This window comes from Nicotiana tomentosiformis, chromosome 9, assembly GCF_000390325.3.
Source record: "Nicotiana tomentosiformis chromosome 9, ASM39032v3, whole genome shotgun sequence".
Classification (NCBI taxonomy): Eukaryota; Viridiplantae; Streptophyta; class Magnoliopsida; order Solanales; family Solanaceae; genus Nicotiana; species Nicotiana tomentosiformis.
Window position 1 is genome coordinate 89481758 of NC_090820.1, and position 72089 is coordinate 89553846.

Below are 72089 nucleotides of genomic sequence, written 5' to 3' on the forward strand. Positions count from 1 at the left end.
CGGAAGATAATCATAACTCCAATTAAGACTAAACAATTATAGGATGAGAAAAATAATGATTTCAGTTTAAGATAAACAGTTATGAAAAATATAGCACGACGATAGAAGAGGTAAAGTCTTTGGTTAAGTCGAATAAGGGTCAAATAGACAGTAAGAGTGAATCCTAAAGCAATTATCTCTAATCAAAGCATGTAGAGGTGAAACTAGCAAATAGGAATTCAAACGTATCAAAAACAACATCATACCCGGTGAATATATGGACATAAGAACCCTAAAAGTCCAACTTTCCACAAATAAGTCCGAGCACGCACTCGTCAGCTCGCGTACACAGACTACAATCAACATAGATGACTCAAATCCTAAGGGGTAGTTCCCCCACATAAGGTTAGGCAAGATATTTACCTCAAACTGCGCTCAATCAGTCAAGTAGTATGCCCTTTCCTCGATTTTTCGACTCCGATCGGCTCAAATCTAGTCATAATTAATTATATTCAATCAATACAATTGTAGGAATAAATTCCATTTGAAAATATGAATTTTCTACAAAAATCCGAAATTTAACCCAAACATCGCCCATGGGGCCCACGTCTCGTAACCCGACAAAAGTTACAAAATATGAACGCCCATTCCGATACGAGTTCAAACATACCAATTTTATTCAATTCCGATAACAACTCGACCTCCAAATCTTAAATTGAATCAAGAGGGTTTTCACAAATTTTCCAACTTAATTCACCGATTAAATGTTAAACATAACCATGGATTCGGGTAATTTAACCAATATTGAGTCAAGAATACTTACCCCGTTGTTTTCTCTGAAAATCTCCCAAAAATCGCCTCATCCCGAGCTCCAATCCCATTTTCTGAACTTAAACTCACTACACAAGTTTTTCTTCTTCACGTTCGCGTGACCAGTGTCGCGTTCGCGAAGGCCTGACCATGCACAGCATCGCGTTCGCGGTAGCCAACTGCCCTCCTTCTTCGCGTTCCCAGTCCATGCTTCGCGTTCGCGAAGGGTTAATGGCTCAAGGTCCCGACTCCCCTTCCTTCTTCGCGTTCACGACCACTGTGTCGCGTTCGCGTAAGCTTGACCAGACCTTGCCTCGCGTTCGCATCCACTCCTTCGCGTTCGCGAAGGTCAAATCCAGCACCCCCAAAATTTCTTCTTCGCTAACGCGGGACTTTCTTCGCGTTCGCGAAGAAGGAAACCAGACACCAGAATCAACAATTCCAAAACAACTCCAAATGATCCGAAACCACCCTGAAACACACCCGAGGCCCCCGGGACCTCAACCAATCATACCAACCAATCCCATAACACATTACGAACTTGCTCGAGGTCTCAAATTACATTGAACAACACTGGAATTACGAATCGCGCATCGAATCGAATTATAAATTTTCAAATCTTTCAACTTCTATATTTTGCGCCGAAACGTATCAAATCAATCAGTAATGACTTCAAATTTTGCACACAAGTCATAATTGACGTAAGGGAGGTATTCCAATTTTCTGAATCGAAATCCGACCTCATTATCAAAAATTCACCCTTCGGTCGGACTTTTTTCCAAAATCTTATAATTTTCAACTTTCGCCAAAATGTGTCGAATTGTCCTACGGACTTCCAAATCCGAACATACGCCTAAGTCCGAAATCATCATACGAAACTATTGCCATCATCCAAATTACATTCTAGGGTCGTTTGTTTAAAAGTCAACTCTCCGGTCGACTCTTTCCATTTAAGCTTCTAAATAAAAAAAAAATCTTTAAATTAAATTCAGAATCTTCCGAAAACCAAACTCGACCACACACGCGGGTCATAATACATATTGTGAAACTTCTCGAGACCTTAGGTCACTGGACAGGGCATAATTTCTTAAAACGACAAGTCGGTCGTTACATGCACCATGGCGGCGTAGTAAGCTAATTGAGCCAACTAAAGAATGACAAGATGAAATTCCAAACTTTGCAGGCCAACTTAATTGTTCCAAATGAAATTGGAAATTGTTGCTTACAACTTCCATCAATTCTTTGATCTTAGCAAGGAAATTCGTTCAAGCAATTTTTTATTTATTATATCAACCACCTCTTCAAAAAATTACAGATGTGCACAAGGTAAATAAAAGCAGGTTTTATACAATGTGGCACCATGTGCGGTTTTAAATTTTCATCATTCTATATATTCCTATGGGTTCAACAATGTACAGTGCAATTTTGAAGAAATATCAATATATTTATGTGGCAGAATGAATTATATAACAACAGACTATACCCACAGTTACAAAATTTCTCACAATCTACAATGTTGTATTGGAAATTAGCCGTACTTCATATAGTGCATCTTTCTCTCCCTTTGCTGCAGGAACAAAGTTATGAAAGTTAGTGCAAACAAGTCCAATTTGGAAGTCTTACAAGTTCAACAAAAAAGTAAAACTTCAGAACTAACCAATTTCAGCTGATATTCCTGGTCCAAAGAAGGACGCAAATTTTGCCTACCAAGATTTAAGCAGATTAGAATGTAAGTTTTAGAACCATATGGATGAGATGGAGGTAATTACAGTATTATTATGTCACCTGTCTTTTTTCAAGATCTGACAACTGCAGAGCTTTTGCCTCAAAGACCAGCACTAGACAGTATTTACCATCCTCAGTCACCTGAATTAGAATAAAATTAGTTGCTGAAATTAAAATTCAAAGGAAAACGAGCTTGACAATACTCAATAAGCAAAAGGCCGTTTGCAAGCGACATGATTTACTTAAGTTTGTTTATGTGATGGCTTCTAAGGACAGTGACCAAAATCCACAAACATTTTTAGCGAACGCCAAATAGCAACTGAGCCCTCGGGGATTTGGTCTAGTAGTAAGAACAAAATGAGTGATGTGTGGGTTAGGCGCGTGTCGCGAGTCCAAACTCTATCACGGACAAAAGCATGGTATTTAAGTGGAGTAGGGTAGAGATGCAGACTCATTACCCACTAGAAAAAAAGAAAAGAATCTGCCAAGGTCCAAACAGAGTGGAATTGTAGGATCCACTGAGATTTCATATTTTTGGGAGGGAGGATAATTCATAAAATCTAGAAAATATAGATAGTCTAATAGGTGACAAAAGCAATGTTAAAAAGAAAAACAGAAAGTAAGCAACATAGATAAAGGAACTACTCGGCATATCATTTCATAAGAGGAAGCAAATTATTAATTAGAAACATAATCAAGTTCACGAGCATACTTCTTCTCGAATCATTTGTAAGATGGGAGCACTTCTACGTGGTATTCCACCACCCTGCAATGAAAAGAGAAAAGGGAAGAGTAGTCAGAAAATTTTATCAAGAGAAACATTTGGATGTCTAAGACCTAAGGTCAATAGATTGAATCTATTAAAGACGTTCATTCTAGTTCCCAAAGATTTTGTGTCTATTACACTTAAAAAGTGCATCACTGTCAGAATTGGGGAATAAATCGTTGATATGTCACGGTGATATGAAGCTGCTAGAAGGTAAGAGCAGATGGAAGACAAGCTCATGCATAAACCAAAAGAAAGAAGGAAAAAGTTCACGGAGTGAAGTTTGAGGATGCACTTGATGATTTTCAAACTTCAGTAACCAGATACATAATTTATTCTTTTACAGGCTTTGAGTCGATGGTTAAACCCTCATAATAATATTCCTGAAAAATGATTACGATAGGAAGATGACATCATTGCAACTGGTATTGAGATAACATCTTTTCTCTAAATTCCATCAATTGATGAACTTGCAAGGGTGTATTTGCCTGCTAACTATTTAAGCATAAAATTTCTAGAAGGCTTCTTGGAGACCCAAATCAATCACCTTCACAGTGCGGTAAAAAGTTTCTAAAGAATCTTTCAAAAGGAGAAAGAACGTTGTCTGCATACAGAGTTTCTGGATTTGGCAGATTCTTAGAGATTAAAACTCATACATAAAGAACTGGGTATCTATTCTTGCTAATTATAAAATAGCCATGAGAAAGTTCACTGCTCAAGCTGCATGGCATGATGAAAATAATTTAGTTATGTAAATAGCTATTAGAATGCAAACACAAATATTTATATCTTTAACATTTCCTTGGTGGGGGCATAATTTTCCCATATAGATGAAGCACGTGTGAGATCGACAAGTTCTGAGGTGGAGATGAAACATCAACGTAAGACTCCCTTTTGCTAGGAGTATTATTTTCCATTGAGTTATAACGCTCACATCATTCAAAGATCAAAGTAATTAGAAAGGGACCTATCATATATTTTTGTTTATACTTTCACCAGAAAATCCAAGGTGTTCGCTTCTCATTTAATCTCCCATCCTTTCATGCTCTTTTTTAAATTTCTCTTTTTCTTTTTTTTAAGGTACTTCATTTTTTGATGAGATCCACAGCTATGAAATTGACAGCCTTTCTGGAAAATTTCTCATACTGCTCAAGTTAAATCTCCATTCCAAGAAAATCCGCCAAAATTTAATCTGAATATTTAAAAAATCAGTTTGTAAAACACAAAATTAAGGGAACTTACCAGTCCAAATTGGAAAATACGCTTCAATGCCTCATCCAAATGCTGCTCATCCCCATAACGGTATCTTATCACATCGCTCCTGACCTTACAGAAAGAAAATCCTATAACTAGTTAGTCAGTAATCTGAGAATGTAACCATACTGAATATGAAATAACTGAAACGAAATCGGGGAGTACAGTCAAAAGAAGTATTAGTAGCAAATCACCAATAGCAAACATTGGCATTTTGCCTCATTTTTATCGCAGTAGAAAAATCCTATAAGGAATTGCAAAAGCATGACTTGACCCAGTGAAATGCGACAAGTTACTAAGTGTATCTCAATATGAATCTCCAAGTTTGTGGTTCATGCTTATTATGATAAGAATAGCACATATATATCATTCAGTGTTATTTCGGGGAACATTAAGGACCACAGTTACATTGGTCTTCTGGGAATAGAAGAGAGAAATTTTTTTTATTAAGAGGAGCAAAGATGGACTCCCTGTAATAATTGTGTAGCCCAAGGTTCGATAAACTGTGTATTTTTCACAATACTAAACACTATTGTAGGGCTGTTGGAAAAGAAAAGGAGGATGCTTAACTTGAAAAGAGACTATTATCTTTGACTTCTGAGTATCACAAACTTTTGGCAGATTAACGATACTAAAATTACACGACTTCGCAAAAAAGATTGGAGCTTCTTGGTATGGATTAACATGCTAAGAAAACCATCGAGTAACAAAAGGGCTTTCCGGTAGTCGACAAGAACATTACCTGCTTAAGGATTGGAGTAGCACATTTTTCCCTGAGTAGTTGAGCATCTGAGTACGTTATGCATGGCACAGGCTTGAGCTCTGCATACTAAAAAGTAAAAGAGAGTCAGTTTTCCAGACGAAATAGATTTCTATGCCAGAATCACCAATGTTACGGACTAAAGGTGTGTCCCCACATTCATGTATTGATAACAGAAAGATATTCATCAATGAATTAAACAACCGTTGATAGAACATAGACTCCCAGAAACACGGTTGTTCAATACTAAGAGCCTAGGCCTTATAACTCCAAAGAAGCAGGTCAACAAAAGGAGAAGTAAATCACCTTAAGAGCCATGCCAATTATAGTAAGTGGGAAACCATAAGTCAACATCAATGCAGACCACTCGGAACCAGGAAGGATGTTAAAATATGCCCCAAATCCGTACCTGTAGAGTGTAATGAACAATAGAACAGTCAAAGTAGCCTTAATGCCAAATTTATTGTGTCCAAAATGAGAAAGCAAGAAAGGGAAAGTGCCTTCAATAATCTCTTTTCTTTGCTATGAAACTATAAGGGGAGAGAAAAAACAAAACAAAACAAAAAAAACTAAAGAGCGTGGGCATTTATTAAAAAAAAAACAGGACAAATATAAAAGCCTATACATACATGTAGAGTTCTTGATCAGAGGAAATTACGGAAAGAGTATAGAACAACAACAACAGCAGCAACAACAACTACACCCAGTCCCATACAAGAGTACACTAGAATAAATTGCTCTATTTTTAATCTAATCCTAAACAACTTAACAGTTATCCTTCAAAAGGATTTTGAGACATTACCATAGATTTTAGTTATAGATATCAAAAGATAGTGATGAAGAAAGCAACTCAATAACATGTAACCAAGAAAGAATAATACATAGTTATTATATGTGTTTGTTATTTTAAAATCATTGTTAACCAAACTTTCGACATTCATTAAACATTTATGATTTAAAAAAAAAAATCTGACTCTCCTTCGTCATTATTACGGTGTGATATGAACACATATGCAAACTAATATCTGTTAAAAGATTTGTCGGTGAAGTCAAATATTTGGGAGGCAAGAACTACGGATTGTGGAGATTGACTTGCATCCCCCTCCTTTCCATAGAAGTATTACTTTGTAAATTTGGACAACCAGGAAGTAAATAGTATAAAGCTTGATCAATTAATTATACTCACGAGAGAAGTGAAACACCAAGACCAAGCCCAATGACACCAAAAGAAACCTGCATATTACAGCAATTACAGAGAAAATTATTGACAAATCCTTCAGGACCAGTAGATTTAAAGGAAGTAAGAGATATTGATATCCTATAAAACATATTTAGGGGTACGTTCATTTTAGTCAAAATCAAATGTTTCACTAGCTCAAGTGATAATCCAGTATTACAGGACCCAGCAATTTGAGTGTACGAGGATTAGTAATGCAATCTTTCTTAATGACATCAAAGGCGAAAAACGAAGAAAAGTCCAAGTTCATATGGGCTTTAACATAAAAAAAGGCACAACAAAATCGTGAATTTTATTAAAGAAAAACACATAATAAAACAAAATAATAATAATTTATATAGAGTAAGAAAAACAACTTAAACACAACAACAGTGATATAGATAAAGGTATTGAAAAAGCTACAACTCAAATAAATACTCCCTCCACTTCATCTTATATTAACGGTGTTTGATTGGGCACAGAGATTAACGAAGAAAGAACTTTCGGCTGTTCGGCACATAAAAAACTATCCTTGTGGTTTTAAACATGCCACGACATTTCCATATGGCTATAAGTGCAAGTCAATAAGAGTAAAATGAGAAGTTTCGCGTGAAAGAGTTTCTAAATATAGAAATTTGTCTTTCTTTTTGGACAAATTAAAAAGGAAAGAGTGTCATATAAAAATGAATTAGAGAGAATATATAGATACAAGTCAAGCTAAAAATCGTCTTAAATTTCTAATGGAAAGAAAAGTATAAAATTTCTAACTCAAAATCTAGTTACTAGTTGTTTTGCACTAAATTCAAATTTACTAGTCCTACTCCTTGACCTCTTCTTCATATGTTTTCTTAACACCTGATGTACTCCCTCCATTGCATTTCATATAGCATGTATGACTAGACAAAATTTCAGATGTTAATTAACCGACTTACAGATTATCTTAGTGGAAGTTAAAGAAAATATTTATTAAACAGTTGTTAGTTTCATAGATGAAACATCAGAACAAAATTTAGAATTTGAATAGTGAATCACTGAAAGCTGTGAGGAAGTTGTATAAAACAATATCATTAGCGGAATAGTACTAAAAAGGGCAGCCCGTGCATAAAGTATCCTGCGTACCCTAACGCAAGGGTCAGTGCCGATTCCACAGCTCGAACCCGTGACCTACAGGTCACACGGAGATAATCCTACCATTGCTCCAAGGCACCTATCTATTAGTGAAATAGACACTATCAAAACATTTTAGAACCTCCCATAATAGAAAAGGGTGTTAAACAAATTAAAACGGGGGAGTATCATTGTGCCAACTATATTTATCATTCACGCGACACTTTTCAAGACAGATCCAAAGAGCCTCTATAAATCAAAAGTCCCTTTGGTGGGGAAAAAAAGGGAATAGTGAAAGCACAGTTGGGAGTTCCTATCGATGAAAAAGACTACAATAACAACAACTATGTTTTGATCCCTAACTAGCTAAGCATAGGTGGGAGTTGGTATCGATGAAAAAAACTACAATAAACAATAACTATGTTTTAATCCTAAATAAACTAGCTAAGCATAGGTGGGAGTTGGTATCGATGAAAAAAGTACAATAAAAAATAACTATGTTTTAATCCTAAACTAGCTAAGCATAGGTGGGAGTTCCTATCGATGAAAAAAACTACAATAAACAATAACTATGTTTTAATCCCAAACTAGCTAAGCATAGGTGGGAGTTCCTATCAATGAAAAAAATTACAATAACAACATCTATGTTTTGATCCCAAACTAGCTTGAGCCTGGCGGCTATACGAATCCTCAATAATCATTCCGCTCCATTTTGGCCTTTTTCCTCCCAATTTTCTTCCATGAAAGAAATTAATCAAAAAGAATTTAACTTCTATTACCTAACTAACATCTTGTTTGGATGGTTGTTACATGTTGTATTGTATTGTATCGTATTGTTACTTTAAATACAATACTATATGATACATTATGAAACGATATATAACAACCATCCAAACAAGCTCTTAACGATAATTATAAGTAAACATCAAGGATTAGTAAACTACAAAAAATAAGACTGGATTAACTGCTACACATGTTAAAATACTTTGATAGTGTAAATTATTTTACAGTGTCAGTATACAAAAGTTAAATTCAATAGAAAAACTATAAAAAAGAAAAGAAAAGGAAAGCACCTTGGCAAGTGAAAACTCTTCATCGGGGACAATAGATTTGTCGGAGGAAGTAATAGCAGAGGAAGATGGCTGAGAGGAATCAGCAGCTCTAGTAAGAACCTTAAGTCGAAGAATAGGAAGATTCTGGTGTTTTGTCAAAATTGAATCTTGATTAGTAAAAGTGGTCAATTTGTGTACAAGTACTGATTTCAATGCCAAAGCTCGATTATTTTGGGCATGATTTTTTTGAGTGTAATTACAAACTACAAAACTAAAACTCTGAGAACAGAAGAGGGTTCCTCCAGCTCCCATGGCTGCTACAATTTTGGGTAGAGGATATTATGAGTTGGAGGACAAGAAGAGGCTGTAGTGCAAATAGAAAAGCTAGCGCCAAATGTTTGGATGATGATGATGTGGCAATTTTTCTACTTCTAGTTCTAGTTTATACGAAGTACTATTTCTTTTATAACCACACTTAAACTTTTTGTACTAGTTGTAGTAGTATTATAACCACAAAATCTATTTAAACATTAGGGGGTTGGCTGACGTGAGCCAAGATTAAAGAAATTCTTTAATAATAGTCCCAAGATTAAGTTCTTTAATGAATACTTTTGCCAAGAAATGGCCGTGTTTGACTAATCAATTTCCAAAATATTTTTGTTAATATTGGGGTATTTTTATTTGGCCAAGGTTCCAAAAGTGTTTTTGAAAAAAAAACTACTCTACCTTTTTAGCTTTTGAAAAATAACTTTTGCTACTATACAAAATCACTTTTTTTTTAATTTTATTAAAAACTTAGTCAAACAACTCAATTCTCTAAAATAAATACTACTTTTTTTGAAAGAAAACAGGCTATAAATTTGGTTTTGTTTAATCGTCATTTGAAAAATTGATCCGAAGGAGAAAGCTATTGAGGAAAAGCCTCGTTTAATGCGTTTCAAGTGAGAATCTATTCCATTAATGGGATCAATTATTTGTTGTGGTAATGTGAAATTTTGACTCACGAGTCTAGTCATTTCAACCAAGTACAGATAAGGAAAGACAGTTAATTCGTGCACGAAAACATGACAATAGTATGACACACATGTACTTACTTATTTTTGTTGTATTTGTTGATTTGCATCCTATATGAGACATTACATTGAGGGAACAACACCTCAAAAAAGTGTGAATATTACGTCAGTTGTGAAATGGTGACTTTAAAGAACTGCCACAATAAGCAAGAAATTGCAGTGGTTCTAAAACATCCATATTTAACATTCTTATAATTTGGAGGTTTTGTGAATATTGCATCTGGTTTAAACTGCCAGTGTTCTTATTTAAACTAATATTCGTACCCGCGCGTTGCACGAAAAATATAAAATATAACATTTGAAAAGAAAATATTATTTGGAATTTTGTTACTATTGAGCCTATACATTGACAATTGGAAGGAAGTATGAGATCACCGAGAACAAAGGTAGAGCTTTCATTTTATAATTTCTATTCTCGGCATCGACAGTAGTAGCAGATGTCGTAATTATAAATAGTACTTTCTCCGTTTCAATTTAGATGAGATAGTTTGATTCGGCACGAAATTTAAAGAAAAAAAGAAGACTTTTGAAACTTGTGGTGTTAAAAGTTTATGGGGTAAAAGTTTTGTGGGCCATAACATTGATGTGGTTATAAAAACTTCTCATTAAAGGTAAAATTGGTAAAATTAAGAGTTTAAAGTTGAATTATTTTCAAATTTAGAAATATGTCATTTGTTTTGGAACAGACTAAAAAGAAAAGTACCTCGTATAATTTGAAACGGAGGGAGTAGTATATAATAATCGGAAAAGGACCAAAAATGCCCTTGAACCATCTGAAATAGCTCAAAAATGCCCTCCGTTTGTTTTTGGTAACAAAAATATCCTTGTCGTCTATTTTTTGGACCACAAATGCCCTTAAACTGTTAGTCTTGTCATTAAAGGTGACATGTCAGTCCAACTGGGTTAGATTTGCTTACATGACCATCCACCTAAGCAATCCAACATAGCAAAATTATTTTTCCGATTTTGTTTTTAAAAATACAAAATCAACACTTAATCCAAAAAAAGTAAAAACAATTCTGGAAATATTATTTTCCGAAAAAATAATTTTGATTTTAAAAAAAAAAAATACAAAATCAACACTTATTCCGAAAAAAGTAAAAAATATTCTGGAAAAATTATTTTCCGAAAAACTAATTTTGAATTTTAAAAAAATTACAAAATCAACACTTATTCCGAAAAAAGTAAAAAAAAATCCGGAAAAATAATTTTCCGAAAACATATTTTTTCCGAAAATATTTTACTTTTTTTCGTAATAAGTGTTGATTTTGTATTTTAATAAAAATTTTCGAAATAAATAATTTTTCGGAAAGTGTTGATTTTGTGGTCCAAATGCCATTAAACCATTATTTTTTCGAAAATAATTTTTTCGAAAATAATTTTTCCGGAATTATTTTTACTTTTTTCGGAATAAGTGTTATTTTTGTATTTTTTTAAAAAATTCGGAAAAATATTTTTTCCGGAAATTATTTTTTCAGAAAATAATTTTTCAAGATTTTTTTTTACTTTTTTCGGAATAAGTGTTGATTTTGTATTTTAAAAAAAATTTCGGAAAAATAATTTTGCCATGTTGGATTGCTTAGGTGGATGGCCATGTAAGCAAATCTAACCCAGTTGGACTGCCATGTCACCTTTAATGACAAGACTAACAGTTTAAGGGTATTTGTAGTCCAAAAAATAGACGGCAAGGATATTTTTGGTACCAAAAACAAATGGAGGGTATTTTTGAGCTATTTCAGATTAGTTCAAGGGCATTTTTGGCAATTTTCCTATGTGCCATTAAAGGGAACGACGAGATCGAATCTGTATTATCAAAAACATTTGGTGAAACCCTGTCAAAGGGAGCAATGATATGGTATCATAATTTACTGTCTAACTCTATCGATTCTTTTGCTATGCTTGCAGATTCTTTCGTAAAAGCACATGCTGGAGCCATAAAGGTCGAGACCAGGAAGCCGAACCTTTTCAAGGTAAGATAAAAGATAACGAGATGCTAAGAGAATTCGTATCTCGTTTCCAAATGGAACATTAAGGCATCTACACACTCCCTTATTGAAAAGATTGTTAATATTCATATATAGATACAGGAGAAATTATCCTTTTGTGAGCCTTGTACATTGATTCATTTTGCTTATCCGTAAATTATTTTCTACTTAGTTTGGTTTGTATTTCATTCCTTTTTTTACAGTCAATATTCGATATTTTTCTACATACTTTTCTGATTTGTACCAAGCTATACCACGTATCCTTAGAACTACGTATAAATTCAACTCTATCCGTTTTTCGGGTAAGCAGTTTGACAGATTTACCGCCAGTCATAGACGATTGGGCTGTTCAAGCTTTCACTCAAGGTCTAAACTAACGAAGCTCGGTGGCTTCAAGGCAGTTGAAGCAGAACCTGATCGAGTACCCAGCTATCACCTGGGTCGATGTAAACAATCGGTATCAATCGAAGATCAGAGTTGAAGACGACCAGTTGGGTTCTGGGTCCGTTATTAAAAGGGGCATCAACCGAAAATCAAGGCCGATCAGGGACCGATACCACATGTATAATGAAGATCATAGGGGTAACGAACCAAGACGTAACCCCGTACAAAGCGATAAAAGAGGTGATCGAGGCCAAGGGTCTCGGGGGTTAATGAATAGGAACAGGTTCGACAGGCATACCGGACCTAAGGAAGCACCACGGTTATCGGAATATAACTTCAACATTGATGCATCCGCCATCGTATCGACTATCGGACGCATCATAGATACTAAATGACCTCGACCTCTGCAGACCTATCCTGCCCAGAGGAATCCCAATCAAATGTGCGAATACCATGGCACTCATGGCTAGAGAATGGAAGATTGCAGGCAACTGGGAGAGGAGGTAGCCCGGTTATTCAATAAAGGGCACCTTCGAGAATTTTTAAGTGACCGGGCCAAAAACCATTTCAAAAACCATTTTAAAAATAGGGATTTCAGTAGACAAAACGAACAAGAAGAACCACAACATATCATCCATATGATCATTGGTGGGGTCGATACCCCTAGGGGTCGGTGCTTAAATGCACTAAGATGTCGATTGTAAGAGAGAAGCGATCCCAGACTCAAGATTATGCACCCATAGGAACCTTGTCCTTTAATGATGAAGATGCAGAAGGAGTCATGCGACCCCACAACGATGCACTGGTAATATCTGTACTTATGAATAAAACTCAAGTTAAGCGTGTGTTAATTGACCCAGGTAGTTCGGCCAACATTATTAGATCGAAGGTCGTAGAGCAGCTCGGTCTGCAGGATCAAGTCATGCCCGCAACCCTGGTTCTAAATGGATTCAATATGTCATGTGAAACTACTAAGGGCGAGATAATTCTGCCAATAAACGTGGCCGGAACCATCCAAGAAATGAAGTTTCACGTAATCGAAGGCGACATGAGCAATAACGCCCTTTTTGGAAGACCGTGGATCCACAATATGAGAGTTGTACCCTCGACCCTCCACCAGGTTCTGAAATTCCCAACATCAGAGGGAGTCAAAATGGTCTATAGAGAGCAACCGGCCGCGAAAGAGATGTTTGTCGTCGATGAAGTAATTCTGATATCTTCACTATCATCGACAAAAGGATCAGATTCAAAGGGGAAACGGAATACCAAATAGCAATCACAAACGTCAGCTTCGACCCAACTAGAGAATCAGAAGACCGACGAAGATGATGAACATGGGATCCCTCGATCCTTCGTGGTCCCCTATGATTCCGATGCTACCCATTCAATGGTTGAAGAACTGGAGAAAATCATGTTAATCAAACATCTGCCCAAACGAAAGGTATACCTGGGCACGGGGTTAAATCCCGAGTCATGAAAAAGCTTATTTAATTTTTTATATCTAACATGAACTATTTTGCTTGGTCCCAACTCGACATAACAAGGATCCCACCGGAGATAGCCACTTATAGACTAAGCTTGGATCCAAAATTTCATCCGATAAAACAAAAAAGAAGGCCTTAGTCCGAGGTCAAACATGCCTTCATCAAAGACGAGGTAACCAAACTTCTTAAAATAGGATCCATTCGGGAAGTAAAATACCCCGAATGGCTAGCAAATATGGTGGTAGTCCCTAAAAGGGGGAACAAACTTAGAATGTGCATAGATTATAAAGACCTGAATAAAGCATGCCCTAAGGATTCTTTTCCTTTGCCTAAATAAGAAACGCTTTGCAAAGTCAACAAAGACGTGGGAAAGAAGCTTACCATGTGTTTTGGCCTCCCATGGACCTTTGATAAATCGCGCCACGAGCACTCGGCATATGTAGAGGTCGAGGCTAGGTCCCGTACCCAACTCTTAAGGTTAGGAATTGCACCGGGCATCCAAGCAACCGCTACATCACGGAAAAGGATATCAGTGACAAAGAAACGAAGAAGCAAAATAATAGGAGCTAACAATAGAATTGTACTTACGCCTCATATTTCATTTATCGGGAAATGGCATCTTCTCGGCCGTGATAAGGTCGGAAGTCTTCACTCGAACGAACCGGCTCATCCAACCTCAATCCTTATCCTCGTCTATGCTCGAGAATAGTACTTTGGTAGCTCAGCATTGAAGTTTTATTAACCCATCTTGATAGAGACGGGGGCTGTATAACCTGATAAGGTGGTCGAGTGTAAAAGGCACCCCCTCGACTTTGCTCACGAAAAATCAGAGCAGGATAACGATTTGCCAAAAAGAAGGGTGAATTTGTCCTAGGGTTATTTGATACTGGCGGCAGAAGTCAACAACAACGGGATCGAGGGGGCTCAACGTGAAAGTGTAAGTGTACACACTTAAAAACCCTTCTGCATAGGTGGTGATATCTTCTTCGGGAGCCGGGATCACCACTTCTTTATTTTCCTAGTTGCAATCTTTCCTTACCTGCTTGAGGTATATCTCAGTTATCGAGTATATATACCTCGACACTGGCTCATATCGACCGGGTACCGACGAGGCTTTATCAGTCTTAAAATCAGAAGTGAGAACACACTCCTCAGGTTGTGGCTCCACCGGTGTTTTGTCACCGGCAGGCCGCGATGAAGAGACGTTCTCTTTCTGAGGAACAGTTTTTAACGTTTTGGCCATCTAAATTTCTGTGAACAAAGATTAGAAGTATTTTGGTGTTTTGAGAAGAAATTTCAGTGAAAATCACATAATTGCAGATGAACTCAGAAGATACGAAAAAGAACTTAGGAGATTTGGAGATCTAAAAGTAAAAAATGGTAAAGAGAGGAGCTATTTATATAGTTGGAAATGGCGGTTCAATATCAGCAGTGGCCGACTATTGTCTGACACACATTTAATGCCTTGGTAACTGAACCGACGGGACAGTTATCACATACGTCATGGTCGAACTCGATGCAAACGTCAGTGTATATTTAGTCGTATCATTGGAAAATCATGTCGTTTCGTGCCACATTCTTCCCGAGAAACTAGGGGACTATCTGTATACGGTCAAAATCGGTTTTGCCCTTCATGTAATTAGTCAAGATTGGAATACGATCGACCGAGGGTCATTTTCGTAATCCCGAGATAAGATCAGAGGTCGAGTTACCAAGTTCAAGATTCAGGGACCGATCAATACTGAGCTCGAGTCCAAATCGAACTATGATGTGGAGTGATGTTATCGAACTCAAGATCCGAGCCCGAGTCAATACCAAGCTCGAGTCAGTATCGAGCTCGAAATCTGGAAATCTACCAATATCAAGTCCGACCAAGATCGAGATTAGAGACAAGAGTCGTTGTAGCCACACTTGGGGAGAGAATCTCGGCGGAAATTAAGGAAAAGCTAAATTAATTAATCTATCATTAGATCCCCACTATGTATTTTTTATTATATCCAAAGTAGGATCCCTCCACTATAAAAGAGTGGCTATCATTTATGTAAAAGGATGGAACATTAAGGCATCTACATGCTCCCTTATTGAAAAGATTGTTGATATTCATATATAGATATAGGAGAAATTATCTTTTTGTGAGCCTTGTATATTGATTCATCTTGCTTATCCGTAAATTATTTTCTACTTAGTTTGGTTTGTATTTCATTCCTTTTTTACAGTCAATATTCGATATTTTTCTACATACTTTTTCGATTTGTACCAAGTTATACCACGTATCCTTATAACTACGTATAAATTCAACTCTATCCGTTTTCGGGTAAACATAGTTATCCCTACAGTTAGTACATTTTTCCAACAACACATAATTAAGAAAAATCAATCTTATTCTTGTATCACTTGAATGCATATTCAGATTCAAAATGGTTGGATAATTTGAGCAATAACAACTATTATATTAGTCGAACTATTATGGTTTCATATCAAAAGACTTTTCATAAAAGACCAATTGGTACCACGGTATAAAAACAATGGGGCAACCCACCCCAATTGGTTATTATAGGGAGAAACCAGCGATAAAATTGCAGAGCTAAAGGCGGTTAGATATATGATCATCAACACTACTCTACAAATAAGTTGACTTACGCCACACTATTCTAACATTGCCCCAGAGAGAGAGAAAATTTTATTAGTCAGAGCAAAATGACATAAATTCGAAACTAAGTTAAATAGAATATCGGTATAAATGTACAAAAAATCTGCACCTGATATTTGCTTATATTGAAGTTGCAGAAGTCTTCTTTCCAGCGACATAAATTACTAAAGAAAATCATTGATAATTAGACCTCCCTGTAAATGACAAATGAAAAGAATAATATAAACAAATAACTTTTAGAAACTTTTTGTACCTTGCCAATCAAAACAGGAAGTATGGTTGAATTTGTTACATAACCCATGCCTGTAACGATAATAGCTAGCTTGCCAAGTTTCTTTAATTTCATATATAAGCCAAATTTCTGTATATTACAGCACATGGCATGAAAATGAAAATAAACATAAAATGTGTTCTTATGATTATTTTGCTTTGTAAACATGTGTTCCTTTGATACAACCTATAACATCATGGGTTGTAGTAACACAATACAAATTGTGACAGACACTTCTTGCTTGACTTAGGGTGTGTTTGGTATAACGGAAAATATTTTTCGTGAAAAATATTTTTTAAGAAAATATTTTCTTGAAAAACAAGTAGTAATTTTATTCATTTTACGGTGTTTGGTACGCGTAAACTTCCAAATACATAAACCTTCGAACTCATAACTTTGGAACTTGTAAAATTTCGAACATATAAACCGAAAGATGAAAAAACTAAAACTGAAAATATATAAAATAAAATTTTTTTTCGGGGGGAGAGGGGGGCGGGGGAGTGCAGAAAAAAGAAAAAACAGAAATTTAAAATTACAAAACAAAAAGTAAAAAAAAAATGTGCGGGGGTAAGGGGTGGGGCAGCGGGAGTATGAGGGGGCAGGGGCGGCGGGGGTGCAGAAAAACGAAAAAACAGAAATTTAAAATTATAAAAAAAAAGTAAAAAAAAAAATGTTTTTGGGTGGGTGGTGACGAAAAAAAAACTAAAATTTGAAAAAACAAAAGCCTTTTCTGAGAGAGGGGGTGGGGTAGGGTTAGGTAGGGTGGGGTTAGGTGGGTGGGTGTGGGGTGTGGGGTGGGTTGGTGAGGATGGGGAATAGGGTGAGGAAGGTTGAGAAAGAGTTTTGAAAAATATTTTCCTTCTCTTGATAAGGAAAATATTTTCCTACAATTGGAGGAAAATATTTTCCTACAATTGAAGAAAAATATTTTTCAAAATATTTAAATCAATAAAACATGAAAAAATTAAAAAATATTTTCCAAAAAATATTTTCTTTCGTACCAAACACACCCTCAGTCCTTCAATGATCACATAAGTATCCTTTCTAGTATCTGGTTTGATAAAAAATCATGAGATTGTTTCCTGCAAATATACTGTGCAAATAAAATTTTCAATTGTTTATACAAATATTTAGTTGCTACAGTTCGTTCCAAATCACTTAAAGAACTGTTTATAAAGAATTGGAATAACTGGAGCAACTTCTTACACAGTGGGTGCTACGGAGATCAAAGAAATTTCATATAAGTCCTAGCAAGTACTTAGGAATACGGGAAAAAGATGTTGACTTTTCTATAATTTATACAGAATTGTCAATCCTACTTTTAGAAACAGAAACAGAAATACTACAGAAAAGTAGAACTTTAAACTATGTGAAAGTTGAATATGTTACTTTTGAATTCTGTTGTAACGATCCGACTTGTCATTTTGAGAATTGATATCCGTTCAATGGCTTAAGGTCTCGAGCAGAATCGTATTGTGAATTATAACTTGCGTGTGTGGTCGAATTTGATTTTCGGATGATACATGATTAAATTGAAAGAACAATTCTCATTTTTTGAAACTTAAGTGAAAAGAATTGACCGGAGTTTGACTTTTGAGTAAACGACTCTAGAATAGAATTTCGATAATTTCAATAGTTTCGTATGGTGATTTCGCACTTAGGCGTATATCCGGATTTGGATTTGGAAGTCCGTAGGATAATTCGGCGCATTTTGACGAAAATAGAAAAATTAGAGTTTTGAAATATATACTCCCTCCGTTTCAATTTATGTGAACATATTTCCTTTTTAGTCCGTGCCAAAAAGAATGACCTCTTTCCTTATTTGGCAACAATTTACCTTTATGCAATGATTTATAGCCACACAAAATATATGTGCCTCATTTTACACCACAAATTCAAAAGTCTTCTCTCTTTTCTTAAACTCCATGCCCAATCAAATGAGTTCACATAAATTGAAACGGGGGGAGTATAAGTTTGAACGAGGGTTGACCTTGTTGATAACGGGCTCGGATTTCGATTTCGGAAATTTGAATAGCTTCATTATGATCAAATTACTAACGTTAGACCACCCAGTTATTTTGGTGGACAATGAAGCGAAGCTCGCTTCGCCAGACCAGACGCGGATCCTGTCTTCCCTTGCATGCAATGGACAACGAAGTGAGGCACACTTCGCTAGAGTAGACGCGCCCCAGCTCCAGCTCTTTTAAAGCCAATTCGGAGTTCATTTTCCCTAACTTGGACGGATTTTGGAGCTCTTCTCCACTCTCTCAAGACCACCAACTCCCCTCTTCTTCAAGGTAAGCAATCCCCATTATCTTGGTGTGAAATTACATTATTTCTACACTAGTATTGATGAAATCTACACATAAAATAGTTAGATCTTCAAGAAATTTCTTCAAGAACTCGAATAAGGTTTTGCAAGATTTCTTCCAAAAAGGTAATCCTAAACCCTTAGACTTACGTGTACGGATTTATAATGGGAATATGAGTATGAATTAAGTATTGAAACTCATGGTATGGTGATTGAAAGCCATAAATCCCCAATTTAAATACATAACCATTGTAGAGATTGAAAGGTGATTAATTGATGTAAATTTTGTTAGTTGGGTGTGGATGAATGGTCGCGTGTGTGATGATTAGAAGTTATAAATTTGTTTAAGAATGATGGTGGGATAAATCGTTGGTAAATGGTGGCAGTTAGATGAACTAATTCTATGGTTAAGAGATGTAGAGATTTATGCACTCTAGGTGTTTGACAAAATACCTAAATTGCCTAAAAATATAAAAAAATTTACTAATATTGGTCCAATTGAATTATGTTGATATAGTTTGAAGTTGTAAGAGTAGTTGGAGGTTTTAATATCACTAAAGAGCTGAATCAAGAAAGCTCGGTTTGTGGCGATTTTGCCGAGGGATTTTTCAGAAAAAATTCATTGGATTCGAGCAATTCGGAGTTGGATAATCGCGAAAAAGGCTTACCAATGGATTAAGTTAACATGTTTTGAGGTAAGTGTCTTGTCTAACTTTGTGGGGGGGGGAGGGGGAATCACCCCTTATGATTTGAGATGAATATGTCATTCGTGTTATGTGAAGGTCGTGTACGCGATGTGACGAGTAGGTACACGACCTATATGTGGTATTTGACCGGTTTGGACCGTTAGGTTCCTTCTATGCAATTGATTGTAATTATCGTTTCATGATTTTATCTCTTATTGTTAGAATTGTTTGTACGTGCTTTACTTGAAATTGTTAGCACATGTTCCATCTTTGTTGTCAAGATCACCTTATATGCCAATTATTGATCGTAATCACTCAGAATTCTTGATTTACCTGCTACATGCCTTAATTGTTAATTAATGCTCATAAATTGTGCCTTGGCTTATGGATTGTCATTTTCTTGTTATTTGATTTCGTGAGCTATCGTGTAGCTTTTTTCATTAGTTGTGACTTCTTTGTGTAGCCTCGTTATTTCTTTTGATTTTGTGGTATATCATAGTTGGTTGTAAATTGGTCGACTAATATTGTGAGGGATCGGGTTGCACACCGCAACATATATGATTTAATATTGAGAGGGATCGGGTTCTACGCCGTAATGGATATGATTTATTATTGAGAGGGATCGGGTTACACGCCGCAACCGATATAATTTATTATTGTGATGGATCAGGTTGTACGCCGTAACAGATATGATTTAATATTGAGAGGGATCGGATTGCACGCCGCAACATATATGATTTATTATTGTGAGGGATCGGGTTGTACGCCGTAACAAATATGATTATTATTGTGTGGGATCGGGTTGCACGCCGCAACATATATGATTTATTATTGCAAGGGATCGGGCTGCATGCCGCAACAAATGTACAAATATGAAATTATTGTGACATTAAGATTAATTCCGATTGTGATTTTCACGATGCATTTCATGTTAGGACGGTTACTGTGATTTCTTAAATCACCTCATTGTATTTTGATTATAATTAATTAACCATCAATATATTAAAAATAAAACAATATGGACTTCTTGTGTGATTCATGCATCTTATGTGATATATTAAGTTGTTGAGAATTTAGCAGAGGTAAATGAATGAATTTTCAAGTTGTTCCACTTGTGTGTCTTCCAAAAATAAACCTCATATCTTATTCGGAGATTTACTAAATTAAATGGTGATTTTATTTTTACTCTAGTTGATATCTCAATCTTCTCATCATCTTATTGTCGTGTAAATTGCATGAAAAATTGTTATTTCGTTTTACTTTAATAAATCCCATATTTATCTGGTTAAAACTTGCTTGAATGTCTTATTTTGTATAAATACAATATTTTATCGGATCTCATATACTTCTAAACTAAACTCAACTGATATTCTATTTGTTCATCCTCTCTACTATTTTACCTTATCTAAATCCTAAATTGGCTTAATGATTCATTTTATGCTTTACTGTATTTAATTTGAAAATTATATTTAATTGTGTTTAAATTATCCATTGGTTGATATTGATACAGAAATTATACACATGGTAGCACGAGGATTTTTTCGTGCAAAAGTAATTCGGAAGATGTGGGCACAAGATGCCACATGTATAAGAATTGGGAGTTGTGAATCATGAATTGAAATTTCGAGGAGTGATACCTCGGGAAATTTATGTTGAAATACATGCATCATAAATAATTTAATCGATTGATTTGTCATATGATTCCTTACTTGAACCTATCTATATGTCATTTGTACTCTGACTATGTTGTTGCTTAATTACTTGATTGTTTTCTCATTGCTATCTGTATTCTCATTGTTCTCATTGTTGATTTGAATTGAAAATTCTTCTGTTATTGGCCTTACATTGATATTCTTTTCTTGTTAGCTTTATGTAGCATTTTATACAGGTTTATATATTCGGTAGGTGTCTTGACCTGGCCTCGTCACTACTTTACCGAGGTTAGGCTTGATACTTACTGGGTACCGCTGTGGTGTACTCATGCTACTCTTCTGCATATTTTTGTGCAGATCCAGGTACCTCAGACTTGTTAATATTCCTGTTATCTGATCGTGCATATCTGTGGAGACTCAAGGTACACCTGTTGTCGCATTCGCAAGCCTCAAAGTCACCTTCTGATATTTGTTTTGTGCTATTTGATACTATTCTGGAATAGTTGTACTTAGAGATTTTTTAGTAAACTCTGTAGAGCTTGTGACTTGTACTACCAGTTTTGGAAATTGTAGAAAATTTTCTATTTCATATTCAATTAAATATTTGATTGATTTATTATTATTTCAACTGAACTGTTAAAAATGACTGAAATTATTCTAACGTTGGTATTGCCTAGCAAGTAAAATGTTAGGCACCATCACGGTCCCGAAAGTGGGAATTTAGTATCAGAGCTCTAGGTTCATTGGTGTTAGGAGTCATAAGCAGACTTAGTAGAGTCTTGCGGATCGATACGGAGACGTTTGTACTTATCTTCGAGAGGCTACGGAAACTATTAGGAAATTCCACTTCTTTCATTCCTTATCGTGCGACATTGATTCAGCTTGAAACATATATCTCATATTCCTTTTTATTCACTCGTGTATGACATTGCGCACTCGGTATCAGCTGTGCGCCGACGGTTCGTGATGCCGCAGATGGACTATGAGGGGCCAGAGATGCTCAAACTTTGTCTCAACGTGTGGTCCCGACTGAAGGTGCGGATGTATTGAAAGATCACTCAGTGATTCACGTAGGGGTGCAGTGAATCTAGGCATCTGGTTGATGAGTACGAGCTGTAAAGATTAATTTTGTGGATCATCGGACATTGTGACCTATGACTTCGCACCAAGTGTGGGATTCCACTATCAATGGACAGATTGCGGGGTCATGTGTTATATCAGTTTTGGCCTCAGATGTATATATGTGGTATTGAAAGGTTCCCCAAAATTTGCATGTAACGACCCGGCCAGTCGTTTGAGTATTACAACCCCGTTTTCCTATTTACTTTTCAATTTATTCTTTACAGTTGTTATGTGACTTGTCGGGGTAATTGGTTCGGGTCCGATGGGATTTTGGAATGAATTGGAACACTTAATTTCAAGGTTTAAAGTTTAAGTTAAAATAGTGACTGGATGTCGACTTATGTGTAAACGACCCCGGATTTGAATTTTGATGTTTCCGTTAGCTCCGTTGGATGATTTTGGACTTAGGAGCGTGTCCGGATTGTGATTCGGAGGTCCATAGTGGAATTAGGCTTGAAATGGCAAAAACTGATTTTTTGACAAGTTTGACCGGGGAGTTGACTTTTTGATATCGGGGTCAAATTCTGATTCTAAAAATTGGAACATTTCCTTTATGTCATTTATGACATATGTGCAAAATTTGAGGTCAATCGGACTTGATTTGATAGGTTTCGGTGTTGAATGTAAAAGTTGAAAGTTCTTAGTTTTATTAGGCTTGAATTGGGGTATGATTCATGGTTTTAGCATTGTTTGAGGTGATTTGAGGGTTCGACTAAGTTCGTATGATATTTTAGTACTTGATGGTATATTTGGTTGAGGTCCCGGGGGCCTCGGGTGAGTTTCGGATGGTTAACGGAATGAGTTTTGAACTTGAAACTTTGCTGGAATTTTCTGATGCGTGTGTCTGGTTTCCTTCTTTGCGTTCACGAGTGGGTTCTCGCATTCGCGAAGGGGAACTTAAGGCAGGTAATATTTGCTCTTCACGTTCGCGAGTGGGGTCTCGCGTTCGCAAAGAGGAGTTGGGGGCAGGCGAGGTTGTTCATTGCGTTCGCGAAAGGGAAAATAGCTAGTGAGGATTTTTCCCTTTGCGTTCGCGAAGGTTCGCTCGTAAAGCATCGCGTTCGCGAGCTGTGACTCGTTTTCGTGAAGGAAAATGTTTGGACAACACAATTTTGTGCTTCACGAACGCGAGGGACCTGTCGCGTTCGTGAAGAAGGAATGCCTGAACAGAATGTTTAAATTCTGAAAATAGGACGAATTTTCCATTTTTGACGGATTTGAGCTCGGAAAGAGGCGATATTTGGCAGATTTTCAAGAAAAAAATAATGGGGTAAGTGTTCTTAACTCATTATTGGTCAAATTACCCGAATCCATGGTTGTTTTTAACATTTAATTGGTGAATTAAGTTGGAAAGTTTAGAAAACCCTCTTGGTTTAATTTGAAGATTTGAGGGTCGAGTTGATGTCAGAATTAGGTAAAATTGGTATGGTTAGACTCATGGTTAAATGGGCTTTCGGATTTTGTAACTTTTATCGGGTTCCGAGACGTGGTCCCCACATGCGAATTTTGGGTGAAATTTTGGATTTTGATGGAAAAATTATTAATTCATATAATTTTTATTGACTGAATCGGATTATTTGTGGCTAAATTCAAGGCGTTTGGAGGCCGATTCGTGAGGCAAAGGCATTGCAGAATAAAGAATTACACGGTTTGAGGTAAGTAACAATTTTAAATTTGGTCCTAAGGGTATGAAACCCCGGATTATGTGTTATGTGACCGGTTTTGAGGTGACACACACGCTAGATGACGAGCATGTGGGCGTGCACCATAGGAATTGTGACTTGGTCAATTCAATGAAACTATGTAGTTGAATAATCCGTTGATATCCGTATATTTTTTTCCACGTATTTAGAGAAATTAATCTATAAATCATGTTTAAACTATGTATTGACATTGTTGGGATCTATAGAGGCCGTGTACATGTTGAATTATCTGCTAAATTGCGGTTTCATACTCAGTCACGATTTTTACTCGCATATTACATCTCAGTCTCTCTCTTATTCATTATTGATGCATCATATCATTGCGGTTGGGCTGCTTATCATGATTTTCGAGAGCCCGAGAGATGGGAGAGGTTGATGACTGATTGAGGCCGAGGGCCTAATTGTGGGGATATTTATGGGATCGGGCTGCACGCTGCAGTATGTTTCATTGATTTATGCCATGATTGGCTTGTTATAGCACTTGGGCTGAAGGATCCCCTCCGGAGTTTGTACACACCCCTAGTGAGCGGCAGGTACCTACTGAGTGCGAGTGCTGAGTAATTGAGAGGAATGAGTGACTGTGAGGAAAGAGTGACTGTGAGGTTGGAGTGAATGAGAGGACTGAGTGACTGTTACTCTGAGAGGATGCATTGATTTCATTATTGCTACATTTCAGCTGTCATATATCACTGTTTTGAAAATTTCTGAAAGACATTATCTTCTGTTTCAGTCGAAGTTGATATGAAATTACTGTGAAATTTTAAATGATGCATGCCTACCCTTTTTTTATTGAAAATTACTGTATTTGGACTTACGTGTGAAGCTCGTCACTACTTTCAGTTCTTATTTATTATTGTTACTTACTGAGCTGGTTGTACTCATACTACACCCTGCATTTCGTGTGCAGATCCAGGTGATCCCGGACACAGTGCGTGTTAATTCTTTCGCACAGTTGATTTTACGGAGATTCAGAGATAGCTGTCGTATTTCGCAGACCTTGTCTCTCCTTCCCTATCTCCTTATTTACTATATTTGGTCTCAGACTATTATAGACCGTATTTTCCAGACATGTAATATATAGATGCTCATGTACTCAGTGACACCGGATTTTGGGAGTGTATTTGTATCTGTAATTGTGAGGTCTTTTATTGAATTAAAATTATTATATTTTCAAACTTAAAAGAAAAATGTGGGTTATTGATGTTGTCGGCTTGCCTAGTACTGAGATAGGCACCATCACGATAGGTGTAATTTTGGGTCGTGACATTGCACATGTTTAAGGCCTGGGATTTTGCATGGGATAATGATGGGACTTGCGGTATGTCTGCGTCAATAATCCTATACTTCAGAATCAAAGGAGTTAGAGAAACAACTCCAAATTTACAGAAAGTCTATTCAGCATGGGCATCTCGATTGCGGCATTATGTGGTGCTTCAGAGGAAGTATGGTGGTTGATGAGCTTCTGGTCTACGTGGTTCGTGCCAAGATTTATCTGTATGTAGCTTTACTTTTGGGATTGTTGTGTACAAATATGGGGGGAAGTGTTATGCCAAGGAAGAATCAAGGAGTGTGTGAAGAAATAGGTCAGCTCGGCGGTGTTGGGTCAGCATAGCAAAGGAAGAAATTGGCCTTATGAAAGGTAGTATTCCACCGGTGTTTGTGGCAAGTTTATGAAAAAGGCAGACCAGCCAATGCAACACCACCTACTTGGGCTCAGTTTTCAGAAATATTTTTTTTAGGGATTTTGTTCCCCAGACCCTCCGTAATGCGCGGTGCACAGAGTTTGAATGGTTGCGTCAGGGCACCATGACGGTGTCAGAATATGCTATCAGGTTTAGTGAGTTAGCCCGTCATGCACCTATCTTGGTTCCTACAGTTAGAGAGCGAGTTCGTAGATTCATCGAAGGGCTCGATTATGATTTTAAAAATATGTATGGCTCGAGAATTGCAGACTGACATTCCATTTCAGCAAGTAGTAGAGATTGCCAGGATGTTAGAACGTGTTCGAAGTGAGGAAAAGGAGTCTAAGGACGCCAAAAGGTCTCGGAACTTTGGAGGATTTAGTGGATTCTACTCTGCAGCTATGACTCATCATGGCGTAGGCTCGGGAAGTCGGTCAGCCCAGTCCGCAATTCAGAGTACTCGTAGTGATCCAGTTAATACTTTTAGTGCACCACCGATAGGAGATTATTACAGTGATTATTTCAATTATCCGGCACAGACTCAGTACGAGCAGCCGCGACCTCAGAGGGGTTGTTATGAGTATGGTGATACTAGGCACATCATGAGAGATTGCCCTAGACTTGGGAGAGATGAATTTTATCAGGACACTCAGGCTACAGGCCCCGTTCTAGTTACTATCCCACATACACAGCCAGTTAAGGGTGGAGGACAGACGGGTAGAGGGCACCCTAGAGGGGAGGCCCGGCCCGTTGATAAATTTGCTATGGTATGGCTAAGGCCGCTACACCAGATGGTTTCATTACTGGTATGATTTAAATCATAATAGAGGAGCCCTATTCTTATTTTGATTCAATTCTGATTATCGAGGTGAGACCTCCTATCATGCTCCATATAGGGCGAGTTTGTGATTTGTACACCACTCACGTGTTTATCCCTGTTGGAAGATTTGATGGTGTTAGCCTGTGTCTATCATTTTGTTTTGTACACTATTGAGGGCTATAAGTCCAAAAGTGACTCTCTGTTACTCACTGCAGGGGGTTTTGGTGTAATTTCGGGATAATTGATTTCAATTTTATGAATTATATGCCCTACCGGTATGGGGGTTCATTATGTATTGTGAATTTGTTTGACGAAATTTATTAAAAGAAGAAAAAAAAATGGAAGGATTTCGATTGGCACGATGTGCATATTACTTGTGATTCAAAGCTGAGGATGATATCCTCGCGGTTTAATGTGATTTGATATGTTTAACCCGGGCTACGTGTCGCGGTAGAAGTTATATCAGGATGGGATACTTGTGGTTAAATTCATGTATTTTAAATTCTCCCTTTGTGAAATTAAATTTGTACTATGGTATTAATGGGGAGTCATGCCTGTTAGGCTTATTTGATAATTCTTGTATGTATTTTTCTGTGCATATTTAGCTATATCCGTATTGTAATTATTGTGTTTTAGCCTACGAGGTGAGTGCCTAGGTGACGTTAAATGTGACTCAATGATTCGGTTGATTAATTATGATGTTTTCATGTTCCTCAAATCATTGTCAGTCTTGTGAAGGTTTGAAGCAAGGCTTAAACTGAGATGAAGTTAATTACCGGTGCTGTAATTGATTATGGGCAACTATTGTGGCTAGAGTTATTATTATGGGCCTATGTATGATGTGTTACGTTATGTGGTTGTGCCGTGCGAGTGTAGGAACGAGTTGCTATAGTCGGTTGAGACTAATACCATGTGTTGATGTGAAGATCATGCATTTTGAAAATGTTTGGAGTGTAAGAAATTTGGTTCTAAGATTTATAAGTGTAGACAGGAGAAATAATCTCAATTGAGATAGTGTTGTCGGACCTATGTGGATTGGGGTGATGTAGAATCACCCGCGAGCATATGTATAAAGAATACACCCATTAGTTGGATGTCCTCAGAAAAGTTTTTGGCACGTTCGAGGACGAACATTTGTTTAAGAGGGGGAGAATATAATGATCCGACTTATCGTTTTAAGAATTGACATCTCGTTCAGAGGCTTAAGGTCGTGAACAGATTCGTATTGTGAATTATAACTTGGGTGTATGGTCGAGTTTGGTTTTCGGATGATACGAGATTAAATTGAAAGAACAATTCTTATTTTTTGAAGCTTAAGTAAAAAGAGTTGACCGGAGTTTGACTTTTGAGTAAACGACTCCGGAATAGAGTTTTGATAATTTCAATAGCTTCGTATGGTGATTTCGGACTTAAGAGTATGTCCGAATTTGGATTTGAAAGTCCGTAGGATAATTTATTGCATTTTGGCGAAAATTAAAAAATTGAGTTTTGAAATATATATAAGTTTGACCGAGGGTTGACCTTGTTGATAACGGGCTCAGATTTCGATTTCGAACATTTGAATAGCTACATTATGATCAAATTACTAAAGTTAGACCACCCAGTAATTTTGGCGGACAGTGAAGCGAAGCTTGCTTCGCTAGACCAGATGTGGATCCTGTCTTCCCTTGCATGCAGTGGACAGCGAAGAGAGGCACACTTCGCTAGAGTAGACACACCAAACTCCAGCTCTTTTAAAGCCAATTCGGGGTTCATTTTTCCCATTTCACTTGGACGGATTTTGGAACTCTTCTCCACTCTCTCAAAACTACCAACTCCCCTCTTATTCAAGGTAAGCAATCTCCATTATCTTGGTGTGAAATTCTATCATTTCTACACTAGTATTGATGAAATCTACACATAAAATACTTAAATCTTCAAGAAATTTCTTCAAGAACTCAAAGAGGATTTTGCAAGATTTCTTCCAAAAAGGTAACCCTACACCCTTAGACTTACATGTACGGATTTATTATGGGAATATGAGTATGAATTAAGTATTGGAACTCATGGTATGGTGATTGGAAGCCATAAATCCCCAATTTAAATACATAACCATTGTAGAGATTGAACGGTGATTCATTGATGTAAGTTTTGTTGGTTGGGTGTGGATGAATGGTCGCGTGTGTGATGATTAAAAGTTATAAATTTGTTTAAGAATGATGGTGGGATAAATCGTTGGTAAATGGTGGTAGTTGGATGAACTAATTCTATTGTTAAGAGATGTAGAGATTTATGCATTTTAGGTGTTTGACAAAATACCTAAATGGCCTAAAAATATGAAAATTTTCACTAATATTGGTCCAATTAAATTATGTTGATGTAGTTTGAAGTTGTAAGAGTAGTTGGAGGTTTTAATATCACTAAAGAGCTGAATCAAGAAAGCTCGGTTTGTGGCGATTTTGCCGAGGGATTTTCAAGGAAATATTCATCTGGATTCGAGCTATTCGGAGTTGGATAATCACGGAAAAAGCTTACCAATGGATTAAGTTAACGTGTTTTGAGGTAAGTGTCTTGTCTAACTTTGTGTGGGGGAAAACCACCCTTTATGATTTGAGATGAATGTGTCATTCATGTTATGTGAAGGTCGTGTACGCGAGGTGACGTGTGGGTACATGACCTATATAGGGTATTTTACCGGTTTGGACAGTTAGGTTCCTTCTATGCAATTGATTATAATTATCGTTTCATGATTGTATCTCTTATTGTTAGAATTGTTTGTACGTGCTTTACTTAAATTGTTAGCATATGTTCCATCTTTGTTATCAAGATCACCTTGTATGCCAATTGTTGATCGTAACTACTCGTTGAATTCTTGATTTACCTGCTACATGCCTTAATTGTTAATTGATGCTCATAAATTGTGCCTTGGCTTATGGATTGTCATTTCCTTGTTATTTGATTTCGTGAGCTATCGTGTAGCCTTTTTAATTAGTTGTGACTTCTTTGTGTAACTTCGTTATTTCTTTTGATTTTATGATATACCATAGTTGGTTATAAATTGGTCGACTAATATTGTGAGGGATCGGGTTGCACGCTGCAACATATATAATTTATTATTGTGAGAGATCGGGTTGCACGCCGCAATAAATATGATTATTATTGTATGGGATTGGGTTGCATGCCGCAACATATATGATTTATTATTGCAAGGGATCGAGTTGCATGCCGCAACAAATATACAAATATAAAATTATTATGATATTAAGGTTAATTCCGATTATGATTTTCACGATGCATTTCATGTTAGGACAGTTACTGTGGTTTCTTAAATCACCTCATTGTATTTTGATTATAATTAATTAACCGTCAATATATTAAAAATAGAATAATATGGACTTCTTGTGTGAGTCATGCATCCTATGTGATATGTTAAGTTGCTGAGAATTTAGCAGAGGTAAATGAAAGAATTTTCAAGCTGTTCCACTTGTGTGTCTTCCAAAAATAAAACTCATATCTTATTCAGAGATTTACTAAATTAAATGGTGATTATATTTTTACTCTAATTGATATCTCAATCTTCTCATCATCTTATTGTCATGTAAATTGCATGAAAAAATGTTTTTTCGTTTTACTTTAATAAATCCCATATTTATCTCTTAAAAACTTGATTGAATGTCTTATTTTGTATAAATATAATATTTTATCGGATCTCCTATACTTCTATACTAAATTCAATTGATATTCTATTTGTACAACCTCTCCACTATTTTACCTTATCTAAATCCTAAATTAGCTTAATGATTCATTTTATGCTTCACTGTATTTAATTTGGAAATTGTATTTAATTGTGTTTAAATTATCCATTGGTCATCTTGGTTGATATTGATACGGAAATTATACACATGGTAGCACAAAAATTTTGGCGTGCAAAAGTGATTCGGAAGATGTGGATACAAGATGCCACATATGTAAGATTTAGGAGTTGTGAATCATGAATTGAGATTTCGTGGAGTGATACCTCGGGTAATTTATGTTGAAATACATGCATCATAAATAATTTAATTGATTGATTTGTCATATGATTCCTTACTTGAACCCATCCATATGTCATTTGTACTCTGACTATATTGTTGCTTAATTACTTGATTGTTTTCTCGTTGCTATCCGTGTTCTCATAGTTCTCATTGTTGATTTGAATTGAAAATTCTTCTGTTATTGGCCTTACATTGATATTCTTTCCTTGTTAGCTTTATGTAGCATTTTGTACAGGTTTATATGTCCGGTAGGTGTCTTGACTTGGCCTTGTCACTACTCTACTGAGGTTAGGATTGATACTTACTGGGTACCGTTGTGATGTACTCATGCTACTCTTCTTCATATTTTTGTGCAGATCTAGGTACCTCAGAGTTGTTAATATTCCATTTATCTGATTGTGCATCTCTGCGGAGACTCAAGGTACACCTGTTGTCGCGTTCGCAGGCCTCCGAATCACCTTCTGATATTTTTTTTGTGATGTTTGATACTATTCTGAAACAGTTGTACTTAGAGATTTTCTGGTAAACTCTGTAGAGCTTGTGACTTGTACTACCTGTTTTGGGAATTGTAAAAAAATTTCTATTTCATATTCAATTAAATATTTGGTTGATTTATTATTATTTCAACTAAACTATTAAAAATGGCTAAAATTATTCTAACGTTGGCTTGCCTAGCAAGTGAAATGTTAGGCGCCATCACGATCCCGAAGGTGAAAATTTTGGGTCGTGACACCTGTAAAACCAATTTTATGGAATATGGTATTTCAGGCACAAATTAGTCTTGGATTTCCCACATTCGAATGACTGTAACTTTGAGATTCCATTGCATCGAGTTGCTTGAAATTTGTCCGATTTCATGAACTTGTGTGGCCATATTTGTAAAACTGTTGTAGTAATCAGACTAGTATAGTGAGTAGATAAAATCGGGATTTGAAATAATAAAGCCATAAATCAATCGGTTACAGAAGTGTAGATAAAATAGGATTTTTGGTGGAAGCCCACATTTGGAGCACGATCAGTCGTCGGTTCATCCTCCCACTATTTTTTTTCTTTTTCTTTATAAAAATAATTTATAAATTAGAGTGTGTAGTTGTTTATTAAAAAACTGCCTACCAAAAAAGTGGGAGAATAACTACCAAATTGTGGGAGGGGATATACAATTCTTTTGAAATTCGCAGGTTGCAAGTTTATTTTCTTGATTTATATTTTAAATTAATTTTTAACTCCAACTATCTTGAAGATTTATCCTAAAGTTTGATATGTGTTGAATCGTAGGTAATTCACTTGGCATCCTCTCATATTTTTGCTTTTGTTATTCTATATAGATAGATTTTTGACTTTTTTTTTACATTTTAAACATATAGCCCAGTGAATTAGTCCACCAGAACTTAGTTTGGAGGTTTTGTGAATATATATACTGTCAATAACGCTTTCTTTATTCCTATTCTTGATTGACGTCAATAAAGTTTTTTGGCAAAATACATCGACAACCCCTTAAAGTTGTCTTAACTTTTCACTTAAACACTTTATCTTAAGTATGTTTCATTTGAACACTTTATCCAGGCTTTTACTGTGTCATTTAGACACAAAAAACTGACATGACAAAGTAAGTGTTTCTCACATTTTTTATGCGTGTGAAATGATTCGAAAAATAAATTTCCCATACTTCTTGCCGAAAATAAATAACTTTTGACGGAAAAATATTCCTCAACAATTCAAAAGGAGGTCGAGATTAAAAAAAAAGGTGCATTGTCCATATCATCTCCTGTTTCAAGGCCATTGAGCTTCATGTCATCAACGATTCAACCTCGGGTTCTAGAGTCAATCCTCCATCAAAATAAAACAATATTCACTTTGTAAATATTCAAAAAATATAGATCTGAATTGACCCAACTCTTTCGACGGTTAACAATGGTGCGTCAATTCTAACCAGTTTAATATTCAATCAAAACACACCAAACTGTACGGGTAAGTTCATATTGATGTTAAGAGCAAACCCCAATATTCATTTAACCAAAACATCAACAAATCAAGGGTTTTAAATTTTGATTCCTAGTTTCAAGTTCTTCAAATTTTTAATGGTAAATTTTCAGATTGAGTCACGATTTTTCCGTCACTTTTATCGGTGCACTATTATCACTTTCGGTGGAATGATGGTGGCAGCCACTTTTATCGGGCCAAGCTTCGTCATCACGAGATGGGGTTCGGAAGGGGCGCGGTTCGCAGAGGTTGCCGATGGAACGACTGCGAAATGTGCGGCTGTTTGTTGTTGTTGCCCATGTGGGCTCGATGAACCTCCTTGTGCTAACTGGGTATAATTTGCCGGCGGTACTTTGCCGGAAATACCAACGTCGACGGGTGTCGTGTGAAGAGCGTAGCTTTCTTGTAATTTTTTTCTGTTTTTCAGAAGTTTCTGTTTCATTTATTTAAGTTAAATCCACGTGTTCCCGTTTTATTCGTTACTCTGGCGTGTGAATTACACGCATATTTTATATTTGGTTGCCTATCAATTTGTGTGTCTAAATAACACAGTAAAAATCTGGATCAAATGGAACATACTTAAGATGATGTGTTTAAGTCAAAAATGAAAACAACTTTAAGTGATCTATTTTGCCAAGTTTTTAGCTGTCTATGTCCCATATATTCTTCATGTGATATTGATTTCCTCTCTCTTTTTTTTGGTAGGCACCAGACTTAGATTGTGGCACGCCGTCACCAATTGGGCCAAGAAGATCACTAGACGATAGTAACAATGCAAATCGAGCGAGTGCTAATTAGTAATCATTGTTTACTAACTATTCTTCTTGAACAACTATTAATCTTTGTAATTTTAATACATTTGATGATGTACTTTGGAGTACTGATATTTTATACGATGAGAAGTGTTATAGAAGTTTGAATGCATAGGATACAATAAATAAGACGTGAATGTGGAACGGTAAAATTGCTAAAATTAATTATGGCTAGAAAAGATTGCAATTACGCATAAATATCTGCAATTTTGGGTGGTTTATTAAAATCTCCATATTAAACAACTATGTCATATCAAACGGTTGAAACTGCGGCGGTTTTAAGCAATATATTACAACAACTTAGAAAAAACGCTTAATTATATGTTGAGGCGAGTGAGATTATGACATTTTTCTCATTAATTAATGCACATCATAACAACAATGTAGTGGACCAAGCACACGCGATTTTGTGTTGACAATGAAACTTTCAATTTTAAAAAGCAAACCTTCAATAAAAGATTACATTAGCTTTCGTTATCCTTGTTCCATCTCATAAATAAGTTTTTAAACCATTACACGTACATACACTTCTAAAACTAGGTTTAAGTTTTATGTAGTGTTGGAGTAAAAAATATTTACACAATATAGTCACTTATTGAACAAATCACTAATATATGAAATTGTAAAACTAACTCGTTAGCACATGTCATAAATCTTTAGACATTTAATATATATTCATAAAATCTTTAGACATCTAATATATGCAACTTAAATCCTTAAAACTAAATGTCATAAATCCAAATATCAACAGTAACAATTGGTTTGATGAAATAGGGCCCATTGACGAGTAGGTCTTTTGGATCTTAACAGCCAAATGCGGAGACGAATGTTCTTATTTCTTTATATAACTAAAATTTTGAAAAAAATGAAGCAAAATCTTAACTAATAAAATCTCTAAAGAAAAAGTCCACCATTTGCAATTTATTGCTGATTAATAATTAATCTGTGTAGCACTGACTCTAACTCATATATATTCACCAAGCTAGTAAACTACTATTACGGAGCAAGCTAATGATTTCAACTTTAACTAGCTTTGTTAAACCTTTCAGTAACGTTGCAAATATTAATAAATTAATTATATGATTGTCCTAACAACAAGTCGTTGTAGTATAGTGGTAAGTATTCCCGCCTGTCACGCGGGTGACCCGGGTTCGATCCCCGGCAACGGCGATATATTCTTTTGTGAGCCTTTTCCAGCAATTTTTTTGTTTCTACTTTGGCATCTTGTTCACGTACTCTTACCTCAATTGTCATGCTATTTTTCTCTTGGATATTTCTTTACTTTTGCCAGTGTAACGTATCTTAATTATTGTCGAAATTATTTGCCACTCTAGACTCAAGTGAAAAAAGATTGAAACAATGTTCTCGTAAATTGGCTAGTACCCAAGTTGGATGGATCTACCTTTTCAACAAGGAGCAATTAGGGATCTATTCGAATTACTTGAAGTGGTTAAACTAAAGAACTCTTTAATTTGTGTATTAAAAATACAGAACCAAGGGAAGGCAGCTTAAACAATAAAATTGCAAGGTTCTCGGCAAACTGCTTATGCGCTATTTACCAGTATAGTTGCAATAGTTACATGCCATCACCATTAAACAAACAAACAAAACAAAATCATAAAATTACCACAAAAAAGGTATATCATCTTTATGTTTCTCTTTGCTTTTGTGGATTTTTTTTCTTTGTTGTCACTGTTGAGAAGTATATAGAATTAATGTTTTGGTGCCTGTCACTGCTGTTAAAATTATCACCTTGTTTTTGCTCTAACGGTTTCAACTTTTGGTTCTTTTTCCACTCTTGGTTTCTTGGTTCTATTTTTTTTTTTTTGGGCTTCTGAATAATTGAAAATAAATGGGGTATAGCCTTATATTTTATATCTAGTGCTGGTTCTCTGTTTGTGTAAATGTGATGATTGAGATGGGAAATTCAAGAATGTTTGTTTTCATCCATTCCAATTCACATACTTTAGGACTTTGTTAATTTATTGGTTAATACATATATTGGTGTTCAATTCCACTTGTGAGAACTCACTGTCGTTGTTGTTGACATGCGGGTTTGCCATCCTAACATTGATTTAGAGGGTAATATCTGCCTCTAACATATGTACTTAGAGAAGATTGGAAACCTGTCCTCAACATTAACACCATCGTTTATGGATTATATCATATTTTTACGGAATTTTTGTCTCTCTAAAATCACAAGTTATTGTATATATACACACAATAAACACGGTCAATTTCGCTCGGTCAGTTCAACACTTGTGCAGGAGTCAAATCACGAGGATCCTCTTAATCACAATGCTGCTGCAGTGTCGAGAGATAGTCCTAATCCTAAGAAATGAAGGTGATGAATGTCGATCAAAAATACAACATCGAATAGAAACAAATATGAGACTGTGAAAATGGTTGATAAACTGATATCAAAGAGCAAAGCTGCAGGGCAAAGAGATGAATAATCTAGTCTTTGTAAAGATGAATTATCAGTATTTTCATGACCAATGAGAAGACATGAACTGCAACAAGATGCAAAAGGGATAAACTTTTCAACAATAGAAAAAACATAATAGCAGTAATGAATTTTGGAGTAAAGCAAGAAAAGATTAAAAGCTTCATGGGACAATATAATGTCCTCATCAACCATGAACCAGTTTCTTGACTACTGCAGCCATATATTTGCCCTGATATTCTGCTACTGCCAGCTCGGTTTCAGTAGCTTTTCTCGAACCATCTCCAGCAAATACACCAGCACCATACGGCGAACCTCCTCGGATGAAGTCCATATCGAACATATCAGCTCCGAACGTATAGCCAATTGGAACAAAGAGCATTCCATGGTGTGCTAGTTGGGTGATTGCTGTCCAACTGCGCGGATTAACTCATTTTTTAGTAACCCGTCCAAGTTTATAGGAGTTGAATTATGAAACTTATTTGACTTAATAGGTAGTGTTGTGTTGAACTTAGGCATACTCACATATAAAATCAAATTGTGATCTATATAGTTAGACGTCAACTCAATACACAAAAATTATGAACAAATAAAAACATTTAAATAGGGACAGAGCCAGTGTACATGTTACGCGTTCGGCCGAATCCAGTAACTTTAGTTTAAATTATGTATTTATCTTAAGAAATCCATTGAATGTGTTTAAATTCTTATTTTAGAATCCACTAACTTAAAAGAACTAAAATTCTAAACCCAGTAACTTCAAATTCTGACTCCGCCATTGCATTTAAACATCTAATGAGATAGAGTAATCTATAAAGAGAATGAGTGGAGCTTACGCAGTGGTTTCTTGTCCACCTCCTTGACTCCCAGTACTTACAAAAAACCCAGCAGGTTTTCCAGCAAGCTTCTGTTCCTTCCACAAAAGTCCAGTTGAATCAAAGAACGCCTTCATTTGAGCCGCCATGCAACCATATCTATGTGGACGAATCCAAGGTTTAATGTTAGTAGATTCAGAACGAGTGTGATATTGTTTGTATGTATATATAGTTTGAGCCAACAAATGAACTCAGCTGAACTAGGGATGGCAAATCAACCTTTTCTTAAGTATCTCGTCCAAGTTTAAATGTGTTGAGTTATGACCTATTTGTTGATTTGACTCAACAGATAGAACCCGAAATGGCTTATCAAAGGGTTCAAAATAGTATAACCCAAGGGTTCAAAATGCGACAGAAGTTCAAACATACAAAATTAATTTGAGATTGAGAATTATATAAATTTGGAAGAACTTAGCTAATATTGAGAAAATTACATTAGTTTTCTTTGTCAAAAAGAAACTAAAAACGGAAAAAAGAAGTTAGGCCTCATTTGTTTACACTTAATGGAGGTATGAATCTTAATCATTCAAATCTGCGTTTGTTTTCAAAGTCTGAATCTTAATTATTCAGATCTTAATTGTTAAGTTATTTTTTTTTTTTACTTCACAACCACTTAATGAGTCTGTATCATTAAGATCTATAACAGAGACTTAATTTCACTAAGATGCTATCATCCATATTCATTATTAACTGCCGCCACCGTCTACCATTATCAACAACCACCATGCCACCCACTACCACCATCATCCTCAATCTTAGCCGCCACCATTGTCGACTACCACCACCCACCATCCCCACCACTCCCACCACCATCATTAACGACAACCAATACTCATCCACCTCAACTGCCACAACTAACCATCCCATCACCATCAACAAACATAGTTGGCACTGCCCATCATTATAAACTACCACCACCTACCATCATCTTCCTCAATCACAACTACCACCACCACCACCACCATCATCCTCAATCATAATAGCTACCACTACCAATCACCACTGGCTACTACCCTAAACTGCCACCAACCACTGCTTTTAATTGGTATTCACAAGCACTACCGTTAGCCATCACCACCAACAACTATCATATTTTAAAAAGCTATATATTTAAGAGATGTAATATTAGATTAATTAGTATTTTATTTGAATTTTATGTTTATTAATTTTCAAATAAATATAAATTTTATACATTCAGATGTTAAAAATCAAAGAGTCTTAATTATTTAGTATTCAGATCTTAATACACATTTTAATATTCAGGCGTGTATTCAGATTCAGACGTCTTAATCTTAAAAAAAAAACAAATGAGGCCTTAGATCATGCTGGGCGGACTGAAATATGACCCATTATTTGATCAAAACTACTCAAATAAACTTCGGGCTTGTTGGGTCATGGCCCGTTTATTAATTTGACAAGCCCAAATTCGTCCCAACTCACAAATTTGCTACCTTAATATACATATATATCAAGCCCAAAGCCACTGATACAGGTGCTTTTAGGCCTCTAAATTTTGGGCTCCCATTTTTTTTAGCTAAGTAGATTTTATGTCTAATGTTCTTCAAAAACTACATAATATTTTTAAGTAAAATTACTGGATTTTTATTAAAAATGAAACGAGAACATTTTAAGTTATATTGTCAACTGAAAAAATATAGAAGAAATTGATTAAAAATTTGTTAACAACTTGCACCTCAAAAGCTAAAAAAATAGAGTTCAATTATATTGTAATTTGAAAGATTCCTTTTTTCTCTTATTAAGGCCTTTTAACAAAATTTTGCTTTAGGCCACAAATTTTGTTAACCTGCCATATATACTACTTTTTTTTTTCCATACGTATGTATATAGTTGGAGCAGAAAACAATAAATTCAATTGAAGCCATGGAACGTCAGAAATCCGCCTATACATACCTGGTGGGAAACCCAAACAAGAATCCATCAGCATCAACAAGCTCCAATGGGGATGGTAACTCAAGAATGGTGTCATCCTTAGGAGGAACCTGCATTTGGACAAGAACATCCTCAGACAATGTTTCAGGGACTCTATATAGTAACCCTTCTACTCCATCCACTGTGCCTACTCCTTTCTTCATTCTCTTTGCTAAGCTCTCCACGTGTCCATACATTGAATAAAACACAATGAAGACTTTAAGATTCTTGGTCGGAGAAGTTACTGTTGTGTCTGCTGCAGTGGATTTTGTAGCAGAATTTGCATATTTGTTTGTGGTTTTGGTAATCTTGTTCTTGCTAGGAAAACATCCACCTCCTTTTCCCATGTTTTTTTTTTCTGAATTGAAAAGCAGAAATTGAGGAGCTATTTAAGGTGGTAGATTAGGATGTAACTAGAATGGATTTAAATTATATACTAATATTATATAGGTATTTACTAAGTGGGCATTGGAAAGTTGTTTAAATTCTTGTTATCTGCTGAATCAATGGGAAAACAAAGGCATAATGATATTTCCATTTTATACCAAACAAAGAAAAGGAATAAAATTTAAGTCACCTTAAAGAAGAAAATGCTACATACCATTTCTGGCTGAGTTCATTTCTATCATAATTAACCACTAACCCTATTCACACACATCCCACTTATCATCACTGCCATAATAATTTTCATCATATTCTCCTAACTCCGGTCTTAGGTGGCCAGTCTTCATAAGTTTTCTCTCCGAATTTAACTTTTATACACCAATAATTCTAAATAACGCATATCTTATTAGTTTATTAAAAATAAATTACAGATAATAATTAATAATATTTTTAGATAGTAAATATATGTTGCTATATGATAGAGAAATGGACCTTCAGCCTAACTCAATCTCAAAAATTAGCTCAAGAGGTGGAGATTGTACAACACTAAGAAAATAAATCACCACCCCACCCACCAATGTGAGACTCAACACTCCCCTCAACCCGCACGCCAGGACTAAATATCTGGAACTCGACAATCTCAGATGAAACAAGAAATGGATTGAGTCTCGCTCTGATACCATGATAAATTCTGATTCTATTCTACAAATATGATGAAGAGAGACAGAGAGGAGAATGAATTGAGAGAAGAAAATTACCTACTTCTCATTATCTAAAATGTAACACCGATAGAACTGAGAACTATGTATATACATATATAATATGACTATATTTTTTGCTCAAATCAGTGGGTCCCCATTATTTACATATAGGCATAAATATATTTTTAAGACTTGGTTGGCAAAGAATACTTGGTAGAGAATCATTCTTGGTGACCAACTATGAAATAAGCGGAGGAGAATTGTTTCCAACTTAGCAACTTGCTTTTGTGAACTTGTTTGTTCCTATAAGTAAAGTGATGATCTTCCTTTATGAATGCACCAATAAGATTTGAGAACTCATATCTTGTATTTCTTTCTTCTCCTTTATTGAGAGTATCTTGTAAGAGAGTTGAGTATTAGGAAACACTTGTATGATCCCCTTTCTTTGGAGTGATTTTGTGAGATTATTCTCCGGGGTATTTAGGATTAATTAGAGTACTTACTCTTGTTGGAATTTTAAGCTTATGTAGCTTAAAGATGGTGAATGAGAAATGGAGGAAAAATAAAATATTTGAGTTTCCCTCCTTGGCAAGGGACATTGTCCTATATTAGAGGAAGAAAAGGCTTTTGATGGGTATATATATATATATATATATATATATATATATATATATATATATATATATATATATATATATATATATATATATATATTGCTCATCTTTAAGCTCTTAAAGAGTTAAGAAGAAGGCAAGCCTCGCGCCGTCGTCGTCGTCGCTCGCTCGGCTCGGCTTCGGCTTCGGCGATTCGAATTTGGATTTGGTCAAAAATTGATTGATTAATCTTTTTGGACGAAATTTCTTTCAATTATTTAATTATTTAATTAAATAATTAACAAAAAATTCAATCCGAAATAACCCATGACCCGTGACCCGGTCCGGTCAGGCCCGTTTTCTTTCCCGGATTATTTTAAATCCGTTTTCCCGCAATATTTCAAACAACCTGTTCCAATAGCCATGGCTGTTTCTGAAAGGTTGCAAACCTTTTCAGAAACAATGCCAGCAACTCTATAAATATACTTTGAATCCAAAAATCTTTCCTTACGAAATTTTTTGATCTTCTTCTTCTTTTCCTGCACAAAAATTCCAGTGTGTTTTACAGCCTTCGAGTGGCTCACTGTTCACCGACGTTTTTGGTACCAACACTCCGGTGAGTTAAATCATTCTATCCTGAGAGAATATATTCCAACACCTCGGGTACTTGAGGGGAATAATTTTCTTAAGGACACACTGTGTATTCAGTGGGCTCGATTTGTTCTTATACCGTTTTTCCAGAATTTATTTCGTTAAACAAGTATTACTAACTTTCTGTTTTGTTTATATATTTCAGAAAGTTTAATGGTTTAATTATTTATTACAACAATCCAGATTTATAACAATCTTAAGGAAATTATTTTATTATATTCTGTATTTTGTTTGTGGAGATTAAAACCTGGGTGGTTTTCTACTCCTTCTGAATTTTACTATTCTGATTTGAAGATATAAAAATTTCATCAGAGTATTGAAATTCAGAAAACGATTTGAAAAACATAAAAACTTCATCGTTTTCTGTGAAACAGTATATAAAAACTTCGATTTTATTTATTATACATACTGTTTGTTGTTAATAACAATATTGTTTAATATTCTGGTTTTGCCATTAATTGAACTCTTCTGTTGTTTATAGTGAGAAATGACAACGAATAACAGAAATTCTTCTGCGACTGTTGCGGCAACGACGATAGCCTCGTCAAGCCGGACTGCTGTTCCACCGGCAGAGAAACCGGAGAAATTTTTCGGAGCCAACTTCAAAAGAGGTAACCGAATACTTAACAGAGTACCCCACAGCAAAACGCAATCTATTCCATATGAAAAATGAAAAGGAAGAAAACCCAACTTGAAATATTTCAAAGTGTGGAGGTGTCTAGCAAAGGTACAAGTTCCTTTACCTAAAGGGTTAAAATCGGACCAAAACATGTTGATTGCATTTTCATTGGATATGCTACAAACAGTAAAGCATGTCGGTTTTTGGTTCATAAATCCGATAATCTCAAAATTTACGTTAATACGGTAATGGAATCAGATAATGCTGAATTCTTTGAAAGCATCTATCCATATGAAACTGAATGTGAGTCGTTAAGTGAAAGACCTAAATGACCTCGGGAAGAACCAAAGGAAAATACTCCAAGTATAGAAGATGAAGGCGTAGCAAACGTCAAAGAACATCTACTTCCTTTGGACCAGATTTTGTGACATTCTTGCTTGAAAATGAGCCTCAAACTTTTAAAGCAGCTATGTCATCTTCTGATTCAGCGTTTTGGAAAGAGGCAGTCAATAGTGAGATTCAATCAATTTTGGATAACCATACATGGGAATTGGTAGATCTTCCTCCAGGAAATAAGCCTTTAGGTTCGAAATGGATCTTTAAACGGAAAGTGAAAGCTGATGGCACTATTGACAAATATAAGGCAAGACTTGTTGTCAAAGGTTATAGACAAAAGGAAGGCCTTGATTACTTTGACACTTACTCGCCAGTAACGAGGATAACATATATTAGGGTGTTAGTGGCACTAGCGCCCGTGTATGATCTTGAAATCCATCAAATGGATGTTAAAACAGCTTTTTTAAATGGAGAATTAGAGGAAGAGATTTACATGGAACAACCTGAAGGTTTTGTGGTTCCTGGTAAAGAAAAGAAAGTGTGCAAACTTGTTAAGTCGCTTGATGGACTTAAACAAGCACCCAAACAATGGCATGCCAAATTTGACCAAACAATGTTGGCAAGTGGGTTTAAAATCAACGAGTGCGACAAATGTGTTTAAATTAAAAATACTCCAGGTCATGAAGTCATTGTTTGTTTATATGTTGATGACATGTTGATAATGAGCAAAAACATGGTAGATATAAATGTTACTAAGCGCATGTTGGCTAGCAAATTCGATATGAAAGACTTAGGAGTTGCTGATGTGATCTTAGAAATCAGAATTCACAAGACTCTATAAGGTCAGCATTATCACAGTCTCACTACATTGAAAAGGCACTTGACAAGTTCAAGTATTTGGATTTCAAAATTGCCAAGACTCCAATTGACGTGAGTTATGCACTTCAAAAGAATGAAGGTGAAAGTGACTCACAACTGGACTATGCAAGAGTATTGGAAAGTTTGATGTATATCATGAATTGTACGCGACCAGATATAGCATGTGCTATTAATAAACTGAGTCGGTTTACAAGTAATCCCAATCACATACATTGGATGGCAATGAAACGAGTTTTGGGGTATCTCAAACATACCCAAAATTACGCTTTGCATTATAACAAATATCCCTCCGTGATCGAGGGATATAATGATGCAAATTGGATCACTGGATCATCTGAAGTTAAATCTACAAGTGGATATGTTTTCACAATTGGGGGTGGAGCAGTGTCTTAAAAATCATCCAAACAAACATACATCGCCCGTTCTACAATGGAATCTGAATTCATAGCTTTTGATAAGGCCGGTGAAGAAGCTGAATGGCTCCAGAATTTCTTGGAAGATATTCCATTTTGGCCCAAACCTTTAGCACCTATTTGTATACATTGTGATAGTCAAGCGGCAATAGGTAGGGCAGAGAGCGTTATGTATAACGGAAAATCTCGTCATATATGACGGAGACACAATACCGTTAGACAACTACTCTCTAGTGGTGTTATCACAATTGACTACGTAAAGTCAAGAGATAACGTGTCAGATCTACTTACAAAAGGCCTATCTAGAGAGGTAGTTGAAAGATCATCAAAGGGAATGGGGTTAAGGTCTAGGACAAGTTATCATGGCGGTAACTCTACCTAGCAGACTAGAGATCCCACGAGCTAGGTTCAAAGAGATCAAACAAAGTTATGAATGACGGTTCAACATTGTCAAATAACTCAACTCATTCTCGTGATGAAGACAATGTTCAGAAATCGAGGTAAAACATTAAGGCTTTTTGATGAGTCAACAAAGCTTAAAGGTTTTTTAATAATTTGCTAAGTCTGGCAGGATATGACCAGATAGTGTGTCTATAAGATTACGCATTTAGAAATCACCTATGTGAGTGTGAAGTGTAAGCCGCTTCAAGGGGAATGAAAGTAAAGGCCCATTCTCTAACCACTCATGATACCAGGCGGTGTTCATGGCTGAAACGAACACAACCGTGAGAACCATAGATGGTTAAGGATTGATTGTGTGACTTATGTTGTCTAGGTATACAACAAAGCTCAACGGTTCAAAGATATAAAATCTACCGATTGACCGAGTATATCCGATATAAGTTCACTACGAAAAGTTCAAAGGAAAACCTACTTATCCAGATGCAATTAATTCTTGCATGTAAAACACATACGCGTCCGTGCATTCCTTTATTTTATAGCCATTCCCATTCATGTGGGAGATTATTGGGATTTTAAACTTGTGTAGCTTAAAGAGAGTGAATGAGAAATGGAGGAAAAATGAAATATTTGAGTTTCCCTCCTCGGCAAAGGGACATTGTCCTATATTGGAGGAAGAAAAGGCTTTTGATGGGTATATATATAATTGCTCTTCTTCTAGCTCTTAAAGAGTTAAGAAGAAGGCAAGCTTCACGCCGTCATCGTCGCTCGCTCGGCTCAGCTTCGGCTTCGGCGATTCGGATTTGGATTTGGATTTGGTCAAAGATTGATTGATTAATCTTTTTGGACAAAATTCCTTTCAATTATTTAATTAATTAATTAACGAAAAATTCAATCTGGAATAACCCATGACCCGCGACCCGGTCCGGTCAGGCCCGTTTTCTTTCCCGAATTATTTTAAATCCGTTTTCCTGCAATATTTCAAACAACCTGTTCCAACAACCATGGCTGTTTCTGAAAGTTGCAAACCTTTTCAGAAACAATGCCAGCAACTCTATAAATATATTTTGAATCCTAGAATCTTTCCTTACGAAATTTTCTGATCTTCTTCTTCTTCTTCTTCTGCACAAAAGTTCCAGTGTGTTTTACAGCCTTCGAGTGGCTCGCTGTTCACCGGCGTTTTTGGTACCAACACTCCGGTGAGTTAAATCGTTCTATCCTGGGAGGATATATTCCAGCACCTCGGGTACTTGAGGGGAATAATTTTCTTAAGGACACACTGTATATTCAATGGGCTCGATTTATTCTTATACTGTTTTTTCCAGAATTTATTTCGTTAAACAAGTATTACTAACTTTCTGTTTTGTTTATATATTTCAGAAAGTTTAATGGTTTAATTGTTTATTACAGCAATCCAGATTTATAACAACTCTAATTCTATATTCTCTTTTATCAGTGAATTTGCGCCTCATCCTTGTGAACGTAGGTCACATTAATCGAACTACGTTAAATTTGTGTCTGCTTCATATGCTTTAATTTTCCGCTATTATCAACTTGAATTGTCTTTTTATTGTCATTATAATGTATTTTGGTTAAATTTCATATTACACAAGATTTTCATCCTAACAAATTAGGATTAGAGTTGGATCTAATCGGGATAGTTTCAATAACCAATCTGACTCTAAAAAAGACTTATGTTGAGAAATTTAACTGAAATGCAAACTTCGGATGTGGTAATTAAAGATAAAAGTTATCCTAATTCAGGATGGCTTAGATATGGCACTTTAAGGAAAAGAGAAGAAACCAAATAAAATAACGAGAAGTTTACCGTAAGAGATAAAAAATCAAAATCATGTATCATTTTAAATCTCTCCAATGAGGTTTGTATATATTTTGTATGTGGTGTGTGTTTCTTCCTCTCTAAAATTCCAATCAAAACTTTCTCTCTTAATACAATTTTGATACATATCAATAACTTTATGTAAAAAGATTGCATTGATAACTTAAATACAAATTTTATATAACGATTCATACATTATACAACTATTTTTCTACTTTTATACAACATTCAAATAGAAAAATATATATAACTACAACAGAATACAATTTACATACAATTATACTACAACTTTACTACAATTTCGTAAGTATATTGTATGTCATGTGTTCTTCTTCTTCTTCTTCAAGTTTCAATCTGAAATTCACCAAAATCAAGTTTAATTTTCACCAAACACCCTCAAAATTGAGATATAAACTCCAAACAATATTCTCAATTATTTGCAACAACACCCAATCCAAATAAATAATGATTTTTGAAAACCCAAATTCGAATTCAAAGCTTCAAAGTTTTTTAATGATTGTCAGTGGTGGAGAGTCAAACACCTTCAAAATTTATTGATTGACAATTTCAATTTGATACCAATTGTGCAACATGAAAAGAAATTGTTAAGTTAAAACTCTATAGTAAAACGATTGAAATCCATTGATGAATTCCATTAAAAATATATACAACATGAAAGGATAATAAATAGAGGATATCAGAGGAAGAAAAATTGGAGAAAGAACAGAGAATGAGAGATTGAGAGACAGAGAGTGATGGAGAAAGAGAGAGCGCAAAAGAGAGAGAGCGCGCGCAAGAGAGAGAATAAGGATAGTTCATATCATTTCCTTCAACTAACACCATAATATTAGTCCAATCTTTATTACGTAAAATTTTACCAAAATAATTTCGACATGTCTCATAATTCACATTCTATCATTATTATAAATTACCCAACTCAGTACCTAATCAACAATCATTAAACAATCTTTATACGTACCTATTTTCTCTTGTAAGTTAATTCTTGCAAATAAGCAAAAGTAACCACCTAATTAAAAAGATGGCCTTCTTCCAATAACCATTGTCAACAAGGCATATCACTACTTCACAAGCATGACTAATTCGGAAACCTATCCTCTCCCAATCAAAGGATTCTCTCTTTTTAATTCGGATATTATCCAATTGAGTTTACGTTCTATGCACATATGCTGTAAAGTTATTTACAACATCAGATATTTATAAGATAAAATTACAGATAAATTTTTATGATAAGTATTCATTGGTAGTCTAGCAAAAAAGGTAATTGACCATCAATCACATGTTAAGTTATACCGGTAGTGTAAAAAATCTCATCAAACATGAATCTCAAAATCTAGTTCATATTATTTGTTTTTTAATATTTTTGCACACCCCTTAATCGTAAGAGTAAATCATAACTATCTTTTATCTCTCTCTTAAAATTCTTACTCAATTAACACTTCGCTAATTGGAGTAGTAAGATAATTTTTTTCTTCTACAATATCAAATATTATGAAATAAATTCAGTTTGCCAAAATGACATAGGATGTATATTTTCAGTTAGTGCTATTTTCATGTTTTCAGACTCTCGTGAACTTATGAATACATATTATGGAACGAAAGGAATTGAATTCATTAATTTATTTTCAGAGAGTTAAAAACTCATTTGGGCATCATAACCACGAATACTGGATATCGAACTTGAGTTTTTGACCATAACAAATTTAGATAAACTTTACAAATATTCGTTCAATTAAGAATAATTTATGCAATTAGTTCCTGTTTATTGCCCCTTCACATTTGAAACTTTGAATATTATATTATTTTCTGCAGCCAACCTCAATAAGAAGCACAGTACTGTCATTTTGTCGGAAATGTTAAGATGTATCTCTGGATGAGCCTCCAAATATTTGTCTAAATTACTCCAATATTATTTAAACTTTACTTTTTTATGGAAAGGGGTATCTATATTAGCTATATATTGTGTAGTTTGATTTAAAATTACAGTGCATCCCTTCATCGAAAAAGTTAATTATTGACTTTTTTAAAATTTGAACATTTTTGATGAGATTCCTGGCTATACTACTGGTTGTATTATTGTATGCGGACGGCCCTACTGCTAGTATAATTGGAATTCTCGTCGGATAAAAATTTCGACTCAAACTTTATTGAGTGCACCATGTAAAGCACAATTTTACATAACGAAACAACAAATACTCAACTTAAAGTTAGGGCTAAAGCGTTAATTGAGATTTAGCTGAAGTTCAAACTTGATTTACTCTGCAAATTCTCATACTCAAGCGTCAAGCCTGCTTTGGCATAGCAATACATAAGAGTTCATGCTTTAAGATGGATTTCTATCACTAGAAAATACAATTAAGATGTTTTCAGAAAATTAAACAGTGGTATGCTAAATTGTTGGAGAAGTGTGATATATTTTCTTTTGAGAGGAGGAGTGATGTTTGTCAATTTTGGATTTTTCAGGAGAGAGAGCCGTGAGAAAAAGAGAAAAAAAGAAGGAAAGATTGGAACCTAAAATTAAGGAACCGCTAATTCCTTAAGTTCCTATATCTTAAAACTTGTTGCTATGTTAGATAATTTGGTTTAAATATCTCTAATAGTGGTAATTAGGCTCTTATAATTGCATAGCCAGGTAAATTTCTCAATCTAAAACTTGAGCCCATAAACTACAAAGGGTGGATCCGCATCTGTTTCAATTTCTCAAAGAGGTTTTTTTCGTTCATATATTATATTTCAAATTTATTTACCCGATTTATTTAAAGTTTGTTATTTATGAGATGTAACTATGTATTCTTTATACATTCCCCTTAAAATACTCTTGATAGCTGAATATTACCTTAATTACCACCGTGATTAGCGCTTGTTTTCCTCAATAAGCATTAGTTGTCATTTACTTTAGGGATATTTTTCATTTTTATCTCTCTGATGAATCTGCCCTAATCTTTTTATTTCCCTTCTTATTTCACCTTCTTTTTCCCCTAATCGCGTAGTACAATTGAGGAGTGATTGGTTCTCAATTTGTCATTTTGCACGCATGAGATATGATTATTTGCCAGTGCCTCATGGATTTGACCGATCAAGTAAGAGGCCATCTTCAAGAATATTTCAAGAATAATAATAAAAGAAGATAAAAACTTGCATGTCTTTAGTCCTGAATTACCATAGTCCTTGTGACCGGTGGCGCGCACGCGGTGGTAAGCGGGTCATCAAAAAATAATACTGTGTATATGTATAAATTAGGATTAAAGCTGTGTAAATTTTGTATAAATATTTTGTTTGAACACACTTGACAACTACTATTTTACGACTAAAGTTATGTACTTTTAAGATTGAACCAGCTTGCACAAAATCCTGGGGTCCGCCACTGCTTGTGACTTAACCATTTTTTCCATATAAATTTAATACAACATTTATACAAACTTTCATGTGACATTCATACAAATTTAATACAATTATAACAACATATAGTACAACTTGAAAATATATTTTTCATACAACTATAATACATCTTTAGTGGAATTTTGATACATAAATACAATTGTATATAAAGTAAAGTATTTATAACTTAAATATAAATTTCATACAATGATTCATACAATATACAACTTATTTACAACTTTCATATGATATTCATATAAAAACAATACAACTACGACAGAATACAACTAAATACAATTTTCATGCAAATTTCATACAACTATAATACAACTTTAATACATCTTCTTCCTCTTCGAGTTTCAGTATGAAAACTCAGATAAAATCAACTATAATATTCACCAAACACCCTGAAAATTGAGATATAAATTTCAAAGGATTTTTTCGATCGTTTGCAATAATACCCAATCTGAACAAATAATAATTTTAAAAATCGCGCACTGAAAATCAAAGCTTTGAAGCTTTTTTTATGGCTTTCAATATCTGGTGGGACAAAGGGGTAACAGACAAAAACTGGTTCGCTAGTGACAGACGATAATGTAAAATCTATTATTGAATTTTTTTGAAGAAGAAAAGAAAAAATAATGAGAAAAGAGAATGGAAGCATAGAAGATCCAAAGAAAAAAAAATAGGGGAGAAGAGTGAAGAGAGAGAGGGAGGGGGGAGATTACTAACTGAATGTATGAGATCCGGTTACCAAATAAAAAAGCTACAAACAGGGATACTCATTTAATACTAAGTTGTATAGAATTGATAAATTGTATATCAACTTGTAGTTAAGTTAAAACCTCAATAGAGAGGATAAATAATTTTAAGAATTAGTATAGCTAAGTAAAAATTCCTTTCTCAAATTAGTCAATGAACTCGTAGACACTTGACACCTTTTGTTAAGAGCTTGAAAGCTCTGTTAATGGTGAGAGAGATGAAGAAGAGAGAAGACGAAAGAAAGGAAAGAAGTTTCTGGAAAATGATTTGTTATTTCCACTCCCTCAATCTACAATACACTGTACATCCTTTTATACAAAAATATCTGACTCCTTAATTACTAGTATTAACACTAACTAACTAATTTGCCAACTCATCTACAGCTCAGCATCCCTCAACACTCCCCCTCAAGCTATGTGGTATGAATAAGTTGAACACTCCTAGCTTGGATAACAAAAATTAATGTTGAGCTCGACCAAGACCTTTAGTTAAAATGTCTGCCAGTTGAAACTCTGATTTCACATGTGCTGTTTCTATCAATCCCCTTTGTATCTTTTCTCTAATGAAATGACAGTCAATTTCTATGTGCTTTGTCCGTTCATGATAAATTGGATTCGCTGCAATCTGAAGAGCTGCTTTCCTATCGCAAAACAACTTCACTGACAGCCGAATAAGCAAATCCAGTTCTCCAAACAGTCCTACTAGCCAAACCACTTCTGCAATTGCTGTTCCCATGCTTCTGTACTCAGCTTCTGCTGAACTTCTTGATATAATGCTCTGTTTCTTCGACTTCCATGAAAGTAAATAGTCTCCAATCTTGACAACAAAGCCACTGATTGATTTCCTTGTCATAGGACAAGTAGCCCAATTAGCATCACAAAATACTGTCAGCTCATTAGAGCTTTTAGAAGACAGTAAAATCCCTAAACCAGGTACATTTTTTAGATACTTGACTACCCTTAAGGCTGCTTCCATGTATGACTCTTGGGTGAATGCATGAATTGACTCAAGTTCTGTACTGCATAGGCTATTTCAGGCCTAGTCATAGTGAGGTATAGGAGCTTGCCCACCAGTTTCTGATAACTTGTGGCATCTTCTATTGCCTCATCTATCTCTGTAGTATCAGTTGCAAGACCTTTTTCATATGCCATACTAGTGAGTCTTTGATTGACTTCCAAGGGTGTATTTGCAGGCTTAGATCTTGCCAAGCCAGGTCTGAGATTAAGTCTAAAGTAAACTTTCTTTGACAAACAGAAATCCCAGCTTTACTTCTAGCTATTTCAAGACCAAGAAAATACTTCATCTCCCCCAAGTCCTTGATCTTGAAATGATGCTGAAGTAATGCCTTAGTGGCCTAAATAAGAGAGGCATAAGAACCAATGATCAAAAGATCATCCACATACACAAGGATAATCACAATATGGCCATCAACTTTCTTAGTGAAAAGAGAGTAATCATAGTGACTCTAGGAGAACCCAGAGGTAAAAAGAGCCTTAGACAATTTCAAATTCTACTGTCTGGATACTTGTTTCAGTCAATATAGGGATTTTTGCAATTTGCATACCTTGGACAACTCCCCCTGTCTAGCAAAACCTAGAGCTGCACCATGTAGACATCTTCCACCAAATCTCCTTGCAAAAAAGCATTAAAGACATCCATCTGGTGCAAGTGCCAATCATACATAACTGCCATGGATAAAACAGCTCGAACTGTGACCATCTTTACTACCGGAGAAAAGGTCTCCTGGTAGTCCAACCCTTCCTGCTGTGTGTATCCTTTGGACATCAAACGGGCCTTATACCTTTCTACCTCTCCCTTAGTATTATATTTCACCCTGTACACCTACTTACATCCTATGGCCCTCTTACTAGCAGGTAAGTCCACCAAGGACCAAGTGTTATTATAAAGCAATGCTTGAACCTCCTGTTTCATGGTTGTAACCCAGTGTTCATCTTGCAGAGCCTCTGAATAGGAATTGGGTTCTTTGATGACAGAATAATTACAGATGGAATCAAAGTAGGAGGCTGAAAGGGATGTGTAAGACATGTAGTCAGACATAGGGTAAATGCAGGAAGTTGAAGTGTGATTACTAGGTAGTGGACCATGCACAAAGTCATTTAACCATCTAAGAGGTCTAAAAGTTCTAGCAGTTCTCCTGGGCTGTGGGAGAGAAACATCAGGGGAGTTATTAGGTGATTTATGATCTGTTGCAGAATCATTGGATTGTGTGAAATGTCCCGGTGATGAGAGTACTGGACTGGGTGCTTCAGGAGTATCTTGTATACCAGGAAATGATTCTGGGCCAAATCTGGGTTCTGGAGAAGGTGGTTGTACTATAGGTGAATTATTCTGGGTAGATGAAGACTCTGAAGGTGGATCCATATATGGCATGGGTGCAGGACAAGCAGGAATCCTATAGGCATTTTGTGTTTGAGATGATTTGAAAGGAAAAACATCCTCCTTAAAAACAACATCTCTGCATATGAAGAACACCTTGCGTGAAAGGCTATATAATTTGTACCCCTTTTGTGTGTTAGAATATCCCATATGTACTGCTGCTTCAGCTCTCGGACCAAACTTATCTCCATTAGCCCCAATGATTGTTGCATAGCATAGGCTGCCTATGACTCTCAAATGATTCAAGTTAGGTTGTTTGCCAAAGAAAACTTCAAATGGTGATTTGTTTCCCAATACTGGAGATGGTATCCTATTAATGAGATACATAACATTGACAGCACAAATACCCCAAAATCTTAAAGGCAACCCTGCTTGAAATCTAAGTGCACTGGCCACTCCAAGGATATGTTTGTGCTTTCGTTCAACCACCCCATTTTGTTGGGGAGGTGTGAACACAAGAGCTCTGGTGTATGATCCCTGCATTACTGAACAAAGCTTTGCAGAAGGAATTGAAAAACTCAGTCCCATTATCACTTCTAGAAACCTTTATTGATGCATTAAATTGAGTTTGCACAAGCAACAAGAATTCCTTAAGAACAGTACTAACATCACTCTTCAGATGTAGAAGGAATACACATACCATTCTACTACAATCATCCACCAAAGTAAGAAAATACCTACAATCATCAAAAGTAGGAACCTTATAGGGACCCCAGACATCTGCATATACCAAGTCAAAAGGCTTTGCAGCTCTACTATTACTTATAGGAAAGGGAATTCTTGTCTGCTTAGCTAGAGGGCATACAGTACAAGACTTAGTATTATTCATGTTACTTATAACTAAAGAAAGTTGTCTTATAGACATGTCCTAGCCTCTTGTGCCATAGCTCCTCCTCATCATGTACTGTTAGGAATACTGAAGGGACAAGCGATGATGGCATTTTATTCTTTGAGTGCCAGTGATACAGATCTTCTTCCATTCTACCAATCCCCTTCACCTTTCTAGTGTGAAGGTCCTGTATTAGGCAAAAATCTGGATAGAATGCCATGAAGCATCTCAGCTCGCTTGTCAACTTTGCTACTGACAACAAATTAAACTTGAATTCAGGGACACATAAAACATTATGAATGCTTCCTTGCAACAATTCAGAACTTCCTATGTGTGTAATGGGGACTCTACTGCCATTGGGTAATAGCATCTTCTAATTCTCACGTTTAGTAACTGTAGACAACATATCACTGTCTCCCACCATGTGATTTATAGCAACACTATCTACAATCCATTTATTATTCCTATCATTAGGAGGAGAGGGAGTAACAATACCTGCTGCATTAGCTGCTGCTTCTGTTTCAGTATTGTTACCTTTGTTCAGCATCTTCAGGATTTGGTTATACTGTTCTTGGGTGAATACCATAGGTGATAGAATTGCATTCATATTTGTTGCACCTTGACCTGCAACAATATTGTTCATCATTCCTTGACCCTGATCATGTGTAGCAAAACCTTGATTGCCACCAATAAAGCTTGAACCACGATGCTCTTCACCAGGAAAGCATCCATGATTACTAGTGTTATAACCTTGATTGTAGATTCCAGGATTGTAACCCTCCAGGATAATGCTGGCCAGAGATCACATTAGAGTTTTGGTCCTATTGTCTACCAATTGAGATCACATTATTGACAGATGCCCCATTCTTCTTTCTCCCTTTATAATTCGGAGGGTATCCAACTAATTGGTAACAATTTTCCTTGGTATGACCTTTTAGTTTGCAATGTTCACAAAATAGATTGAAGTTCCTCTTTAATTTCTGTTGTCCACCTTTTGCACTCCATAGTGCTGTAATGTCATTCACTTCTACTATGGAATTAACCCGAGATGTTGGTGTCAATTGACTCTCACTTTCAATAATTATTGCATATGCTTGATTCAAGGTTGGTTATGTTATTTTCATGAGAATTTGACGCCTCGCCTGGTCATATGAGTCGTTCAACCCACTGAGAAATTGAAGCAAATGTTGCTGTAAGAAATGTTCTACATTTTTCTTGGATTTTGCATATCCACAATTTGGAAAAGGTACCATTACATCATACTCTGCCCATAGCTCTTTCAGCCTAGTGAAGTACATAGAAACAGAGTCTGTTCCTTGAGAGATTGTTGCAACTTCCCGATTTAGCTGAAATATACGTACTCTGTTTACTTTATCAAAATGCTACCGTAGATCTTCCCATACGAGGTGTGCATCAGAAGCATAGACAATTCCACTGAATAGATGTGGCGCAACCGTGTTCATTATCCATGAAAGGACAATTGCATTGCATGTTTCCCAGTGCTCATGAAATTCATCATCGAATAATTCCTTTTTACAAGTTTTGGTAACAAAACCTAATTTCCGTTTAGCTTGAAGTGCTATACGCATCGATCTTTGCCATAGTCCATAGTTCTCAAATCCTTTTAGCTGGATCGGAATCAGAATTGAACCCGGAGTGTCCGATGGATACACAAAGAGTGGATGCGTATGGTCAATTTTAGCTTCATTTCATGTAGTCGCGACTCCTGTTCCGTCTTCAATCGCCATTTTGCTGAATTGGGCAGAAACTCAAAACCCTAGCTTTGCGATATGTGACTTTGGAATGATTTCTTCATGATTCTGCAGGAAATTAGAAATGCAATAAGCTTCGAGAATTAGATGAGTTTTGAGCAAAATTCCGATCGATTCTCACAACTCTGATGCCATGTTAAGAGCTTGAAAGCTCTGTTAATGGTGAGAGAGATGAAGAAGAGAGAAGACGAAAGAGAGGAAAGAAGCTTCTGGAAAAAGATTTGTTATTTTCACTCCCTCAATCTACAATACACTGTACATCTTTTTATACAAAAATAACTGACTCCTTAATTACTAGTATTAACACTAACTAACTAACTAATTTGCCAGCTCATCTACAGCTCAGCATCCCTCAACACCTTTATGCAACCTATATATGCTCTAAAATGCTTAGTGCTCTCCCATAATCTATCATTTTAGAAATTAAGATATTTGTTAAGTTAATACTATCTATATCTAAACCTTTAACAATTAAACATGACAAAGGTTACTCGTTCATATATGCACTTGAAGAAATGAAGAAAAAGGAGATTGTCGAATTAGGAAGGCAATACAATATATTTCTATTCTTCTACTATTTGGTCCAACAATGCTTTAAGCGGTTGTTTCGGTCTAACAAAATATTAATAATTCTTTCTTTTGGAGGTGAGAAATGAGAGCTCTGTAGGTGCATGTTAAGCAACGATTACTAAAGTAAGCCAGCGATGATGACTCATCGAAAACGATATTATCAACAACTGCATAATGAGGGTTACTTAATATTTAGATTCACGTCTATTAAGGATAAGAATAAGATCAAACGTTTCATTTTCAATAATAGACCCGTCTTGTTAAAATAATGAGATCCAAATTTAAATATAAATGATGAACCTATATGTATGATCATTTTATGGGTGATGTTCCCAGGATTAGCAATCAAATATTGGGCTGAGGACAAACAGAATAATGCAAATGAAAATTGAAAGAATGATAGGAGTAGATTGGAAGTTTGTGAACAACTACACCTCAACACCAACTGGGAGAATTTATGTGAGATGAAAAGCAACAATATAGAGGTAGTTGTGATAGACTCTTCTACTCAAGTGTTGCATTGTTTATCTTAGTTCAAGACAAGAACTCCTTCTTTTCTGCTTATATGAAATTTATTTAGAGTTTACATACTATGGCTAACGGAAGATCGATCACTCGATCTGGAAACAACTAAGGACCATCTATTCAAATATTAGAGGTCCTTGGCTTATTCTAAGAGATTTTAATACAATATCATCAGTGGATGATAGACTAAACAGATACTAATTCTCCTCACTAGAAGGCAGGGTAGAGAAGCTAAGAGAAAAATTTGGAAAAATGTGACAACTTTAAATGAAGATCACTTTAATCATATGCTGATAGAAGAAGAAAAAGAAACTCTTTGCATGATTGAGAAATGGAATAAAATTCCAGAGAGGGTACTTAGACAGAAATCTAGAGCCACTTAGATAGCTTACAGTGATTCAAATTTCAAATACTTTCATACCTATTTGAAAGCTAGGCAAACAAAAGTATAGAGTTTCATGCATATATACATAACAGAATGAAAGCGCCGGGATTGGATGGGTACCATGCTGAGTTTTTTTAAATATTTTTTGCCAACTACGGGTGATGAGGTGTCAGAAGTAGTGATGCAGTTCTTTCATTCAGGAAACCTACTAAAGGAGGTAAACAATACCATTGTTACACCCATCCCAAAGGTTCCTAATACAACTTATGTTAAGAAATTTAGACTTATTGCATGTTGTTCTATAATGTACAAGATAGATTGTGTAGAAGGAATATACTTGATAATGTAATTGTAGTATATGAATTGGTGAAAGGTTATGCACAGAAATCAGTGTCTTCCAGATGAATAATTAAAGTTGACATAAGGAAGGCATATGACTCGGTTGAGTGGAGCTTCTTGAGTTCGGTGTACTTCACACGTTGGCGAATGTTAGTACAACGAGCTACTCGTTATTAGTTAATGGAGGTCTAACACCTAGCTTCTCAGTAAGAAAAGGACTCAGGCAAGGTGATTCAATGTCACCTTACCTTTTTGTGCTAGTAATGGAGTATTCAAACCGGTCTTTGAAGAAGCTAAAATAGAATTCTAACTTTAACTTCCATCCTAAGTGCCTAAAACTAGACCTTATTTCCATCTGATTTGCAGATGACTTATTACTGTGTTGTAGAGCTAATAGAATTTCTTTAATCTCATGTTGCAGCAATTTGAACACATCTCTTCTACATCATGTCGCAAAGCTAACATGGAGAAGGCTCATTATACGTTGCATATGTCTCTTCTGTTTTTAAGGATCAGATATTGGAGGAGCTTCATTTCTCCCTTGGTACTTTATTATTCAGATACTTGGAAGTCACATTGTCATCAAAGAAACTTAGTGTATCCCAAAGTATGCCTGATGGAAAAGATGGTTTCTAGAGTTAGATGCTGGCCCTCTAAGTTTCTTCCTTATGCAGGCAGGCTGCAACTAATTAAAAGTGCACTATTTGAGATACAAACCTGCTGGGCTCAAATTTTTCTACTTCCTAGTGCATATATAATGCCGTAATCTTTCCCCATACCCTATATACATATAATATATGCGTATATAATGTCATCTTGTCATGGTTCAATGTACATGTATAAATGAATGCAATGCATAAGGAAGTAAGATCAATATGCCTTCGGTTAATACCATGAAATAAACTTTATCAACTTACTTATTTTTTGAGACCCATGAACAGATGATATAATAATAGGATACATAGGGAATCAAGAACATAGGCACCCTTAGTACTTCTAAGAAGAGTCATTTGTGACAGTTCCGCGTTTGCTTGTTTCGCTTGTATCATATGGATCATGCCAAAAGGGAAGAAGGGATAGCCTTAAAATACCTTAACACAGTCTGTCCAATGACCACGTTGAACTCATGTCATCGCACTTTAATCTACAACAATGATAATAATACTATCGTTATGCTACGAATGATGCAACTATCGTACAACGAATGACAAGCTTATTTTATATTAAAATGGACAGCAACTCCCATGTTTTCCTTGCTTTCCCCAAGTCCATCAAAACAACAAGTACACATACAACCTTCAACTATATACCTTCAGCACCACAACACACCCAACATCCCAACAACACCAATCAATCTACACAACAACAAGTGCACAAATGTCACCAACAAAACTACTATTTAACATGACGAGCGGCAAGCTTGGATTGGAACCAAACTCCAACTCTTTTTCCCATCTCCACTATACTTACAACAGCATCAACAGGTCCATCATATAAACATATATATTGATATGACATTACAACCTTATATTCGTCATAAAAGTAACATCAAACAACCCAACAAGATATAACAATAATATGGACAACTTCTAGGTAATGTGTGGTTGCTTCTTCTCCTATTTACAACATCATCAATATACTTAACATATTGACAAGCATAATAACAATAAGAAAATTATAACCAAGCTATTCCCTATGATTTCCAGCCATATGAAGTCATATACACAACTCCAAAATACTCCAATAAGAGACAACAACTTCTTATACAACTTCAAATTCTATATTTTAATTCTTCATCAAAATAACTTAACAAACACATAGATAAGCTTAATCCTAAGAAATAGGGTATTATACATACCTTAAATAATCTGAACAAACTAGAACCAAAGCTTCCCTTAGCTTACAAGCACCCTTAAGTACATCACAACACCACAGAGACTCTCTTCTTCACTTAGGCTATCTTTTGAGGTTAGGTTTAGGTAAAACAATTGTGTCTTACTACACTTTCATTTTTCATTGTGCCAGGTCTATTTACTGGCTATCGCTTTTGCTTTTTATCCATCTTCTGGTTTTCATGATGTTGCTATTTTTTCTATGATTTCTGTTGGTGGTACTGATACTGTTTCTTTTCGTCTTCTTGAGCCGAGGGTCTTTCGAAAACAATCTCTCTACTCCCTCGGGGTAGGGGTAAGGTATGCGTACACACTACCCTCCCCAGACACCTTGGAGAACTGTTAGGGAAGTGTTGAGAGAGTTTGGAAACTATCCTTGGTCAAAAATGACCAAAATGAGCCGTCCAAACACTTTAAAATGTTTAAGGGTCGTCCACCGACTAAGTGGGTCCCATTGGGAGCTACTTTCATGGTCTCACGAAAACATGATTATCTATCTACTGGAATATCGTATCAACTAACGATTTAATACATCAAAAACTAGACTCATAGATCTTCAATTTGGTAGGTGGATCATCCCGTAATTCCACGTATATTGGGAGAAAATCTCATCTACATTTGATCTAATTATTAGCATATTTATGAATGTAACTTGTGATGACATTTGCCAACTTTTATTCCACAACTCGCTTGACTTCAAAATGTAATACACGACTATCATAATAACTCATAACATAACATCCTTATCATGTTAAGCACTCTAGTACCACCCCAAAAGTACATGTTATAACATTCCCAACTTGTCGACATTCGACGGAACTTATTTTTTTCAATTTGTTTAACTTCTAAGCCTTTCAACCCTCTTGGTACTTGTTATCCATGATCTTAAAGATTTGTAACCTCCAAGGTAACATGATTAACTTACTTTATGTACTTTCAAATACGATCTCATTTCTGATCTTACATCAATTGACTTACAACGTACTCTCACGTACGAAAACATGAGGTGTAACATCATTCCCCCCTTTGGAACATTCGTCCTCGAATGTTGACTGATGAGCTTATCAGTCTCATAACCTATAGCTCTTACGAATACTTTAATATTGTCCTTGCTATCTAGGCAACTGTTCTGTGAATAAATCCAAAGGCCAGGGCATTCCTCCTTTTATGCCTCTTTCTCACACCACGACTTGTGATCGGAATTCTTCCAATCCGTAACTGTTGCTACCTTCTGTCATGCAGCCTGTATGACTCTGACGTTGCATGTGCGCCTAAGCGACTCTTCTCTCCTCTTTCCTTCAGCTTTTAGCCAATCTATAGGCCTCACTTTGTGAACATATATAGAACTATGACAATCTGTCCCTCTGAAACTATAAGTGTACTGAAGTTCTTCGCTCGGTACTTTGTCGAACTTACGCTATTTCTATATCTTGTTTCATAGCCTCGATTATCTATGCTTATGGCTTTACTACAACTAGGTAGGTCATACTATACCATAAATCTTACTTCAATTTATTATTATCGAGGTCTGCTACCCAACTTCAGGTTACTCTCTCGCTGCTTATCCTATATGTATAAATCTAACTCCTTTAATGCTTCCTTATTACTGCTCATCTTAATAATGATGGTCTAATATCATCTCATACTTTGTAACTTTTATCCATCCATTGTTGATTCACCTTAATGTTGATCCATAATTTACCACTAATAACTTAAAACCTCTTACGTAATACATTGTTACTAGGTGATGTAAACTTAGGGTCTACCAAATTATATAGAGAATCTGGTTCTCTATCAGTTTCCACAGAACACACACACACACATAGTGGTAATTAAATAACACAACAATATTTTACGTGGAAAACTCCCAGCTCACGGGATTAAAAACCACAACCTACACTCGTAGGATTTCAACTTCACTAACCGAGCAACTTTAGATTACAACCTATTGTAACCTAGGAATTAAACTCTTAATCCCTCACCTACTTGCAATAACTATATTGCAAGCCTCTTTGTAATAATGCTATTACAAAGCAACAAACCTTGACTAACTCTAGTCAAGAAACTAAACCAAACAGTGGTTTAAATCTGTCCTACAAAGACACTTCTTGAAAGTAGTGTAGGATTACAAATGAAGAACAAATAACAAAGACTCAATAAACCTAAGGACTTAATATATCTTCAATCTTTGGATCCGGTCCTTGAGGTTGCAACAACCTTGTTCTTACAAGAGATGATGACTAGCACTTGAGAGAATATTGTCTTTTGATTTACAAGTGTTGGAGCAATGAAATCCCTTGCCTCGTGCTGATAATATGTGTGTGGGGTTATTGGGATGATGTAAGCAAATATCTAGTACAAGGCATGCTCTATAAAGTGAATGTTGCACTGTTATGTGTGCAGTGCAACAGTGCAACGACTTTAACAGCTGTAAGGAGTTGACCTGTACTGTGATCAGAGGAACTGATCTCTATCTGTTCCCTCTATAGTTTCCTTTGTTGTTCCCTTAATTGATTTCATTGAGAGTTGAAACAGACATCTGACAAGTTACTCTGAACACAAAGGAACTAATTATTTCAGGTTCCTTATCTGGTTCTCTCATGAAGTTTGTCAAATCATCAAAACAAAAGACACATAACTTATCAATTTCCCCCTTTTTGATGATGACAAACTTAGGGTTGATATTCCCCATGAGAACCAGATATGCACATTGTTTCCCATACGAATCATCCATATTCCCCCTGAGAACCTTTCTCTATCTGGTTCTCATATGGAGTTTGTAAAATCATCAAAATACAAAGGCACATAACTTATCAATATTTTCCCCTTTTTGATGATGACAAACTTAGAATTGAAGTTCCCCCTGAGAACCAAATCTCTATATTGTTCCCCCTGCAGAATAGCCATATTTCTCTTGAGAACCTGTTTCTCCCTTTCAATTTTCTTCCCCCTTTTTGGCATCATAAAAAAAGATTAGCCAAGTAAATGCAAAAAAAAGTCCAACAAAGTTAACTCATGCCACTTGTGTGCACACAACATAGCTATAAATAGAACGCAAGACTATAACATGCATTAATAGACGACAATGCTCACTAAGTTAGGGGAAAAATATTGTAGCAGTACCATAATTACAAACATACACAAGTCAAACAAAACTAGAGTACCACAATCGAAAGGGAAGGACAACAAAAAGACATGGTAAGATTAAACAGGAGCTGGCAAAAGGGTAGGATATGGGACACTGGATGCAGAAGGGAAGGACTAGGAAGCAAGGGCTTTGAGGAGGCTGTCAATGCAAGCATTAACAACCCTTTGATCGTTGATCAGCTGCTCTTTCAGGTTCTCCACTTGGTTCATCAACTCCAAATTTTTAGCTTTTAGGCGGGCAGCTTCTTCTCCCTGAGCATTGCTGGAACCAGGTTCCTTGTTGGCCTGATTGAGCTTAGACTCAAGAATAAAATTCTGTGCCTTTAACCGCCTAATTTCCTCATTTGCAGCATTTTGGGCATCAATAAGCTGAGAGATTGTGGAACTGCTGCTTATTCCCCTTTTTTTGTCAACATGCTCACATTCTTCCAAGGTGTTCATTGAGAACATTTGTTTACGAGTTCCCACAACTTCTCTCCCTAAGGGGACCTCAAATCTTTCAAAGACTTTTGTGAACATGAAAACATATGGCAACCCATGACTTTTATCCTTGAAGTCTACCACTTGCTTCATGTGTTCAACTAAAATCCCAAGCAGATTGATGGGGGTGTAGCCGTCCAGTGCCTCCAAAAGAACCAGGTCTGCTATAGAGGCCATGGATCACCTTTCAGCTCTTAGTAGCAAGACCTTATTCACCAAATCGAACAAGAGTTGGTATTCTGGAAGCAGTGCCTTCTTGTGCACTCGTTTCCCTTGTTGAACAACTTGAGGCTTGAGAATAAACTTCCTAAAACTTGGGGAACAAGTTCCCTCCACAATTAAGAGCCCTTCAGCAGGCACCCCAAGAATATCCTCAAGCACAATCTCATTATTCACAAATTTTGCCCCACTGATCTTTAAATAGATGGTGTCGCATTCCACTATGAACAAATCAACAAAGATACTATGAACTTCCTTCTCATAAACCTTTGGACTCTGAGCAGAAAAGTGATGAGTCCTCTCTTGGAAGTCACAGATTTTAACCAACTGCCTCATTCCAGACTTATCAAGAATGTCAATGTCAAAAACTCTCCCCCACAAAACTTTTTGCTTTTTCAATTTTGCCTTCCTTTCAAGCTCAGACACATCAACCTCGGACCTTTTTGACGAACCAGGTTCCTCACAGGTACTTAGCCTCTTTCTGAGTGGCCTTTTCTTCTCAGCAGTCTTCTTCTTTTTCAACTCTTTCGTCACCACCAACCCCAACAACTTTTGCAGATAGGTCATCCTTACTATCATCAAATTCTCCCGCAAACATATACTTCATCTCAGAGTACACAACCTTCAAAGGGACTGTATCAAGGTGAGGAGAAGATGAAGGGTCAGTACTGCCCAGGGGCTATCTAGTAGAGCTTGAAGTTTCATCCCAGGTAGGAGCTGAGAACTCCCCTTAGGCAGAGGGACCAAGTCCCTCTATAGGCTCCCCTGTAGTACTAACCAGTGCTTGGTCACTTTGACACACCTGGTCCCTATTTCCTCGTTCTTCCCCCTGAGTCCCAATACTCACATCACCAGACAAAGAATCCCCAACTAGACGTTCCATATCAACAATAGTCAAAACTAATTTTCACCTATCTTACCCACAATAATTCCCAACAATGCAGTATCAGTAAGAGATGATGGAGACACAACAGGGATGTCTTTAGTGATGTTGAATAAATATTCATATCAACATTGAGTTTCATAAACACCAGACACAACACACCATCCACCGTATCAGGAACCGACACTCCTATCTAGATGGCTGTGCTTCGAGAGATGGAGACATAACAGAGATGTCTTTAGTAGCTTTGGGAGACTCATATTATGGTGAAGACATGGTTGATTTTGAGAGAGGGAAGACACAAAAAGAGGGTTTGTGGTATTTAGAGGGAAAAGAGGGACCAGTTACAATAAGGTGTGAGAAAAAGGGATGGGTAGTCGAGTCGGTTTAAGAGGTATGAGAAGAAGCGGAGGCAATTAATGATGTGGCACACTAGTAGTTCAAAATGCATATGAGTGTAAGAGGAACTAGTAGCCTGAATCATGTGAACCAGGTTCCTTGACAAATTTTGTAAATACGAGCATCATCCTTCCAAAAATTTGCAATGTCATTAGCCACTTGTTTGACCTGTAGTTTCCATGCGTGTTTACCTGTAACAGTATAGAATTGAGTTAGAAGTTACCAGAAAACACTTTTTATAAATTTTCCTTACCATCCTTTCATAGCCAATTATCGAGGGACTAGGTTCTCTGCTATATTAAGACACTTGTATTGTCACATGGCAGTTGCACATAATCAAAGAATACACCAAAGTCTTCCAATTGTTGCTTGATCTACAACAGTTGGACACAACAGGAGGCAGCTACCACATATTCAGCTTCAGTTGTAGAGAGGGTCACATAATTTTGTTTCTTTGTACCCCATGAAATCAAGCAAGATCCCAAAAAGTATGCCATGCCATATGTGCTCTTTCTATCCACCAGATCACCAGTATAATCAACATCATCATACCCAATCAAGTTAAAAATACCTCCTGAGGGATAATAGAGGACCAAGTCCTATGTTCCTTTGAGATACCTCAGAATTCTTTTGACAGCTTTCAAATGAGATTCTTTAGGACTTGATTGGAATCTTATCACACAACACTAAACATAATGTTAGCTTTGCTGGCTGTTAGGTACAAGAGAGATCCAATGGTACTCCGATACATCGTTTCATTTGTAGGGAACCAGGTTCATCCATGTCTAGATGAGTGGCAGTAGTAATGAGAGTATCAATAGTCTTTGTGCTTTCCATCTCAAACCTTTTCAGAGGCTCCTTAATGTATTTATCATCACTTACCATCGTTCCCTTAGAGGTTTGCTTCACTTTTAGCCTTAGGAAGAAGTTCAGTTCCCTCATTATACTCATCTCAAACTCGCTTCTCTTAAGCTTTGCAAACACCATCAACATAGATCTGCACAATCAGCATGTTCCTCCCCCGTTTTTTCAAAAATAGGGTGTTGTCGATTTTTCCACTTGTAAAGCCATTTTAAAGAAGGAACTTGGACAACCTTTCATACCATGCATGAGGGGCCTGTTTCAGCCCATATAATGCCTTGTCAAATTTGAATATATGTTCAGGATGCTCATGACACTCAAAACCAGGTGGTTGTTTGACAAAAACTTCTTCTTTTAAATATCCATTCAGAAATGCACTTTTGACATCCATTTGGAACAGTTTGAATTCCATATGAGATGCAAAGGCAATGAGGATTCTGATGGCTTCCATTCGAGCAACTGGGACAAAAGTTTCATCACAGTTGATCCCTTCTTCTTGATTGTAGCCTTGCACTACTAACCTGACCTTATTTCTTGTTGTATTCCCAAACTCATCAAGCTTGTTTCTGAACACCCATCTGGTTTCGATAACAATTATGTTTGAGGGTCGAGAAACCAGGTTCCATACACGGTTACTCTTAAATTGATGGAGTTCATCTTGTATAGCAGTAATCCAGTCAGCATCTTTCAATGCTTGTTTGATGTTTCTCGGCTCAATTTGAGACAAGGAAGCTGAGAAACCAAACGTGTTTCTTGTCTTCGATTTAGTCTAAATTCCTGAATCTAGAGGAGTGATGACATTTAGGAAAGGATGTGAGCTTTTGTGCTTCCAGTTAGACACCTGAGTCTCAGGGTGAGAAGGACCAGGTTCCACCGTGTGAGACCCATCATTGGCATCCATGGAAGTGTGAGTACCACTTCTTTGCTCAACATCAGGTGTGCTTTGCACAGCATCAACAACTATATTTTTCGCTTTAGTTGTTGTGATGGAGGGACCAGGTTCATCTGAATCAGTTGGAGGTCCTGTCGCATCTTCTTCACCAGACTCCTTGACCTGACTCATCAGATCTGCCCTCCCGTTTTCCATATCAATGACTTCTCCAGGAACCTTTGAATACTCTCCATCTTGATCATTCTTATCATGTGAATCTTTGAATAGTCATTAACAATAACTAAGATGTACTTCTTTCCTCATGTGCTGGGCATCTTCATAGGTCCACACAGATCCACATGAAGAAGATCCAGTGTCCTTGAGGTGCTCACTTCCTTCTTTGGCTTGAATGAGGAACTGACTTGCTTCCTTTTCACACATGCATCACACACCTTGTGATCCTTGAACTTTGATTTCGGCAACCCACGAACCAAGTCCTTCTTGATTAGCTTATTCAACAGAGTTAAGCTTGCATGTACCAATCTTCTGTACCATAGTTCAACATCATCATCAACGATACTCAGACATGTAAGATCACCACCATCAGAGATTCAAAGTCTGCAACATAAATGTTTTTGAACCTTTTGCAATCAGAACCACTTCACCAGTTATAAGATTTGTGACAGTGCAAGATTTTGACAAAAACTCCACTTTGTTTCCTTTGTCGTAGATTTGAGAGACATTCAACAGGCTATACTTCAATCCATTCACATAATACATATTCTCAAATGAGTGAGTGAGTGTTTTCCCAATATTTCGAATTCCCATAACGTATCCCTTTTTTCCATTGCCAAAGGACACACTTCCTCCTTGCAGGGCTTCGAGTGAAAGAAAATCATCGATGTTTCCAGTCATGTATTTAGAATAGCCACTATCCATGTACCATTTTTGGCTGCTTGCTTTCACTACTCCTTGCATAAGAGAATCAAGGGTTAGACCTAGGAACCCAAACAAGTTTGGGTCCCTTGTAATGAGGGAAGGGGAAAATCAAATTTCTTTTTGTCCATACAAGCATCACATATTTCTTTTTCAGAGAATCAGGTTCCTTAGCAGTAGAAACTTTTTCTACAAAAACTTTGTTTTTCTGTTGGGACTGAAACTTTGCTTTGCATGAATCTTTGTAATGACCAGTCTTACCACAGTGAGTACAAAGCCAGTTATCAGGCACAGTAACATATTTGCTATGTGGATTATAGGGGTTTTTTTTCCTTGTGGAACCCGATTCCTTGCCTGCTTCCTCCATTACTTTTATACATGAAAGTGATTGTATCAGAGGACGAGGTCCACTTCAGATATTTATCTAGATTATTTTTGACCCTGTTTAAATCTTTCTGAAGTTGTCTATTCTTTTCATGTTCAGCATCAAGACTCAATTTTATATTTTTGAGTTCATTTTCAAGCTTAAGGTGTACCTCACTTTCCATTTCATTTCCTTTAGAGAAGTTCATGCATTTTTCCATTGATTTTTTTAAGAAGATATTTTCTTTCTTTGTTTCTTCTACTGTTTCCTTCAAATCTACAACTACAACCACCAGATCATCTCTCTCTTGTTCTAACACTCTGATTTCCTCGGTTAAAATATTTTTATCACTAATGAGGTTATGGTAAGCATTAATTAGAATATTAGCCAAAGATACCAGCTTCTTTGTAGAATAGGACTTCAAATTTCTTTGAACGTCTAGAAAGCTTACCTCATCGTCATCATGTTCTTCATCCTCATCATATTTTTCCATCAATGCAAATATGGAATCATAATTTGCAGTTTTGCATTCAACGATCATCATGGAGGTTTCTATATGTTCATCATCACCCTCAGATTCACTAGAGGAATCTCCCCAGGCAGCAAGAGCTTGCTTTACAATATTATCAACGACATCTCTTCTCTTGAACTTTCTGTCGGGGACCGGGTTCCTCTTAACAATCTTGTCAACATTGTGTTTGTAATGGTCCTGCTTGTGGAGAGGACAATCTTTGATGAAATGTCCTGTCTTTCTACACTTGTGACAGCAATCGTATCCTTTAGTGTTTCTGCTAGAGCTGCCCTTCTTGGGAATGCCTCTATTTCTACGAACCATTTTCTGAAAACTTGGTGGTCTGTAGGTTGATTGACCTTCTTCAAAGTTTGGTGGAGCAGCCATTTGGATCCTTTCTAGGTGTTATCCTGATAGAAAGAACATGCTCTGATACCAATTGATGTAAACTTAGGGTCTACCAAACTGTATAGAGAACCTGGTTCTCTATCAGTTTCCATAGAATACACACACACAATGGTAAGTAAATAACACAACAATATTTTACGTAAAAAACTCCCAGCTCACGTGATTAAAAATCACGCTCTACACTCGTAGGATTTCAACTTCACTAACCGAGCAACTTTAGATTACAACCTATTGTAACCTAGGAATTAAACTCTTAATCCCTCACCTACTTGCAATAACTATATTGCAAGCCTCTTTGTAATAACTCTATTACAATGCAACAAATCTTGACTAACTCTAGTCAAGAAACTAAACCAAACAGTGGTTTAAATCTGTCCTACAAAGACACTTCTTGAAAGTAGTGTAGGATTACAAATGAAGAACAAATAACAAAGACTCAACAAACCTAAGTACTTAAGATATCTTCAATCTTTGGATCTAGTCCTTGAGGTTGCAGCAACTTTGTTCTTACGAGAGATGGTGGCTCATATTGATAATATATGTGTGTGAGGTCATTGGGATGATGTAAGCAAATATCTAGTACAAGGCATGCTCCATAAAGTGACTGCTTCACTGTTGCGTGTGCAGTGCAACAGTGCAGAGACTTTAACATCTGTAAGGAGTTGACCTGTACTGTGGCCGGAGGAACTGGTCTCTAACTGTTCCCTCTATAGTTCACTCTATTGTTCCCTAAACTGATTTCATTGAGAGTTGAACCAGATATCTGACTAGTTACTCTGAACGCAAAGGAACTAATTATTTCAGGTTCCTTATCTGGTTCTCTTATGAAGTTTGTCAAATCATCAAAACAAAAGACATATAACTTATCACTAGGGCTCACGTTGCATCGGGGAACATTTGAAGTGATTTACCTGATCCACCTAGGGACGATACTATATTTCATTAACCATATTTCATAACATCCCAACGTGATTTAACTTACGGGGGTATTATAATCTCGTGCAATTCATGAAATCCTTTTTCTTAAAATCATTACTCAATCAAAGGCTTAAACGTCATCCTCTTATCTATCACCAATACACCCTTATTCTACTACTAGGGCAACATTTCATCTTGTCATGACCCCAAAACCTAATGTGTCGTAATGGCGCCTATCGGTGGTACTAGGCAAGCCGACCTTCCCAAAAATACTTCCAAACTAATATAAAAGTAAAGTAAAGCTTTTCATATCAGAAATTTTTCATAAAATTAAAGTTAAACTCAAATTTGGAACAAAGTGCAGAAAAACAAGCCCCAAACATCGGGGTGTCACCAAGTCATGAGAGTCTAAGTATTTAAAGCTATTACAGCCAATGTCTAAATATCAGTACAAAACGGAAAGAAATGATGAAGGAGTAACAAGGTCATGTGGATGCTGGCAGCTACCTTGTAGTCTCCGAAACTCAAACAGGCTTGGACTCAACAATCTTCGTGCTCAGACACACCTGGATCTGTACATGTAGTGCAGGGTATAGTATGAGTACAACCAACTCATCAAGTAACAGAAATAAATAAGGAATCGAGAAGTAGTAACAAGCTATACAGAAAAATGCAGCAACAAAGTGAAATAGATGAAACCTCACAGACACTGTCACTCAAACCCTCAATAACTCGACACTCAACTCTCAGCTCTAAATGCACACACTCAATAGGTACATGCGCTCACTGGGGGTGTTCATACTCATGAGGGGCTCCTACAGCCCAAGCGCTATAATCCGCACGGACAACTCACGTGCTGCACGGATAACTCACATGCTATAATATCATATCAAGGCCCGCACGGACAACTCACGTGCCACCATATCACATCAGAATCCGAACGGACAACTCACGTGCTAAGGTACAATACCTCACAAACAGGCCCTCGACCTCACTCAGTCATGAACCTCTCTAGTCTCAAAGCTCTCAATAAAGAAAGGGAAAACATCCCAATCAAAGTGTTACAGTATATCATCAAGGAAAATAGCAGAGACTGAGGTAAACATGTACAAAAATCACTATGACTGCATATAACTACCATGAGCAGGAATATAGCCTAAGCATGATTTCTAACATGAAAGACAGTCAAGTTCTAGTAGACAGGGATGCATATAAACATAAATAAAGGCTATCAGACTTCACAGTCTCCCGGGACGGACCAAGTCTCAATCCCTCATAGCGTACACCCACACGCCTGTTACCTAGCATGGGTGCCACCTCCAAACAGTCACATTATACCGAACTCCGAGTTTTATACCCTCAAGACCAGATTTAAAACTGTTACTTACCTTAACAACATAGAACTCCTACTCCGGAATGCTCTTTCCTCTCGAATCGGCCTCCAAATGACCCTAATCTAGCCACAAGCAATAAAATACGATCAGTATGAGCTAAAGGAATGAATCACACAAGGAAAATACCAAATTATAGGCCAAATCCTAAAATTCACTCAAACCCGGCCCCTGGGCCCACGTCTCGAAATCTGACAAAAGTCACAAAACCCGAAAGCCCATTCATTCCCGAGTCTACCCATACTAAATTCATCAAAATCCGACCTCATTTGGTTCCTCAAATCCCCAAATCACTCTCTCCAAAATCCCAGCCCTAACCCCTTATTTCACTTCAAAAATCCTACTAATTGGGTGGGAAATTAACGGGGAAACACCATAGCTAATGATAATAGAGCTCAAGCAACTTACCTCAGTGAATACCCTTGAATCCCCTTCAAAAATCGCTCCAAAAGCTCCAAGGTCTGACTTGAAAATGGTGGAAATGAGCAAAAATTACGAAGTCCCCTTTTTATACCTTCTACCCAGCGAAACCGCACCTGCGGTCCCTTTTACGCTTCTGCGATACCGCACCTGTGAAATTTCCATCGCAGGTGGTGCGGAACTCATTTAAAATCCCAGGTTCCGTATCTGCGGCCAAATCTCGCACCTGTGATTGCGCATCTGCGCATCCCTCATCGCTTCTACGAAAATCGACCAACTCCTCACATCCGCATCTATGACTCAGCCTCACATATGTGGGATCGCAGATGCGACAACTCTTACGCACCTGCAGTTCCAACCCAGGTCCTCTATGTCTGCATCTGCGGCTCACCAAGCGTACCAGCGACCTCGCACCTGCGGCTCCCCCTCCGCAAGTGCGGAAAAACACCAGCAGCAGCAGTTCAGCTGCATTTCCAAATTCCAAACCTCCCGTTAGCCATCCGGAATCACCCCGAGCCCATCGGGACCTCCACCAAACATACCAACAAGTCATACATCAACATACAAACTTAGTCGAGTTTTCAAATCACTCAAAACAACATCAAAACACCAAATTACCCTCAGATTCAAGCCTAAGAACTTCTAAACTTCCAAATTCTGCAAACGATGCCGAAACCTACCAAACCACGTCCGAATGACCTTAAATATTACACACACATCACAAATGACACCACGAACCTATCCAACTTCCAAAAATCCATTCCGACCTTGATATCAAATTTTCCACTGCCGACCGAAATCGTCAAGTTTCCAACTTTCGCCAATTCAAGCCTAATTCCACTACGGACCTCCAAATCACATTCCGGACACGCTCCTTAGTCCAAAATCACCTAACGAAGCTAATGGAACCATCAGAACTCAAACCCGAGATCGTTTACTCATAAGTCAACATCCGGTTGACTTTTCCAACTTAAGGTTCTAAATAAGAGACTAAGGGTCACAATTCACTCCGGAACCACTCCGAAACCTAACCAACTAACGTGACATATCATAATATAGCTGAAAAGAACAAAAGGAAGTAGAAATGGGGAAAACGGGGCTATAACTCTCGAAACGACCAGCCGAGTCGTTACATCCTCCCTCTCTAAAACAAACGTTCGTCCTCGAATGGGTCTAGAAACATACCTGGAATCTCAAATAGGTGTGGATATCTACTCCGCATCTCCCGCTCGGCCTCCCAAGTGGCCTCCTCCACAGGCTGACCTCTCCACTGCACCTTCACCGAAGATATGTCCTTTGACCTCAACTTCCGAACTTGCCGATCCAAAATGGCCATCGGCTCCACATCATAAGTCATATCACCCTCCAACTGAACCGTGTTGAAGTCCAAAATATGGGACGAATTGCCAACATACTTCCAGAGCATGGAAACATGAAACATTGGATTCACGCTCGACAAACTGGGTGGCAAGGAAAGCTTATAAGCCACATCCCCTATCCTCTTAAGCACCTCAAAAGGCCCAATGAACCGGGGGCTCAACTTGCCCCTCTTCCCAAACCTCATAACACCCTTCATGGGTGATACCTTCAGCAAAACCTTCTCCCCAATCATAAAAGACACATCACGGACCTTCCTGTCTGCGTAGCTCTTCATCCTAGACTGCGCCGTGTGAAGCCGCTCCTAAATTAATTTCACCTTATCTAATGCATCCTGGATCAAGTCTGTACCCAAGAGCCTAGCCTCAGCGGCTCAAACCATCCTACCAGAGATCTACACCTCCTTCCATATAAAGCCTCGTACGGAGCCATCTGAATACTCGACTGGTAACTGTTGTTATATGCAAACTCCGCGAGCGGCAAGAACTGATCTAGAGTCAATGACACAAGCGCGCAACATGTCCTCCAATACATGAATAGTGCGCTCGGACTGCTCGTCTGTCTGAGGGTGAAAAGCTATGCTCAACTCAACCTGAGTACCCAACTCTCGCTGCATGGCCTTCCAAAACTGCATTGTAAACTGAGTACCTCTATCTGAAATGATGGAAACTGGAT

General features: G+C 36.6%; 2 protein-coding genes, 1 long non-coding RNA gene and 1 other non-coding gene across 4 annotated transcripts; 2 read left to right on the top strand and 2 right to left on the bottom strand.

Annotated features, from left to right (window-relative positions):
- Nucleotides 1-2116: 2116 nt before the first annotated feature.
- On the bottom strand, nucleotides 2117-9086 carry LOC104090063 (uncharacterized). The gene is made up of 9 exons (XM_009595097.4): nucleotides 8691-9086; nucleotides 6481-6527; nucleotides 5601-5703; nucleotides 5277-5363; nucleotides 4523-4606; nucleotides 3227-3280; nucleotides 2575-2655; nucleotides 2447-2492; nucleotides 2117-2356 (listed from the first exon to the last, which is right to left on the bottom strand). Exons 1-9 carry the CDS (start codon nucleotides 8979-8981, stop codon nucleotides 2298-2300), a joined length of 852 nt encoding a protein of 283 aa, XP_009593392.1. The 5' UTR covers nucleotides 8982-9086; the 3' UTR covers nucleotides 2117-2297.
- A 22446-nt stretch (nucleotides 9087-31532) lies between these two features.
- LOC104090062 (uncharacterized) lies at nucleotides 31533-33398 on the top strand. The gene is made up of 2 exons (XR_684853.4): nucleotides 31533-32890; nucleotides 33191-33398. It is a non-coding gene; the product is annotated as an uncharacterized lncRNA (long non-coding RNA).
- A 997-nt stretch (nucleotides 33399-34395) lies between these two features.
- Nucleotides 34396-34467, top strand: TRNAD-GUC (transfer RNA aspartic acid (anticodon GUC)). Its single transcript has one exon. It is a non-coding gene; the product is annotated as a tRNA-Asp (tRNA).
- A 1279-nt stretch (nucleotides 34468-35746) lies between these two features.
- Nucleotides 35747-38996, bottom strand: LOC104090061 (probable NAD(P)H dehydrogenase (quinone) FQR1-like 2). The gene is made up of 3 exons (XM_009595095.4): nucleotides 38530-38996; nucleotides 36580-36717; nucleotides 35747-36159 (listed from the first exon to the last, which is right to left on the bottom strand). Exons 1-3 carry the CDS (start codon nucleotides 38892-38894, stop codon nucleotides 35931-35933), a joined length of 732 nt encoding a protein of 243 aa, XP_009593390.1. The 5' UTR covers nucleotides 38895-38996; the 3' UTR covers nucleotides 35747-35930.
- Nucleotides 38997-72089: the final 33093 nt, after the last annotated feature.

Excerpts from the sequence above, each read along its gene's own strand:
- LOC104090063 (XM_009595097.4), bottom strand. The coding sequence starts at position 8,981 with ATGGGAGCTGGAGGAACCCTCTTCTGTTCTCAGAGTTTTAGTTTTGTA. Across the intron at positions 5,364-5,600 it reads TAATTGGCATGGCTCTTAAG|TATGCAGAGCTCAAGCCTGT; the intron begins GTGATTTACTTC and ends TTTACTTTTTAG. Across the intron at positions 4,607-5,276 it reads CTACTCCAATCCTTAAGCAG|GTCAGGAGCGATGTGATAAG; the intron begins GTAATGTTCTTG and ends TCTTTCTGTAAG.
- LOC104090061 (XM_009595095.4), bottom strand. The coding sequence starts at position 38,894 with ATGGGAAAAGGAGGTGGATGTTTTCCTAGCAAGAACAAGATTACCAAA. Across the intron at positions 36,718-38,529 it reads TTGTTTGGGTTTCCCACCAG|ATATGGTTGCATGGCGGCTC; the intron begins GTATGTATAGGC and ends TCGTCCACATAG. Across the intron at positions 36,160-36,579 it reads GGTGGACAAGAAACCACTGC|TTGGACAGCAATCACCCAAC; the intron begins GTAAGCTCCACT and ends TAATCCGCGCAG.